Source organism: Pelophylax lessonae, assembly GCF_965119305.1.
Source record: "Pelophylax lessonae genome assembly, chromosome: 9".
NCBI lineage: Eukaryota > Metazoa > Chordata > Amphibia > Anura > Ranidae > Pelophylax > Pelophylax lessonae.
In genome coordinates this window covers 205684726-205756814 of record NC_138776.1, presented here as the reverse complement: position 1 = coordinate 205756814, position 72089 = coordinate 205684726, and the positions used below count along the sequence as shown (strand labels likewise).

The 72089-nt window shown below is 42.7% G+C and overlaps 1 protein-coding gene across 1 annotated transcript; it reads right to left on the bottom strand.

Moving 5' to 3' along the window:
• Positions 1 to 31143: 31143 nt before the first annotated feature.
• On the bottom strand, positions 31144 to 32670 carry LOC309564308 (prolyl hydroxylase EGLN3-like; the record flags this gene model as incomplete). The annotated part of the gene is made up of 2 exons (XM_082268934.1): positions 31144 to 32373; positions 32608 to 32670. 2 exons carry the CDS (start codon positions 32668 to 32670, stop codon positions 31405 to 31407), a joined length of 1032 nt encoding a protein of 343 aa, XP_082125060.1. The 3' UTR covers positions 31144 to 31404.
• Between the last annotated feature and the right edge of the window lie 39419 nt (positions 32671 to 72089).

Genomic DNA, 72089 nt, shown 5'->3' with positions numbered 1-72089 from the left:
TTTTGAAAGGTGAGCCTTTCCTTTAGTTATGAGCAATGCATTTATATACAGTAAGGCACAAGCTACGTAGCATGGAGATGGATCCTACCCAGGTCCAATTATTTTCAGATGAACTCTTTAAGCTGACCTGCCAGGTCCAAACTCAGTCTGGACTTCTCAGCTGCACTCTGTCCCTGCAACTACTGCTGCATTAGTGGCCCTGAACTTGAGCCAAAAATGTCAGCAGTAACAGTGGGGACTTTTCAACTTCAAAAAAGTCTTGCAAGGTGTATTTCCCGTTTCGTCCCCAGTCCTCATGTTCTGAACAATGACAGGTACAGACTGCCCTATCTCTATTCCGTTGCCCTGACTGATCATCCCTGGCCTCCGTTGACACATTCTAAAACATTTTGTCTCCTTTACAATGACACTATAAGAGTAAGTGCATGATGGAAGCAAACAGCCATACTTTACTGTACTGCTAAGGCAGCCCACTTATCAGTATTGTTCTGGGTTCTGAAGCTGGGCTTCAGAATGTGCCTGGTATGATCCAGTACTTTGCAATAATTTAAAACTGGGGCTCTACAGAGCTATTGAGGATGATCAGAATAATCCCCGAAGCCTGAAATTCTGGAAGAAACCAATGCACTTTGCAATTTTTATTGATCTTTATTGAGTGGCTTTTTAAACACCACTCATGATCACCTCTATTAAATTCTGGTCCAGCTGTCACTATTTCACTTGTTGAGCCTATCCAGATTGGGCCACTTGGCTTCCTGTCCAGGAGAAGCCATGCAGAAGGAACCTCAGCCTTTGTTTCCATTGTCATACAAAGGAACACTCAGAAGCAGTTATCCAAAGAAATTGGGAAACAAGTCTAGTCGAGCAGGGGGGGAACTTTGCAAGACCTTATCTGTCTTGCATACAGAGTGATTTTAACCCTGCATGTATATCCTATTATTAACAAACAAATTTCTTAAGAATAATATATCTGCTTTTTGGGTTCTGCAGATAATTTTATATAGGAACCTCTAGCCTCTCAGCTTTAGCAAATTCTTGTTTGAGTGTTAAACTCCTTTCTCCCTGGTTGCTATGAACAAATGGCTGCAAGCCCAAGCTACAGTCAACCTGCAGACTCCTATGTTAGCACTTATAATTGGAGTCTACCATCAAGAACATCTACTGCACTTATCATCATCATATTGGTTGAACTGGATTGACTTGTGTCTTTTTTTTTAATCAGACTAACTATGTTAGTATCCACACTCTGGCCTTTCTCTGATCCTGGTTTGCCGTGTATAATTTGGACTACTCAGAGTATGTTGCTTGGGGCAACTTTTACATCGATCATTGTCTACATAAGCAAGTAGTTCTAGCTTCTCTTTACACTAATTATCTCCCTTGATTGCTACCAATAATACATAAAGATGTTTTCAGTACCAGATCTGCCTCTGAGCTACCACTGCATTAGCATTATTGTTGATTTGTTCCCATTACTGTTTCAGGGAAAACATGCAAAAAGGATTAATTTGCCCTTCAACATCTCTTGGTTATGCAAGTTTCTTTGTGATAAAAAAAAGGATGACCTACTCAGGCCATTTATTGACTATCAAGACCTGAATAATAATACCATTCTTATTCAATACATATTCTCTTTGATCACCACATCCAAGCCCAAGCTCAATCTCAGCAGAGCATACAGCTTAATCCAGATCCATGAGGGGCATGAGTGAAATACACCCTTCAACACCAAAAATAGGCACTATGAGCACTTCAGTTTACAAAATGTCTCCTCTGTCTGCCAGCAATTTGTTAATGATATGTTCCATGACTACCTAGGCAAGCTCCTAGTTATCTATCTGAATGATATTTAGATTTTTTTCAGTCTTTGGCAGCCTAGGATTGACACATGGAAGCAATCTCAGTCAAGCTTGAAGAACACTCATTCCTCCAACTGGAGAAGTATATATTTCATGCTACCGAGGTCCTTTTTTTGGGTACATTATTTCAGATAATGGCTTAGTGATCTTGCCAAGGTCCTGCTTTTTTTTGCAATGGCATCTGCCTATGAATCTTCAATTCTATCCATGCAACCAAGGGTTTGCCACTTTTTATACAAAAGGCATTCAGGATGTATCCTACCAATAAAGGTGCTAATCCTAGGTTGGGGTCCCAAGAAGCTCTTCAAGCTTTCAAAACCCTGAAGAAGGTGTTCTCTTCATCTACTATCATGAGGCATCCAGACCCTGCCTTGCCATTCTTGTTGAAAGGTGACATTTCTGAAATTTTTTCAGAAGAAAAATAATTTGCTTGACTCAGGCTTGACATTCTTCATTTACAGGTTGGTGATAGTATCTGTTAACTTGACTTGGAAAAAAATGCAAATAAAACTGTAGTGGACCAGTACTTAACGCCCCAGTTGCTCCACATATAATAACGCTGGGCTTCTATAAAGGAAATTGTATAAAAATTAGCTAAAAAAACAATTCATATTCATACAATCAAATAAAATCGAATGTCCATTTAATTTCCATAGCAGATTCTTCAGTTAACTACCCAAGAAAGCAGCATGTACAGTTGGCAAAGAGATGTCATCAGTTCAAGGTCACACAATACACCATTGTCATTGATTTTGGGGAATGATCCTGCCTTATACAAGTAGTGAAACCACAAAGACAGAGTGTAGGGAGGTGTCAGTGTTAAAAATATTTTAATAAATAAAAACAATAGTCACTTACACTGTGGTTTGAAGATGTTGACTTGGCAGCATGAAGAGATCAATTTACGTGGTAATCAGGAGAAATCATCATAGCAGCATAACAACTAAGGAAACTGAGGAAATGCTCAAGGGAGATCAGCACAGTGGAACCTCAGCAGGGGTCCATAATTTCACATTGGCCAGCTGTAAAAGACAAAGCTGGCCCTGGCTCAATAGAATCGGTCACAGCTGACAGGAAGCACACATGTGAACATAGAGGCAATCAGGCAGCATGTTTCCAGGCAATCTGCCCCCTCTCAAGCCTGGTTTTTAGAATTCAATGTGGAATATTTAAGTGTTGGATGGCAGGACTACAAGGCTCAACATTGCAGTAATAAAACATCTACAAAAAGCACATGGCAACATGGAAAAAGAAGGGATGGGGGGGGGGGGAGACATTATGTACAATGTATGAAAGTGTTAATGCAAGTCATTAGAAGTTTTTTTTATATATAAATAAAAAAAGTTTAAGAAAATATATAAAGATATGAAGATGTAATGTCTCACATTATCAAAGAATACCAATGTCAGTTAGGAAAGAATTGTGCCTTGTTGGAGGTCTACAAGGAACAAGGAAAAATAGTGGTTAAAAAATGTGCAGATAAGGGTTACCTCAAGGGGAAGGACTGGTTCTATTGAGCAAGCCAGTGTGCCAGCCGGTGTGAAATTCCAGATCCTCACTGAGGCTCAGCTGCGCTCCTCTCCCTAGAAAATTTCCTTTTGAATGCTGTGATGCTGTTATGATAATTTCTCCTAATTATGAAGTGAATCATGCTGCCAAGTTGAAACCTTCAGACCACAGAGTAAATGGCTATTGTTTTTATTTAAATGTAAAATACTTTTAACGCTGACACCTCCTTGCATTCTGTCTTTGTCTTTCTTTAACTTGACTTTTGCTGCTCACAAAGAAGGAGGTCAGTCCCACAAAGTGGGAGCCATCTACCTTAAGACAATTTAATGAGAAAGGCAGATAAAGCACAAAACAATCAGCTCAAACGTCTATATATTTTTTTTATTCTTGACAATAAAGTGACAAAAAGAAGAATAGCAGTATTTAACATGTTTTTGGAGTCTCACCATTACAGAACCACTAAGACCTTCTAATTTGCTGTTGTCACCAGATTAAGATCATCTTGCAGGAGTCCACGCAGGAATTATAGCAACTAACCCCAGGCCCTTACAAAGTGGCATTTTTTTCGCCCCTGAAACATGGTGACTGCTGATTTTCTACTTGCTGTCTCTTCATTGTCAAGAATAAAGTTATATAGACTTTTGAACTGATTATTTGGTGCTCTATCTCCTTTTCTCATTTAAAGTGGTTCTAAAGGTAAAACATTTTTTACTTTAATGTATTCCCTGTGTAGCACCCTACAAGGTAGGTGCTAGGTAAAGTGTAGTAAGCCTTGACTACTTATCAGCAGGGCCATGATTTTCAGCTAGGTTGTCATGGTTCCCAGGTGTGGCTGTTGAGACTGGGGAGTCTACCTACTGTTCTCAATTAGGGTTCTCATTGGACAGTGGAGCAAACCCAGCCAAAGGCTCACCCAGGCTTGTATCTATCCCAGAAGGGCAGATTATGCCGCACGGCATTTTGGGAGGGGGTATAATTTTGAGGGGAGCACATGACACAGCGTCTTTGGGGGGAAGCAGAGTCCCAGGAGGGAGAGTACGGCTGTCTCTCCTCCTGTCAAGAGGAATCAGGTGTCCCGGGTGGCTAGCCTGAGGGGACAGAGGGCTGAGCTGAGCTGCAGAGAGGATCCGGTGTGCTGAGGACCAGCGGAGCTGAGAGGGATCGAGTCTCAGGAAAGCATTCACAGTTGTGAGTACTGCAAACTGCCCCTGGGGGTCTGCCTAGTGAGAGGGGACCACTCCGGAGAAGGTCAGAGGGATCCGGGAGCTAGCTAGCCAGTGCAGGAAGAGAAAAAGGGGGTGCCAGTGTTGACCCTGAAGAGTAAAATGGGTGCCAGTGGTTGGGCCCTGAAGTATTCAGTGTACAGTGGAAGTGTACAGCGTGTAGTGTACAGTGTTGAGAGTTGCAGCAGTGTTACTAAAGGCTACCTCAGTCAGGAAGGACTGGAGGGAGCAGTGTTAAGGACTTTTGAGCTAACCAGTGTCAGAAGTCAGTCTTCAGTACAGTACGAGCAAGTCAGTGATTTCAAGCACCAGCAACCGTTGGTCGGCATTCAGCCGGCGTCAAGTCAGCACTGAAAGGCATTTTTCACAAAGTGTCCCGATTTTTACCTAGTTGAGCCAGAGGAGTATCCCACTCAGTCCCTTCTCCCATCCCCATGTAAAATAAACAAAACAAAGATGCAGGACTGTTCATTGTCTCAGATCTCACACTTGGGCATTCAGCTTAAATGGACTGTTAATGTTACTGGTGACCATGGCAGACCCACGTCAGGCCAATGCCTGGAAATTCTGCTACACCTGCATTCAAGTAAAAATGCTTTGCCTCTTGCTCCCCCCTCCCCCTTTACCAAATATTTATGTACCTGAGTCATGTATCGATCCAGCGATATGCCCGTCTGTCAATGGCTCCTGCTGCTGGCAGTCAAATCCCTTGAGCAGGGTGGGGCCAAACTCTCTGAAGATCAAGCCAACACATCTGCCCCTATAGCAAGTGCTTGATTTTGGGGCAGGCGGAGAAGTGGAGGAACCTAGATTGCCAGCAGAGAACCAAAAAAGAGGAGGTTTGGGCTGCTCTGTGTAATACCTATGCACAGAGCTGGTAAGTACAATGTATATTATTTTAATTTTAACAAATGCCTTTCACAAACACTCTAAACTTATGAGATCATCTGGACAGGAACATTTTTTGGTGCAATATACTTCCAATTAACAGTATGAATCCAATGCATCCTTGTGCATTCTTTATTTGTAAATTCTTCTCCTATTAGAACAACTATGACATTGGCAGCTAAAAGATGCTGGCTGTGAATTGGACCCTGGATGAGTGCTATCATTGGCTGAAGGGAGCCTGATTTTTTTTACTATCTACACAGATCTCCATGTTACATTTCAACATGATCTATAGTTTGGGTTCTAAGAACGTTTAAGGCAGATGTTCTTTCTTGAATTTTTGAACCCTACTCCTCTTCATACTGTGATGAGCACCCTATCTGCCTTCTGCCCAGATTGTTGCCACTATTTTTATTGGCTCGGATTTCTGCTACTTACAATGACCCTTCCTACTGTTTATATGTTCCTTCTTAACTCCTACTGATGGGTGCTTCAACAGCCGCTTAATGTCATATCTTCTATTGGCTGGCAAAGACACTTCCCCCACCAACTAGTTATCTGTTCCTCCTCAACTCTTGCTCCTGGTGCTTTAACAGTCACAAATTGTCAGATCTTCTCTTGGCTGGCAAAGACCCTGTTCCTACATGGCATCTTCACTGTTGGGTGGAATGTCAGCTTAGCTCCAGCTGTCTAGTGGCACTGTGATTCTTTATGTAAACATAAGAAGCCTGGGATCTAGGTTTGTGATAAAGTTCAGCTTTCTGGCTTTTGTGCCTGTACCTGTGCCTTGCCTTGTTTATTTCTAATGTAGCAAGGTTTCCAGGCCTGTGGCCTGATGTGGGTCTGCCATTAGTACCGAATCCTCTCCAGCCCATGTGAGCTGAGACCCTGGGTGTGACAACTGAAGCAGCGACAACCCCGGCATCTTTGTGGTTTTTATTGGAATTAGGGGATGGGAGATGGGATACTCCTTGAGGCTTAACTAATTACAATTGGGACTTTACTTCCAAAATGCCCGTTGGCGCTTCCTTGAAGCCACCCGGCACCAGCCAATGCTCACTGGCACTGAGAACACTCTGTAGAACAAAAGAAGTGCTGAATCCTCCACTTATAGTCCAGAAGATCCAAGACTGAGAACTGTAGAACTCCTGACACTGTTGTACTGTGAAAGTCACTGAATACTTTCCCCCGCCTGGCACAGCTTGAGGTAGTATGTAGTAGAACTCTGTATAGCTGTCACTTTGACTGGCACGCTCTATACAATTCAGGCCCCAAACTGCAGGTGCCCCCCTTTGACCTTGAACTCTTCAGGGTCCACTGACTATGTACCCCTTCTGTAGCTTCAGGGTCCTCAACATAGGTACCCCCTTTACTGCTAGCTGGCACAGGATCCCAGAACCTCTTCCGGAGTGGTCCCCTCTAACTTCAGGCAGACCCCCAGGGGCAATCCTCAGTACTTACAACCTGTGTAGGCTTTCCTGGGACTGGACCCCTCTCTCCGCAGGCTCTCGGCACACCGGATCAACTCTGCTCATTCAGCACGCTCTGGAAACTCAGGCGACACCCTAAGACATCAACCTTCCTCAGACAGGAGGAGAGACAGCCGCACTCTCCTTCCTTGGACTCTGCTCCCACCAAAGACATTGTGTTATGTGCCACCCCCAAACTTATACCCACTCCCAGAATCCTTTGCAGCACAATCTGTCTCCTGGGGTAGTGTAATGTTCTGGTACCTTTGGGTACCCTAATTACTCTTTCATAAGTGTATGCGCCCCACCATTCTCTTTTGGTAAGGTGCGCATACACCTTTAAGACTGATGCTGTCATCACTGAGCGCCGGACTGGATGGCTATTTAGATCGCCGGCTCTCACTCACATGTGTTCGTTCAAACTGCTTTGTGCCTTGATGCTAACCTGTCTTGAAGCTCACATGCTTGCAAGCATACCTCGCTGTCGGAACCACGCTGCGCTGATCCCTGTATCCCGCTACCGGATCATCCGCTCTTGCCGAACCTCTCCTCTGCTACATTGCTATTAGTGATAAGTACCCCACAGGGGAAACCTCTATAACCTTTATACTAAAGCTTACACTATCTAGCTCTGCATACTAAGGACTATTACTACATCTGCATTATCTAAGATTGCTAGCTCTTGAGCCTACTACCACCTGTTCTTGCACTGGGTTGATCTCTCTTGTATGTCCACCTGCTACTCTGTCATCTACTACCATACATGATTGCTAAACCTATCTGCATCCCATCTGCTACTATCTTACTTTCAAGAACATTTCCTTTCAAGTGTCTGTCATCTACCATCTCTACCCAACCTGTCTCTTCAGCCTATCATCACTGTGTTACTATATACATAAGTCACTCTAGGAAACATCTTATTGAGTGTGTGTATTTACTTGCTGAATTGAGATCATCCACACATGATGAGTCATTGAGAGTTGGGAATGGTGTCTCAGCGTTTCTCTACATGACTACTGAAGTGGAATATTTCTGCAGCTGAAAATCCACATCATACGTAAAACGCAGGAGCGTTACAGGTAGTTACAAGCCTGGATGTGTCCCCTGATTGGGTTTCCTCCAACGCCCTATGAGAAGCCTCTCACAGGAGCCAGTTGGGAGACTCCCCCTTCAGCAGACACACCTGGAAACCATGACACCCTGACTATTATTCACAGCCCTGCTGTTAGGCAAACAAGGCCCACTATATCTTTACCTAGCACCTACCTGTAGGGTGCTACACTAATTTTTCTAAACCTCATATCTGACCAGTGCCTGGACCCAAATCATTCTACTGAATGCAGCTTGCTTGTGTATAACATATATATATATATATATATATATATATATATATATATAAAATATATATATATATATATATATATATATATATATATATCTACAGAGAGAGGGAGAGTGAGTGAGTGTGTGTGTGTGTATGTATAGTCAGGTCCATAAATATTGGGACATCAACACCCAATGGATTTGAAATGAAACAAACAAGATGTTCTTTAACTGCAGACTTTCAGCTTTAATTTGAGGGTATATACATCCAAATCAGGTGAACGGTGTAGAATTACAACAGTTTGTATATGTGCCTCCCACTTTTTAAGGGACCAAAACTGATGGGAAAGAATAACAATCATAAATCAAACTTTCACTTTTTAATACTTGGTTGCAAAACCTTTGCAGTCAATTACAGCCTGAAGTCTGGAACGCATAGACATCACCAGATGCTGGGTTTCATCCCTGGTGATGCTCTGCCAGGCCTCTACTGCAACTGTTCTTGGGACATTTTCCCTTAAGTTTTGTATTCAGCAAGTGAAATGCATGCTCAATTGGATTCAGGTCAGGTGATTGACTTGGCCATTGCATAACATTCAACTTCTTTCCCTTAAAAAACTCTTTGATTGCTTTCACAGTATGCTTCAGGTCATTGTCCATCTGCACTGAGAAGCGCTGTCGAATGAGTTCTGAAGCATTTGGCTGAATATGAGCAGATAATATTACCGGAAACACTTCAGAATTCATTCTGCTGCTTTTGTCAGCAGTCACATCATCAATAAATACAAGAGGACCAGTTCCATTGGCAGCCATACATGCCCACGCCATGACACTACCACCACCATGCTTCACTGATGAGGTGGTATGCTTTGGATCATGAGCAGTTCCTTTCCTTCTCCATACTCTTCTCTTCCCATCACTCTGGTACAAGTTGATCTTGGTCTCATCTGTCCATAGGATGTTGTTCCAGAATTCTGAAGGCTTTTTTAGATGTTGTTTGGCAAACTCTAATCTGGCCTTCCTGTTTTTGAGGCTCACCAATGATTTACATCTTGTGGTGAACCCTCTGTATTCACTCTGGTGAAGTCTTCTCTTGATTGTTGACTTTGACACACATACACCTACCTCCTGGAAAGTGTTCTTGATCTGGACAACTATTGTGAAGGGTGTTTTCTTCACTAGGGAAAGAATTATTCGGTCATCCACCAAAGTTGTTTTCTGTTGACTTCTTGTTCTTTCTTTTTAAGGATGTTCCAAACAGTTGATTTGGCCACACCTAATGTTTTTGCTATCTGTCTGATGGGTTTGTTTTGTTTTTTTCAGCCTAATGAAGGCTTGCTTCGCTGATAGTGACAGCTCTTTGGATCTCATATTGAGAGTTGACAGCAACAGATTTCAAATGCAAATAGCACACATGAAATGAACTCTGGACCTTTTATCTGCTCCTTGTAAATGGGATAATGACGGAATAACACACACCTGGCCATGGAACAGCTGAGCAGCCAATTGTCCCATTACTTTTGGTCCCTTAAAAAGTGGGAGGCACATATACAAACTGTTGTAATTTCTATACCTTTCACCTGATTTTGATGTAAATACCCTCAAATTAAAGCTGAAAGTCTGCAGTTAAAGCACATCTTGTTTGTTTCATTTCAAAACCATTGTGGTGGTGTATAGAGCCAAAAATATTAGAATTATGTTGATGTCCCAATATTTATGGACCTGACTGTATATAAATATATACACATACAGTATCTCATAAAAGTGAGAACACCCCTCACATTTTTGTAAATATTTTATATCTTTTCATGTGACAACACTGAAGAAATGACACTTTGCTGCAATGTAAAGTAGTGAGTGTACAGCTTGTATAACAGTGTAAATTTACTGTCCCCCCTCAAAATAACTCAACACACAGCCATTAATTTCTAAACTGCTGGCAACAAAAGTGAGTACACCCCTAAGTGAAAATGTCCAAACTGGGCCCAAATAGCCATTTTCCCTCCCTGGTGTCACGTGACTTGTGTGTTAGTGTTACAAGGTCTCAGGTGTGAATGGGGAGCAGGTGTGTTAAATTTGGTGTTATCGCTCTCATTTTCTCATACTGGTCACTGGAAATTCAACATGGCACCTCATGGCAATGAACTCTCTGAGGATCTGAAAAAAAGAATTGTTGCTCTACATAAAGATGGCCTAGTCTATAAGAAGATTGCCAAGACCCTGAAACTGAGCTGCAGCACGGTGGCAAAGACCATACAGCAGTTTAACAGGACAGGTTCCACTCAGAACAGGCCTTGCCATGGTCAACCAAAGAAGTTGAGTGCACGTGCTTAGCGTCATATCCAGAGTTTGTCTTTGGTAAATGGATATATGAGTGCTGCCAGCATTGCTGCAGAGGTTGAAGGGGTGGCAGGTCAACCCGTCAATGCTCAGACCATATGCCGCACACTGCATCAAACTGGTGTGCATGGCTGTCGTCCCAGAAGAAAGCCTCTTTTAAAGATGAAGCACAAGAAAGCCTGCAAACTGTTTGCTGAAGACAAGCAGACTAAGGGCATGGATTACTGGAACCATGTCCTGTGGTCTGATGAAGCAAAGATAAACTTATTTGGTTTAGATGGTGTCAATCGTGTGTGGCGGCAACCAGGTGAGGAGGACAAAGACAAATGTGTCTTGCCTACAGTCAAGCATGGTGGTGGGAGTGTCATGGTCTGGGGCTGCATGAGTGCTGCCGACACTGGGGAGCTACAGTTCATTGAGGGTACCATGAATGCCAACATGTACTGTGACATACTGAAGCACAGCATGATCCCCTCCATTTGGAGATTGGGCCCAAGGGCAATATTCCAATATATATATATAATGTATATGATCTCAAACAAAATGAAAGTGCACTACAATTGCACAGAAGATTTATTAAAACAATTGTATTTACAATGTAACTACATAAGACAGACTTATAACAGATCCATATATCTGGTACTCCATGATGTCCAAGATAGAAAGAATGCTACTCAACTCCCATCTGGCCAGCCCGAGGGGATTGCAAAGGTGTTGTAATCAGGAACTATCAAATATTTAATAGCCAGTATAATAATTGAATAGTTCACTATGGCTATAGAAATCATCTGTTGCCCCAGGACTGCTAGTTTTTCAGCATTATACTCCACTTTTAACATCATATTCCATTTCACAATCCTCAGTTATGGTTAGCAGAATTAGGTTTGATAAACCTTGCTTTCATTTTTCTCCATCTCTACATTTCAGCGACAGTTGTTTATTAAATAATTTTCTATGCCTCTAACTAGTGATCTTCTTCTATGACAATGCTGTAATAACTACCTCCAAATTTTGCTGGATGATGCTAAAAGATGAAATGTAAGTCCTTCTTTTTTTTTTTTTATTAACTTTTTATTTTGTTTTATTCTTTTTTCTATACAAAAAAAAAAACAAAACAAAACTTCGGGTTTGTCATATTGTAGCCAGTAAATACACAATACTTCCCCTTTGCCCATCCCTTCCCTTCCCTCCTCCCTCATTCATCCCCCCCATGTGACTCTCCCCCCTACTTATCCACTTCTCCTCCAATCCTCCTCCTTCCGCTTACTGTCTATTTCTCTGTATATTTCCTAGTTTTCTAAATCTCTATCCATTTTTCCCATATATTAAATTTTCCAACTTGACCCTCTTCTCTACTACACAGATATTCCATTTTATACATGTACTTTATTCTTTCATACGACTCTGTTATATAGGGTTTACCCAGGTCTAACCATTTTTTTGGGATTGTTTCTTTTGCTGCGTTTATCAAGTGTGGGGCCAAAGTTTTCCTATATTGTTTTGGTGTGTTTTTTGCATTGTGAAATAAACATGTCGATTGGTCATTTGATATCTCTTCTCCTCTGATCTCCTTAATGTAATATTGTATCTCCTGCCAATATTTCTTAATTTCTATGCACTCCCACCAGATATGTGCCATGGAACCTTTCTGGTTACATCCTCTCCAACATAAGGGGGAGGTGCTTTGTTAGTATTTGTGGGCTTTCTCCGTCGTTATATAGCACCTTGCTAAGCATTTATAGTTAATTTCCATTGTAATTTATGTCAGGAGCATACCTACGTGCCAGTCTGCTACTTGTTGCTCACCTAACCTAGTGCCCAGTTCCTCTTCCCATCTCTTGAGGAATGTAGGCATTTCCTGTCCCCTCATTTCCGTAAGTATTCTATATATCCGAGATGTTCCATGTTTTATCATTTTCTGTGTGTTACATAATCGTTCAATTGGGTTTACATTTTCCTTCGAACTAATTGGCTGTGGCAGTGTTGTCACAAAGTGCTTTAACTGTAAATAACTACATTCCTTTAACTTTGTCATTTCACCTTTTTGCTTTATTTCCTGAAATAAACATATTTTCTCTGTCGCTCATTGACAGACGCAGTCCTCCTTGATTAATATCAACTCTGGTTATACTGCCCTCTACAGGAGTAGAACTAGGCAGAAAAGAAAAACGTTCTCGCCACACCTTAGGGGCAGTCCCAGAGGGTATATCCTCTCTCTCTCTGCTACAGGAAGTTAGTTTTTTTTCTGTCTAGTTAGGAGTAAGGACCTAAGTTCCTTGCTGGGATCTTTGGTCCTGGCAAGATTTTTTAGAAATACTTTTTTAGGCAGCTTTTCTTCTCCAGTGTTCCTGTGAGATCTTCAAGCAAGTACGCTGAAACTGGGCGACGGGCTGGATGTTGAGATCCAGTGGTCACCCCAGTTCAGCCTGCGAGCGCGTGCAGGCCCTAGCTCCGCGCTGGGTCGGCCGCGACATAGTCCCACTGGACGGGGACTGACCCTGCGAGTTAAACGTCTCGCCTGGATGCCAGTGACCAGCGGAGTCACGGCGTCCAGATTGGTCGACAGCCCCCCCACTCCGGTGGAGAGGGGTTCTGTCAGGAGTTGGTGCCCGCCTGGTTCCGGTATGGTGAGTAAAATGTTCCCCCTCTCCCCCTGTCGGGTTTGTTGGTGGACACGGGCCCCTCTCTGGGATGGATGGACGTGATCCTAACAGGTGTCATTAATCCCCCTCTTAAAAGCTTGGTTTGGGAGCTGACTATCTATAGTCACTATATGACACTGTAAGGGAGATGACTGTAGTCAGTGGCAGACTGCTAAAAGGCATTACTGTTGAGGTATAGAGGTGATAGTATCTTACCTGACACTATACAGGCCGATGCCTATGCCTGGATACAGCATCCGCAGGTCGCCATCCTTCCATAAGCCGGTCACCTCCCGCAGGCCGCACAGCCTCCCGCAGGCCGCACAGGCCGAGGACTACCTCCCGCAGGCCGCACAGGCCGAGCGCACAGGCCCTCCCGCAGGCCGCTGCTACCTTGCACAAGCCGCCGCTATCCTCCACAGGCCGCCGCCATTTTCCCACAGATCGCACGGGGCCGCCATATTGGCGTAGCCTCGTGTCTCCAGCATGGGGGCGGCCATGTTTGAGGTGACCAAACACCTCGTGGAGTAATTGGTAGGCGCCGGAAGGCGTATAAAGGGGCGGAGCAGCCTCCTTTACCCGGGAAAGCAAGCCAAAGACTTCCTGTCTGTAACAGACAGTGCTGGAAGCAGGTTGAATAGAAACTTCTGAGAATCAGGTGGTGAGCCTTGGGGTCTCTCTCTCTCTCTCTGTGGGGTCCAAAAGCAGGTAACACTGAGGGGCGCTGCTGCGCTGGGGGACTAAAGAAAAAAAAAAAAGTTTTCTTTTTTTAAATTGCTATTTTTTTTATTTTTCTTGGCAAGTGTCTTGTATAATCATGGACCCTGCCACACATATATCCCCACCTGATCCCCTCGAGGTGGCTGCAGGACCCTCCAGTTCCTCACAGAGTATTGATGCATTATCAGCAGTTTTGGAGTCTTTGGTATCCCGGGTGGAGATGGCCTGTCAGGGTCAGGGGTCAAGAAAGCGACCCCCGCCTACCCCTATTTCATCTGATACTTCAGATTCAGATTCTGAGATGGTCATTGCAGCTGCAGGTCCCCCTGCTGGGGCTGTTGTCTCAGGTAATGTCTCCTCAGATAGTGAGGAGGATGTTTCTACCTCCGCCATAGCACAAGAAGAAGCGTTGGTGTCATGGTCTTACCTTCTTGCTGTTCTCCTTCGTTTGACATGTGCTGGCGGCCATCTTGGTTTCTGGGTTTCTTGTAGCCTCCCACTCTGCGGCTCCTCCTTCCCACTGGGAGGAGCTGGATGCCTAGCTCATATATATAGGAGGTCTGTGGCTTCAGTTCCTTGCTTGGTCCTCCTGTGTTCACATGCTTCTAAGACTGCTGCTGCTTCTGGTTCCTGATCCTGGCTTCGTCTAACTACCCTGCTGGTTCCTGTTCCTGGCTTTGTCTGACTACCCTGCTGGTTCCTGATCCTGGCTTCGTCTGTCTACCCTGCTGGTTCCTGTTTCCGGCTTCGTCTGACCACCCTCCTGGTTCCTGACCTCTGGCTTCGCAAGGACTCTGCCTCGGTTTCGCCATCCGTTTGGACTTTTGCTTTACAGCTTGATTTTCAATAAAGCCTTCTTATTTTCACTTATCTGTTGTTGTACGTTTGGTTTATGGTTCCGTGACAGTTGGTGGACGCACTAGTTGTGTCTGTCCGGGAAACCTTAAGACTTGAGGTTACACCGGCAGAAGTAACCGAGATGGAAATTCCTTTTGGTAATAGTAAGCTACCAAAACGGCGAAGGTTTTTTCCTTACCCAAATGTTTTGATAATAAAATTAAAGAGGAATGGGATCATCTGAAACAAATCCTTACTATTTCCAAATGCATTGCTAGACGCTATCCATTTGAGGAATCCCTCATTAAAAAATGGACGGTACCACCAGTGGTGGATCCACCGATTTCCAGACTAAATAAAGCCACTGTTATCCCGTTGGAGGACGCTCCGTCCTTTAAGGATCCGGTGGATCGAAAAGTGGAAGCGGAATCCCGCACTGTTTTTTCCCTGATAGGGTCAACCTTTAGACCAGTGGTTGCCATTGGTTTAGTTTCACAAACATTGACAGAATGGGCAAAATTGCTACGCCATGACTTAAAGGGGAGAAGTATCCCCCCGGCAGCGTCTGATTTGATGGAGCAAATTATACAAGGACTACAATTCGTCTGTGACGCAGCCCTGGATGCCACTCCCTTGTTAGGGCATGCATCGATGTCAGCTGTAGTCCTCAGACGTGTGCTGTTGTTAAAGTGTTGGTCGGCGGATCAAGGTTCCAAGAAAGCTTTGGCTAATCTCCCTTTTCAGGGGGATCGCCTATTTGGGACCACCCTAGATGAGATCATAAAGGATGTCACTGGGGGCAAGAGCACTTTTTTGCCGCAGACTGCTAAAGCTAAAGGACCTCGTAACAGGCGAGGACCTTCCTTTTCCGCTCATAAAAGGTTTGTTCGCTCCGCCGGGGCGAGCGTGAAGGGCAAAGCCCCTTCAGGAAGTTTCAAAGGGCGCTGGTCGGGTAAACAAAAGGCCGACTCAGCCAAACCTGAAGATAAAACTAATACAGCCTGAAGGGGCGCCCCCACCCAGCTCAGGGGTGGGGGGACGTCTTCACCGGTGTTCAGATCCAGGGCTTTCCTGAATCCCGGACTAAGGGGTTCAGGAGATCATACGATCAGGATACAAGATCGAGGGTCGATCACTTCTACCGGTGCAATTCTTCCCTCCCAACATTCATATGCTACAGGGAGCGGTAGTTCCCGTTCCTTGAGCAGAATGTTTTCTTTACTTTTTCCAAAGATCATTCCCAGTTCCCTCCAGGAATCGGATCCGGTTGAGCGAGCGGACCAGGGAGTCTCTGGTCCGGTGACTCCGGTCTCTAAAGCTCAGCCAGGAGAAGTCATCACTTCCGATAGGAATCAAGTTTCTGATAAATGTGTGGGAAATGAGAGCGATCAGACTTGGTCTGATTGCCTGGACCAAGCAGCTCTAGGGCAGCCTGGTTCGGATCCAGTCAGACAATGCCATGGTGGTGACTTAGGTCGATCACCAAGGATTTCACCAGCTGTGTCTTCAATAGGGCATCCAGGAGGTGGATCTGTTGGCATGTCGGCTGAACAGGAAGGCGCGGAGGTTGGTAGCTCGCGCCCGCGATCCTCTAGCGGACACAGCAGACGAGCTGAGCGCCCCGTAGGGGCAGTATCAGCTACTGTATGTCTTCCCCCCTCTCAAGTTGCTGCTGAGATTTCTCTGCAGGATAGAGGTGGAGGGAACTCCAGTTATCCTGGTAATTCCGGCTGGCCTCATCAAGCCGGGTACGCCGACTTGGGCAGACTAGTCGCGGACGCTCCTTGGAGACTTTCTCTCAGGGAGGATCTGCGGTCTCGAGGACCGATCTTCCATCGTGCTTTACAGTCGCTGGCTTTAACGGCCTGGCCGTTGAGACCCAGGTACTGAAGGACAGGGGATTGTCGGCTTCAGTTATTCCTACTCTAATTAAAGCAAGGAAAGCGACTTCCAGCAAAGTCTATTATCGCACATGGAAGGCTTATATCGCGTGGTGTGAATCTTTGGGATTTCCCCCACGTAACTATTCGGTGACCCAAATCTTGGCTTTTCTGCAAAAGGGGGTTGAGCAGAAACTATCCTTGAGCACTATCAAGGGTCAGGTTTCAGCATTAGCAATCTTCTTTCAGAAGCCTCTGGCTACTCATTCCTTGGTGCGGAATTTCATCCAGGGGGTGCGGCACTTGGCTCCACCAGTGCGCTCGCCCTTACCACCCTGGGATCTTAATTTGGTGTTGTCGGTTCTGCAGAAACCTCCCTTTGAAAATATTAGTGAGATTCCCTTGCTTACATTATCCCAGAAGGTGGCCTTCTTGGTGGCAGAACTGGCTGCATTATCGTGTCATTCCCCATATCTGTTGATTCATAGGGATAAGGTAGTTCTTCAGCTGAAGCCATCCTTTCTTCCTAAGGTGTTTTCAGACTTTCATCTGAATGAAGATATTGTGCTACCTTGCTTGTGTCCGAAGCCCAGTCATCCTCGGGAGTTTGCGTTACATTCCTTGGATGTGGTTCGGGCAATCAGGGTATACCTGAAGACTACGGAATCGTTCCGTAAAACAGATTCACTTTTTGTGATCACGGATGGCCCCAGAAAGGGGTTGCCTGCATCTGCCGCGACTATCTCCAAATGGATTAGGCAGACGGTGGTACAGGCTTATTCTATTAAGGGCCGGAATCCTCCGTTCCCTGTTAAGGCGCACTCCACTCGAGCGCTCAGTACTTCCTGGGCCTACCGCCATCAGGCGTCAGTGGTCCAGGTGTGCAAGGCGGCTACCTGGTCATCTGTGCATACCTTTACAAAATTTTATAAAGTTGATGTGATGGCATCGGCGGATGCCTCATTTGGCCGCAAGGTTTTGCAGGCCGCAATTTGAGGAGACCGGTGGTCTACCTTGAGGGTTTTTTTCCGTTGGAATTTCAGTTGAGTCTCATCTTTTGATTGATGAGCCTTTAAAACTTCTAGTTGGCACCGGTTGGGCCTTCTAGATTGGATTTTGATTTCCATTTTCCCACCCCTCAATTGTGGCACTGCTTTGGGACGTCCCGAGTTGATATTAATCAAGGAGGACTGCGTCTGTCAATGAGCGACAGAGAAAAATTGATTTTTGTAAGATCTTACCGTAAAATCCTTTTCTCTTAAGCTCATTGACAGACGCAGTACCCGCCCCTCTGTTTTTGAGTTGGGTTGGGTTAAATTCTCTAAACACTGCTTTGTGACATAACTGACTTCCTGTAGCAGAGAGAGAGAGAGGATATACCCCCTGGGACTGCCCCTAAGGTGTGGCCAGAACGTTTTTCTTTTCTGCCTAGTCCTACTCCTGTAGAGGGCAGTATAACCCGAGTTGATATTAATCAAGGAGGACTGCGTCTGTCAATGAGCTTAAGAGAAAAGGATTTTACGGTAAGATCTTACAAAAATCCATTTTTATCTTCCCTTACCCTTCCTTTAATTGTGTATTTCCTAACCAGTTTCCAAATAAAACCTCTTTACCTGGTAAAAGAAAATTGCTTCTACTAGTGAGATTAGTGGCAAATTGTGTTTCCATTTTGCTTGTCTGTAAATTGAATCCCAAACTTTAAAAAGTTTTTGGTCAATTCGTGTGTGTCTGCATCTAATGTTCTATATTTTTGTGGTATCCAGATATTTTTATATAACTGTGTCTTACTCTTCATTAATGTGTTCACCATCTTAACCCACCTTTTTTTACTTTTTGTGTTTGTCCATTCAACCATTTGTGGTAACTACCTCATTATAGTATCTCTTTATATCTGGTGCTGCAACCCCCCCTTATGTTTTTTCTCTACTCAATAACACAAACTTTATTCTTGGTTTTTTATTTTGCCAGATATATTTTTAAATCATTGTTTTTAGTGTTTTAAAAAAAATGGTGGTATTGGAATCATTTAAAAATGTATATAGAATTTTTGGAGAATTATAACTTTTACCATGTTAATCCTGCCCACCCAGGAGAGTGTGGATGCTGATATTTTTTTAATTTCTGTTTTAATCTCATTAAGGAGTAGGATATAATTTGCTTGGTACATATTCTCTACGAATGCTTTTCATTTCTTTTTCCCCCCATGTAAATAGGAACTCGTTTTGTAGAGCCCCCTCCTCTTTTTTATTTAGACTTATGTTCAAAATTTCTGATTTAACCACTTGCCGACCGCCGCACGACTATCTACGTCGGCGGTCAGCCCCTCACAGGCAAAGTGACGTAGGGCTACGTCACTAGCTTGTGAGGGTCTAGGGAGCGAGCACACGCCGCCGGAGGCACGCTCCCGCGTGGTCACGGACCCCCCCCCCCCGCGCGTGTGACCGGCGGACCCGATGTCCACCGGTCACTCTGCGATCGGCGGGGGAGAGGGAGAAAGTCAGGCGGCTTGTGTAAACAAGCTGCCTGTCATTCTCCCCTGTGTATGAAGGATGATCATACGGTTCTACTATGTAGAACCGTTGATCACTCTTCATACATCTGAAGCCACAGCCAATCACAGTAGAAAGCACGCCCCTAGGGACACACATAGCCCCTCCCTTTAAAAAAAAGTTAACCCCTTCACTGCCAGTGTATTTTTACAGTAACAGTGCATATGTATAGCACTGATTACTGTAGAAATGTCACTGGTAACCCCAAAAGTGTCAAAAATGTCAGTCAAGGGTCCGATTTGTCTGCCGCAATGTCGCAGTACCGCAAAATAAATCGCAGATCGCCGCCATTACGCGTTTAAAAAAAAACAACAAAAATGACAAAAATCTTTCCCTTTGTTAGTAAACGCGATAACTTTTGCGCAAACCAATCAAAATACGCTTTTTGCGATTTTTTTTTTTACCAAACATAGGTAGCATAAAACAAATTGGCCGAAAATGTTAAAAAATTTTGATTTTTACATTTTTTGGGGGGAATTTCATATAAAAAAATGTGAAAAATATTGCTATTTTTGCAAAATTTACGCTCTTTTTTTGTTTACAGCGCGTGATCAAAAAATCGCACAGGTGATCAAATACCACCAAAAGAAAGCTCTGTTTGTGGGAAAAAAAGGACGCCAAATTCGTTTAGATACAGTGTCGCACGACCGCGCAATTGTCCATTAAATTCACGCAGTGCCGAATCGCAAAATACCCCCTGGTCAGGAAGGGGGTAAAATCTTTCGGGGCTTAAGTGGTTAACCGGGTTGATTTTTAGTATTCAATAGTTTTTACAAACAGTGAAACAAAAGAAAGGGGTAGTATACAGAAAAGCGCCATACAACACGACAGTGAATGCAAGCATATAAAACATTGTCTCATCGTTATCAGATAATGCAACAGTGAAATACATGGCACTGTAATACATGAGGTACTGTAACTGTACTGCTGCAAAGGAGGCATGTTGAAGGTCCATAAGATACAACTGCAATATAGGAGAAAAAAGTGCATGCCGACCTCGGATGATAACATTTATTATTATGCTGACAATAACACACATATAGATTGCACTCACATGTTGGTCCTACAAGGATAAGCACATCTGTGGTAGCCGCCTGCTCCTCCTTAAAACCCCGTACTTTTATCACACACCTAAAATCCACAAGGACCCCGTGTGCTCCTCAGGGAGACCAATTGTGGCAGCCATGGATAGTATTACCATTAGGCTCTCCCAATATGTGGATCTCCATCTACAGCCACTGGTTACGTCCCTTCCAGCCTGTATTAGGGACTCTACACAAGTACTAGATATCCTTCAGAAATATAGGTGGGAGCCAAGCTATCTATGGCTATCCTTAGATGTGAGCTCCCTATATACCTCTATCCCCCATGAGGGTGGCCTAAAGGCAGTGGAGCACTTCCTGTCGGAAACCGAGTACATGCATCCATATCATTCAGAATTTATCTGTGCATGCACCAGGTTTGCATTAGAGAGGAATTACTTTGAGTTCCAGGGAGTACATTATAGACAAATATCAGGCAAAGCTATGGGTGCACATTTTGCACCTTGTTATGCAAATTTATTCTGGGAAAAATTCCATATTTGGACCCAGAATCCGTTTGCTGAGCATCTGGTATACAACGGGCGTTACATTGATGATGTGCTCATCATTTGGGATGGCACTGTTGATAAGGTGGATGAATTTGTTAAATACTGTAATGCTAATCCGTTTGGGATTAAATTTACGCATGTGGTAGATGCCAATTCTTTGGTATTTTTAGATCTAGAACTGTCTTGGAATCAAGAGGGAGTCATAACATCCAGGACACATTTTAAGGAAACGGCTGGTAACTATTACCTGCATTGGTAGAGCTGCCACCTACCCAAGTTGAAAGGGAATATTCCATATAGCCAATTCTGCCAGTTGCGTAGGAATTGCACAGATATTGTGGAATACCTGTCACAGGCAGAAATACTGGAAAGAAAATTTGTGGAACAGGGGTACCTGCTACAGCATATACATACAGCAAGAGACCGTTATCTAGAGGGTTGTAAGAATATGGAGTCTATAGGGAAGGATAAAGCCCCTCGGGATATATTGTTCATCACCAAATATAATGACCAACATTGGGCCATCAAGAGGGCTATCCAAAAACATTGGCTCATTTGGGGCAGTATACTGCCCTCAGCAGAGTGCTCCCTGTTAAACCCAAGATTGTGTTTAGATGGGCCAACAATATTAAGAGTATGGTGGCACCTAGCAAAATCAAAACCAAAAAACGCATAGATAGAGTTGCCAATATCCCCATGCTCTTTAACATGGTAGGGTCTTATAGGTGTAAGCAGAGTAGGTGCAAGGCTTGCTCCTTTATGGAACATGGTAAAAGCAGTTTCCTCTCCAGAAAAGGTCGTTCCTTTAACATCCAGCAGTTCATTAGTTGTTGTACCCAGTTTGTGGTATATGGCCTTAGGTGCCCCTGTGGTCTGCTCTATATAGGGAGGACAGTCCGGGCTATGCGCACCAGATTTGGAGAACATCGGCGCTACATAGAACACAAAAAGAATAAGCATAATGTACCTAGGCATTTTTTCAAAGTGCATGGTGGTAATATCACGGGTCTTGAATTATTTGGCATTGAAGCCATATCCATGTCTCTTCCGGAGGGGGAAAGGTTCTCCAGATTGTGTAGGCAAGAAATCTTCTGGATATTTTCGCTTGGTTCCATGTCCCCAGGGGGACTAAACGAGGAACTAGAGGCGAATACCATCATTTGATCCTCCTTTAGTAGCATTCTTCTATGCCAATATTATTGATGCGATATATAGCCAAACCTTGGTATATATACGTTTTTATACTCTTTAACTTTTTTATATATTTATTATATTAATATGGTGTGAGCGTATACATTGGTATCACATAACATATATATATGTGTAATTCATAATTATTATTAGTATTCTTATTTTGGTATTTCCTTTTTTTTTTTTTTTGTTTCGCTAAGCACTAAGTATGTATATTGTAATATTGATAAATGAGGTAAGGTGCAATTTCACCTTTGTTTTTATCATCATTTAATTATTCATTTAATTATTCTTTTAATTCTATTTCCACCTATTTTTCTTATATATATATATATATATATGTGTTTATTTAAGTAGGCAGTATATATGGCCAACATTTATTGTACATTATATTAGATTGTATTTACTGTGTTCTGAGTAGCCTGATAGCTCCTTGCTCCTCCCCCCTATAATGGGTTATATCAGTCCCTGGTCTGGCCCTTTAAATCTTTATTTTAGGGCTAGTGAATAAGGGTATAAATAAGGAGGCAGTATAGGAAGCAGGGCGGGACATGAAGAAGGAGGCTCCGCCTCCGAAACGCATAGTCCATAGCAACTACATTGTGGAGCAGCATCCCCTGAGATCCCGCCATCCATCTATCCACTACCGTTCGCAGCCTCGGCCGAGGCTCAGGGAAGCTTACCCTGCTTGACAGCTGACCTGTGCGCAGACGCATTGTGGTCTGCACAAATGTAACCGGCGGGGAGGCAATAGCAGGAAGTAGCAAGTGGATGGTGAGCGGGCTAGAGCGGTGCTTTGAGCAACGAGCCGCCATAGGTCAGACCGGAGACCACCCCGGAGGGATAGGAGGAGCAAGCGGCTACCACAGATGTGCTTGTCCTTGTAGGACCAACATGTGAGTGCAATCTATATGTGTGTGCAATCTATATGTGTGTTATTGTCAGCATAATAAACGTTATCATCCGAGGTCGGCGTGCGCTTTTTTCTCCTATATTGCAGTTGTATCTTATTGTATCCGCCACCCAGTGGAGTACAGGAGGAGCTGCAACCGGGAAGAATCCAATACAAACACACCACAGCAAGTAGGGACTGTACTAAGGATCAGTGCCTGTACACTGGTGAAGTGTTACATATATATTTTTATATGTGCATTGGTTGTTGTCAAGGTCCATGAGACCAACTAAACCAGATTACGAACGGGTGAGCAGAGGCCCCCGCCCCCAACCCAGACTCCCCAAATGGGTTCAAATTGTGTCCGTGGCAGGGCGCAGCCCCCCCCTGACCCCGTTCATCCCTCATGCCCACCCATAAAAAGAACCAGTATGAAAACATTACCGATAGATTTGGCCTGCATAGTAACGAGGTAATAATCTGGCGGTCACCCTCAAGTGACCAGTAAGGCACAGACCCATAGTCCGGGTTCCAAAGCTAAAGCTCCACAGCCCAGAGCATATATCCTCTCTCCAGCATCCAGACCCCCAAAAGAGAGAAAAAGCAATGAGTAGAAGGGTAAGAAGGAAAGGTATAATGACCTGAGCAGTATTGGGTAGAGAAATAAAAAGGGAAAAGGAGCAAAAGAAGGAGAATAAAGAGAAACAAACAAAACGTCCCCCCAGTGTCGAACCCCCCCCCCCCCCTCAGCTACGGAGCCCGTAAATACGCGATCCAGGAGTCCCACACCCTCTCGAATTTACGTTGCCTATCCAAACGATTGCTAGCCAACTTTTCATTTAGCATAATCCACTGCATTTTATGTTTCACCTGCAAGAAATTAAGTGCAGGTGTCTTCCAAGCACGCGCTATAGTGATTTTTGCCGCCAGGAGAATAAAAAATATAAGGGAGCGTGTATGTTTTGGCATCTCAACTGGCAAGTCTGAAAATAGCACTGTCTTGGCGTCCCTACCGATTCTCTGACCCGTCGCCGAGTGTATCAGGTTGATCACCCTGATCAAGTAGCTCCACCACACGTGATAGATATCCCCGTTCTGCCCACATTGTCTAAAACACTGGGGGGAAGTGCCTGGAAACCATTTAGCTAGTCTCATCGGCACCAAGTACCACTGGGACAGCACCTTATAATTTGCTTCTACCAAAGTGGTGTTAAGTATCCCCTGTGCACTATAGTCGACCACCTGTCCTACTCCTCTTCGTCAATAGATTCCCCCAAATCAGACTCCCATGCCAGCTGATATGAAGGCTTGGTAGCTGGATTAGTAAAGAGCCCATATAATTCAGTGATTCCCCCCCTGTAGCCCAGACCTCCCCATACATCTATTTTCGTACAGAGTTCTAGTCGTAATGTCAGTTTGGTCAGCCTTAAGGGTCCGAAGGAAATGGGTACTTTGGAGGAGGCGATAGGATTCCCCAGGGGGAATCTTCAGTGTTTCCCTAAAGTAGGGGAGAGGTCGTACCCCTTTATGGTCCAGAAAATGACCAATTCTATAAAGGCCTTTGTCAATTCACCACCAAAATTGAGACACCTAAAGCCCTGGTGGAAAGTAAGGATTATTGAAGAGGGGGGCTACCTGCGTGTGGGGGGACCTAAGAGGGTATATTTTACATGCTACATCCCACAGTCTCAAGGAGTGGGACAGAGAACCGGGTTGATTTTTAAATTCAAACGTTCCCCATATTTTTTTAGTTCTTTTATTAAGTTTGGGAGTGTTGTTTTTAGGGTTGGAAATGTAAAACAGGATGTCATCCGCATATGCTGCCACCCTATGTTCCTCTTTTTTGATTTTCACCCCTCCTATGTCTACATTGTTTCGTATAGTCACCAACAAAGGCTCAGATCACGTACCTGGTGAAGACTGGAATGTTGTGGAGGCCTCTCTTGCTCCTCCCGCCTGACACTCCTGAAGGTGGGAACAGAGAGTATAAGGCAAGGAGTGGCATGAGTGCCGTAGCGGCTAGCTGGTGGTGTTAACTCCGTAGGTGGGTACAGCTGGTAGTTGCAGTCCTTGGAACAGGGTACAGTGGCAGCTTGGCACCAAAGCGTGGGAGCAGTAGCCAGCGGAAACCGGGCAGTGAGGTACAGAATCAGCAAGCAAGCAAGTCCAGAAGATAAGCCAAGGTTGATAACAGTTGGGCAGCGCGGTACAGGGTAAGCAGGCAGATCAGATCCATTTAAGCAAGCCAAGGTCAGTAGTAAGCAACAGAACAGGAGCACGGGCAGAGGCAAAGTCCAGAGGCAGGCCGGGTCATACACAGGTGAGAAGTAACAACAGATCAGGTCTCAGAACCACGGGAACAAGCTGAAGACCATTCAGCAACTGCTCACAGTACTAGAGCAGTTTAAATAGGCCACTGGGAGCCAAATGCTAATTGGTGAGTGCAGGTGTGCAATGTGCACGGGTGTGAGCGAAAGTCTGTACTGGCCTTCTGGTGGAGAAAATCCGGTTTACCTTACATTCAGGCTCCCACGAGTTTTCCTCAGGACCATAACCTTTCCACTTGATTAAATATTGGGTACCTCCTCTCCCTCTCCTACAATCCACAACGGCCTCAATTTCATACTCCTCTTCATCGTCAATCATGATTGGTGCTGGAGGGTCCGGATTACGGGCAGGAAAGGGATCTGGTGCAGCAGGCTTTAGCAGGGACACATGAAAAACTGGGTGCATCTTGTACTTCTCAGGTAGAAAAAGTTCATAAGCTGTCGGATTTATCATTCTTTTTACAGCAAATGGACCGATGTACTTGGGGGCCAATTTCTTGGAAGGACAGGCCATCTTCAAATTAGTGGTTGATAACCAAACCCTGTCCCCTGGCTTGAGATCCAGATCACCCCTTCTCTTTTTATCAAAGAATTTCTTGTTGTCTTGTTGAGCCTTGGCAATAGCTTCCTGCAGAAGTTTATTGTTGCTTTGTAGAAACCTCAGTCGCTCCTGGACCGCTGAAACAGGTAAATCAAAGAATGCATCAGGTAAAAAGGAAGGATTGAATCCGAAGTTCGCAAAGAATGGAGTTTGACCAGTAGCTGAGTGGACAGAATCATTGTAAGCGAACTCTGCTAGAGGAAGGAGCGAAGCCCAATCATCCTGCGAGAAAGAAGAAAAACACCGAAGGTATTGCTCTAGGGTCTGGTTGGTTCGTTCCGTCTGACCATTCGTCTGGGGATGATATGCTGAAGAAAACCATGTCTCAATCTGAAGTGCCTTACAAAGTTCTTTCCAGAATTTGGACGTAAACTGGACCCCTCGGTCAGACATTATGCTCCAAGGAACCCCATGAAACCGTACTATTTCTTTGACAAATGCTTTTGCAGTCTCCGGAGCAGATGGTGTTCCAATCATTGGTACAAAGTGTGCCATCTTTGATAGCCTATCAATGATCACAAAAATAAAAGTAAAGTTTTCAGATAGTGGGAGCTCGACAATAAAGTCCATATTAATCATCTCCCAGGGCTTGGTAGGAATGGGCAAAGGCCTTAATAGGCCCCAAGCTTTAGTCTTGTCTCCTTTGCTTCGAATACAGGTTTCACAAGTCTTTACATAATCCTGGCAATCCGACCTCAGGCTAGGCCACCAAAAAGACCGTGGTAAAAGTTCCAGAGTCTTGCGCATCCCAAAATGCCCTGCCAAAGGGTGGTCAAGACTGACTGGCGAAGACTTGAAGGTACAAAAACTTGTTGCTCATGGACGAACAATCCATCCCGTTCTTGCAATTGTGAATCACATGGTGGACCTTCCTCCTTTGATGCTTGTTTGAGCTGTGACACAAAATCTCCTTGCAGTAACAGAAAATTTTGCGAGGATAGGATGGTGTCAGGTTGAGTAGCTTCCTTTACTTCCAGAAACATATGTGACAGGGCGTCAGGTTTCCCATTCTTAGAACCAGGTCTATAGGTTATGTGAAATGAGAATCTTGAAAAAAATAAGGCCCACCTGGCCTGACGGGGTCTTAGACGCTTATCTGTACGGAGATACTCTAAATTTTTGTGATCAGTGAAAATCAGGATTGGATGACTTGCTCCCTCAAGCAGATAACACCATTCCTCCAGAGCGGACTTGATGGCGAGTAACTCACGGTCTCCCACATCATAATTTCTCTCTGATGGACTGAGTTTTCTTGAGAAGAAAGCCAGGGGATGTAGAAGAGACTTAGCGACTTGTCGCTGAGATACGATAGCACCAACTACATTTTCCGAAGCATCGACTTCCAGGACATAAGGTAATGCAGGATCAGGATGTTGCAGAATTGGTGCTGATGTAAAGAGAGCTTTTAATTTATCAAAGGCGAGTTGCGCTGCCGGAGTCCAATGAAATCGGGTGTTTTGTTTAGTAAGCTGTATTATGGGGCTGATGATAGCTGAGAAGTTCTTGATAAATTTACGATAAAAGTTAGCAAATCCAACAAATCTCTGGACTCCTTTTCGATCTGTTGCCACTGGCCACTCAAGAATGGCACTAACTTTTTGTGGGTCCATTGCAATGCCTGATGTTGCGATAATAAGCCCCAGAAACTGGATTGTTTCTTTCTCAAATTCTCACTTCTCAGCCTTTGCGTATAACCGATGTTCCTGGAGATGGTTGAGGACCTTTTTGACGTGCAGCCGGTGTTCTTCAATGGAAGGGGAGAATATGAATATGTCATCAAGGTACACAATCATGAAAAGGTCGAGGAAGTTCCTAAAGATATCATTGACGAAATGCTGGAACGTTGCTGGGGCATTACACAATCCAAAGGGCATGACTAAATACTCAAAATGCCCAAAGCAGGACACGAAAGCTGTTTTTCATTCATCCCCCTTCTGGATCCTTACTAGGTTACATGCACCTCGAAGGTCAAGCTTTGTGAACACTTTCGCTGTTCTGAACCGCTGGAAAAGTTCTGGAACAAGAGGAAGAGGGTATCTGTTTTTAATTGTTACTTTGTTAAGCACTCTATAGTCCACACAGGGTCTCAGGGTGTGATCCTTCTTTTCAACAAAAAATATTCCAGCCCCAGCAAGGGATGTGGATGGATGGATGAATCCCCTTTCTAGGTTTTCATTAATGTATAGGCGCAATGTCTTAAGCTCAAGTTCTGATAGGGGAAAAATAAGTCCGAATGGAATCTTGGCCCAGGGTAACAGTTCAATTGGGCAATTGTACGGCCGATGGGGCGGTAAGGTCTCAGCATTCTTCCTATCAAAAACATCTAAGAAATCATGGTAAGGTAATGGAACATATTGTGAAACTGAAGTCTCTGGTTGCAGTTCCATAAGGGGGGCCGAGTTGGTGACCGTATTGGGAAAACAGTGTTGCTGGCAGTAGGTGGTAGGGAATGAAACAGCTCGAGACTCCCAGTTTATTTGGGGATTGTGTGCCTGCAACCACGGAATGCCCAGGATGATGGGCAACAAAGGTGATGGGATAATGGGGATAATGTCCAGGGTTAGTTAGGTATTCTGAATGATTAGAGGAGGTTACTGCCAGTAGCGGACAAGTTTCTTGTGTGATAGGACCTGACTTGAGATTCGAGCCATCCGCCAAATTAATCTTCAGATGCTGCATTTTAGCTTGCAGTGGGACCTTGTGTTGTTCAGCAAATGAATAGTCCATAAAACAACTGCAGGCCCCGGAGTCAATAATGGCTTGAGTTTGGATGCTCCCTCCTGGTAGCTGCAGGGAGAGAGTCAGCAAAAGGTGAGAGGAGATGCTCTTCAGAGGATATCTGGAAGTATCAGAAACAAGGACAGTCTTGCGTGGTCTTATCAGGCAGTCACGCAGAAAGTGACCAATGTCCCCACAGTAAAGGCATAAGTTGTTCTGCTTGCGTCTAAGTCTTTCCTTGGCTGACAGAGGTGAACGAGAAAGTCCCAACTGAACAGACTCAACCTTGAAAGAGGATGGTGGCGGAGCTGGGGATACAGGTGCTGCTGGTGTCCATGTAGGTGGAATGTTGCCAGATTTTTCTGCCCTCCTCTCTCAGATTCTGCGATCAAGCTGAATAGCAAGCTGGATCAAATTTGAGAGCGTAGTTGGTGGATCTAGTCTGGCAAGTTCATATTTAAGAGCCTCTGAAAGACCCAAACGAAACTGGTACTGCAAGGCTGCATCGTTCCAGGCAGTGTCAGAACTCCATTTGCAGAACTTAACAACATAGTTCTCCACAGGCTGAAGCCCTTGCTGGAGTTTATGTAGAATAGCTTCTGCTGTGGATGTCCGTTGGAGAACATCATAGATCTGGGCCATGGCTTTAAAGAAGGAAGAGACTGATGCAAGAACTGGGCTGACCTTTTCCAGAAGCTGATGAGCCCATGACTGTGGTTCCTCACGCAAGAGAGAAATGACAAAGCCCACCTTAGTAAATTCAAGGGAGAAAGTTTGTGGTTGTAATTCGAAATACAACTGGCAGGCATGGCAGAAGGCCCGAAACTTATAGCGATTTCCTGAAAAGCGTTCCGGGGTAGGTACCCGAGGCTCCGGGGGAGGAACCATTACTGTAGATGCAGGAGCTGGAGCAGGAACAGTAGCTGAAGTGCCAGATACAGAAGCTTGAGATACAATGGGCAGGGAGCGTAAATTACCTTCAATCCAGAAGTAATTCTCCTGGAGTCCGGTCACCACTTGGATTAAGGCTGTGATTTGTTGGCACACCGCTTCAAGCAGAGAGGAGCCTCCTCCAGTCTCAGTCATGGCTGAATGGTACTATCACTTACCTGGTGAAGACTGGAATGTTGTGGAGTCCTCTCTTGCTCCTCCCGCCTGACACTCCTGAAGGTGGGAACAGAGAGTGTAAGGCAAGGAGTGGCACGAGTGCCGTAGTGGCTAGCTGGTGGTGTTCACTCCGTAGGTGGGTACAGCTGGTAGTTGCAGTCCTTGGAACAGGGTGCAGTGGCAGCTTGGCACCAAAGCGTGGGAGCAGTAGCCAGTGGAAACCAGGCAGTGAGGTACAGAATCAGCAAGCAAGCAAGTCCAAAAGATAAGCCAAGGTCGATAACAGCCGGGCAGCGTGGTACAGGGTAAGCAGGCAGATCAGATCCTTTTAAGCAACTCAAGGTCAGGGTAGTAAGCAACAGAGCAGGAGCATGGGCAGAGGCAAAGTCCAAAGGCAGGCCGGGTCATACACAGGTGAGAAGTAACAACAGATCAGGTCTCAGAACCACAGGAACAAGATGAAGACCATTCAGCAACTGCTCACAGTACTAGAGCAGTTTAAATAGGCCACTGGGAGCCAAATGCTAATTGGTGAGTGCAGGTGTGCAATGTGCACGGGTGTGAGCGAAAGTCTGTACTGGCCTTCTGGTGGAGAAAATCCGGTTTACCTTACAGCTCCAATGAAAGCACATACAGGAGAGGCGAGAGTGGGCATCCTTGTCTTGTTCCACTGAACATCTCATAGGATGACGACATACTTCCGTTAACCTTTACTGATGCTGTAGGGTGGTTGTATTGATTTTTATTCCATCGGACCATTTTTGGGCCCACTCCTAAATTTTTTATTGTATCCATCATAAATTCCCAGTCCACCCTATCAAATGCTTATTGGCATTTATCAATGGGAGTAAAGCTGGGGGTTTTATGCTTCTCTCTTTTTACAACATTAATAATGTTCTTATCCCATTATCTTTACTTTCTCTCCCTGGTATAAACCCTGTTTGATCCGTATGAATCCACCCCAGCATTATTTATTTTAATCTTGTTGCTAACACTTTGTGTAAAGTTTTGTGTCTGCATTTAATAGTTTTTTTTTTTTATTTTTTTTTTTTCTCGAAAACAATCCTGCAATATTTGTTATTTTATTTTAAACACTTTGAACCTATAAAACCGACAATTGAATACTACAATTGTGTGTTCTTTCAAGCAGATCATCCAATCAGTATATTTTTAAACTCTTAATAATTAGTAAATTCACCTTAAATGGTAAAATTAACAAAAATGCAAGCAAGTTAAAATACAGTCAGGGCAGTTTTACATAGATTTTAAGTTTTGCTAAAGTTTTAATAAAGCATGTTTGTGTGCTTAAACGTTAATGTAGGAATGAACTCTGTTTTATTAAGTTACTTCATACTTTGTACCTTGTAACAAAATAAATGGATGAGAGTACATTTTCTACTTTAGGAAAAATTCAAGATCAGGTTAATAAAAACAAAAGTCAGCATTTAATTAGAGTGCAGTTATGCACAGATATATATATATATAGATATAGTCTGTTTATATTTTTCATAAAAGCATTGTCAAGATTGGTCTGTGTGCATTAGACCAGTAATAAAATTTCAGTTTTTGGTACATCAGATAAAATATAATTATAATACTTTTTTTTACTATTATTTACATTCACAACATAACACGCCTCTGAAGGGGACTCCATTGTACACGCTGCAATTCAGCAAGTACGCGGTTACCAGGCCACTTGGCAAATATTGTCTAAATAAAAGAATTGCTGCAAATCCTTTCAGACTTCTTTCGCAATTCCATCCGACGACTTGTTTAGTTCAATCCTTACAGATTTCTCTCCTGTTAGATATTTTTCTTTAGCTCGAGCTCTTTCATCCGCATCAAAATACCACACAGTTATTGCGTACCTTGTAGCAAAGGCAGGTTGAACTTCATGAGGGTTTCGACGATCAGACCAAAAAAACAATAATCTGTCAAATTTTGGTTCAATATCAGCAAACTGAGATTTGCCTTCAGGGAAAATCCTTAGAACTCCACCATTTTCCTTTGCATCCCAGTTTTTATTCAGATAGTATATACAAGTGACGCATCTTCCATCTCCATTAGGATTGTCAACATGTCGTACATAGCCTGTTCCTTTGCCAGGGTAACATGCCACCATTGCCTTGGTTCTGCCGTTGATCCGGAAGTTGCCCAGCTTGGTTCCGCAGTGCCGGATCAGGTCATCCATGCTGTTCATTAGGTGCCCGATGGCTTTGCAGGCCGCCTCCTTGCCCTCCACCCAGGTGATCTGGTCCCCTCGGATGTCCCGGGAGGAGTCGCTCTTCTGACTGACTAGCTGTCCATCGGTAAAGCGGCCGGTACTGTGCAGGGCCTGGACCTCCCCCACTATTCGATCCCCGAGCTCCTGGCCCAGGAAGTCATCCAGCACACAGATGCCATGCTTGTTCATACAGGGGATGATGTACTCCAAGGCCAGCTTGTGGAGGGGCGGCCTGGTGTGCCCATTGGGCCGTTCTGTGCCCTCCCCACCTCCCCGGGCCGCACCGCTCCCGCACGCCTCGCCGGATCTCTGGGTGTAGTCCTCCTCCTTGATGGCCCTCAGAGTGGCCCCCGCATTTAATAGTTTTATTGGTCTGTAGCTGGAACATAGTGTTGAATCTTTCCTCTCCTTAGGTATGACTTTTACATGTGCCAGTAATGACTCCCTCCTCACTTCCTCCCCCTCTCCTAATTTATTCAGGTACTAGAAGATTTTTGGAATTAATTGTTCTTTAAATTTTATTGTAAATCCATCAGGTCCTGGACTCTTTTCAGTTGGTGTATTGTTTATTGCTATTTTGATCTCCTCCTGTGTTTTTTGGGTCTTCTAAGGCCTTCAGTTTTCCTACTGGGACTTTTGGTAATTTTGCTTCCTTTATATATTGCCAAATTTTTTGTTTCCTGTTTTTTCAGCTTCTCTAGTCTCCCTTTGTCTCACCGAATAGAGGGCACTGTAGTTACTATGGAAGATCTTTGCAATTTCTGTTGTTGTGTAAACCATCTCTCGTTTATTATTTTTCATATTTTCTATATAATTTGATGATTTTTTTCTTTTTTTTTAGGATTTTTGCAAGATATTTTCCTGGTTTAATACCCCATTTATACCTATCTTTCGCCACTTTAAAAACTTGTCTTGTTCGTTGTTCCATTATGTCCTTTAGTTGATCTCTTTTAACCAATTCAGCTCTGGAAGGTTTTACCCCCTTAATGACCAAGCCATTTTTAGCGAATCAGCACTGTGTTATTTTAACAAAAATTGCGTGATCATGCGACGCTGTACACAAATACAATCAATGTCCTTTTTTCCCACAAATAGAACTTTCTTTTGTGCTATGAACAAAAAAAGAGCGACAATTTTGAAAAAAAAAAATTCAATATTTTTTACTTTCTGCTATAAAACATTCCCAATAAAATTTTTAAACAAATCCAATTGTTTAATCAGTTTAGGCCAATTTGTATTCTGCTATATATTTTTGGTAAAAAAAATCCCAAAAAGCATATTTTTAATTGGTTTGCGCAAAAGTTATAGCATTTACAAACTACGGGATAGATTTTTGGACTTTTTATATTTTACTTTTTCTTTTTTTTTTTTAAACAAAATTTATTGCAGGAGTATGCAGTAAGACAAAGCCGACCAAAACATAGTCAAAAACAATAATCAGAATCAGAACAATAGGTAACTGAACAGGATCAACATGGTTGATAACCTATGAGGATGGGGGTGAGGGTGAAGGGGGTTGCGGTAGCAGAAAAGTGGAGAAGAAGAGGGAAGTAGGGGGAGGGGAAGGGAGGAGAGGAAAGGGGAAAAGGAAGGGAAAGGAAATGTGGAGGGGATTACAGGTATGGCAAGGGAATACCAGTAGCAATATGTGGCCAATAGGAAATAATTAGTTAAACATATGAGGCAGGTCATATAACCTAAAAGGAAATAGGAGCCTAGACAAAAATGTGTGACTTAAATCCAGGGAGGCATGCACCGGACCTGAAAGTTATAGGGGGAAGGCAAATAGTAATGAGCAGTAGTTCTTAGTAAGAGTAAGGATGAGTTCGCTGGTTCAATGTGGGTAATCCCTCTGGGGGAAAACCGAACCGGTATTTACCAGGGAGAAGAAACAAACATTGGGTTCTTGTTGCACTTATCTTGCTGTCAAAGACGGGTCAGAGTATGTCATGGAAGGAAGTCTCAGGTTTGCTTGGTGGGACCACCCAAGAGTGCTGTGTTGGAGTGGTGATAGGATAAAGCCAACGGTCTAGGTATAGGGGACCCCCCAACCGAAGGAGCGTTCGGGCGGTCCAGACCCTGCTGCGAGGTCTGAGGCAAGGGATATTTAGCCAAGTAAGCATCCCATTTGGAGAGGGTCCGTGGGTTTGGACATGCAAAGTGAAGGGTGTCAAGTAAGTCCCTCCTGAGAAGCTTGTTGAGTTCCATCCGTACGTCGTGAAGTGTAGGGGGGGAGGTACAGATCCACTTGTTGAGAATGGCTCTTCTAGCCAACATGTAGAATGTAGAAAGCCATGGCCTATGCTGCACCATCAAGGAAGATTGGGATTTATCAAGAGCCAACACTCGACCATCTAGAAGGCCAAACAGTAGCATCAGAGGGTGACTTATGACTGGGATGCCTGTAATAGATGAAGCGAAGGATTCAATCTTACTCCAGGATCTAGCGATAACTGGACAGAACCACAGTCTGTGCGCTAGAGTGGGCCTATGAGCCATACACCATGAGCATTTTTGCGGAGTATTAGACGATGTAGACATTGAGAAATGGGCATAGGCCCAGTGGATAATTTTTAGTTGTTCCCTCCAGAATTCATTAACTACATAAGTCCGTGTTGTGTGATACCCTTTAAGTATACAATAGTGAAGCCTATCATACTGGAAGTCTTTGTACCAAGGTGAGGTTACTTTTTTTTATTAGTAATGGCGGTGATCATGGATTTTTAACGGGATTGTGTCATTGCGGTGGACAGATCGGAGCCCTGACTGACATTTTTGACACTTTTTTTGGGACCAGTGACAATACAGTAATCAGTGCTAAATAATTTGCACTGTTACTGTATAAATGACACCGGCATAGAAGGGGCTAACACTGGGGGTGATCAAAGGGTTTAATGTAAGCCTTACTGACTATGGGGGGGGGGGGTTGTGACAGGCACAGAGAGATCAGGGTTTCAGCTTAGTTGAAACTCCTTATCTCTCTCTCTGCCTATGTGATAGAAGACCCGCCTGCTTTGTTTACTTAAGCAGGCGGGTCTTATGTCAGTTTCTGTGATAATCGCACGCCCCGCTGAGACTGCGTTCACATAATCACGTAGATCTACGTGATTATGCACAGCCGAGCCGCCCTGCCGCAGTAAATCTGCATGGGGCAGTCGGCAAGTGGTTAATTATTAATGACTGTTGTACTTCAATATCTATTTTCTTTTTATGTATCTGTTCCAGCTCATATATTTCTTTTATTAGTCTTTCCATATCTCTTGCTTTTTCTTTCTTTTTTCTTGATGCTATAGAGATCAAGACTCCTCTAATATAGGCTTTATAAGCTTCCCATGTTGTGGCTTTTAAACCTCAGAAGACTCATTTAACCCAAAATATTGTTCTATTTCTTTTATTTTATTTTATTTTCTGTTTCTGTATCCTGTATCAGTTCCTCATTCAACCTCCACATGCATCCTTTGTTATATGTTCCCATAAGTCTTATCCTCACTACTACTGGGGCATGATCTGAAATTGATATAATCTCAATTGATGATATCACTACTAAATCCAGGAATATGTTCTATAAATATGTAGTCTAACCGTGAGTATGTGTCATGCACTGGGGAGTGGAATACGTAATCTTTTATCCGAGGATGTTGAGCTCTCCACACGTCCACTAGTTGGTGTTGGAATACTTTCTTCCTTATCATTCCTAATTGGCGGTCTCCGGTCCCCAGTGCGTGCGACGTGCTGTCAATTCGTGGGTCCATACAGAAGTTAAGATCGCCTGTTAATATTAATATATTGTTCTTAACTTCCATTCATTCTCCCAAAACCTCTTTAAAGTAACCTTTTGGATTTTTGTAGGGACAGTAAACGTTGGCCAATGTATATTCCATCCCCTGCAGATTACCTTTCAAAAATATATATCGGCCTTCTGGGTTTAACCTTCCTATCCTCCAGCTCAAACATAAACCTCTTTTGCCATTCCTATTGCTACCCCTTTCGCTCTTCTTATTGGGGACTCTCCAAAATACCATGTTGGATAACATTTTGAGTATAGTATAACGTTTGTATTTTGTGCCATATGTGTCTCCTGTAAAAAATATGTATGCAGAATATCTTTTGATTTCCTGTAGTATCTTATGTCTTTTTTTGCAGGGGTATTTAACCCCCTGACATTATGAATCAAAACATTTTACGTAGTCATTTTATCGTATTGAATCTCTCACTCCTCCCCCTGCCCCTCTCCCTCTCCTGCGTCCCTCTCTACAGATGGGGTCAGAGCATAAAAGAGGGCTCATTGAGGTGGGAAGGGGGATTGGCACAACAGATGAGGAAGAGATTCAAGTGGACAAAAGGGTTCCTAGCACGATATCTTCCTCCCCATTGGTATGGGGATTTTCAATTTTTTACAGAAGCCTTGCAATTCTTCTGGAAATCTCAGTTTTGCCATATGTTCTTCTTTCCGGCCTAGCAGACATGCTGGAAAACCCCAGTTCTACAAATTCCATGGTTTTACGTCAGCTCCAAGAGCAGTTTCAATAGTCTCCTTCCTAATGTTTCCTTTGACAGGTCTGTGAAGATCTGGAGATTGACACTTTCATATTTTATTAGTGTCTTCCCTTTTAGACTCTTCCAAATTTGGGCTTTTTCTTCATAATTCTAAAATCTTATAATTAGATCTCTTGTAGCCTTCGTTGGGGTACCTTTTGATCTTCTAACCCTATGTACTCTTACTGTTTTTATCTGTTCTGCTTCTCCTCTACCTAATAGTGGATTGAAGATTTTCCTAATTTTGTCTGTTAGATCCTCTCCATGTGTCAATTCTGGTAGGCCTCGTATTCTCAGGTTCTTCCTTCTGTTCCGGTTTTCTTGATCTTCCAGTTTGCATGGCAGGATCCTTTGTTCCTTTTTTAAGGCTTTAATTTCACCTTTTATTTAATTTATTATTTTTATGTGGCTATCTTGTCTCTTTTCCATATCTTCAACTCGTGACAATATATGGCCCTGGTCATTTTGTATTGTTGCCATTTCTGGACTTTTCTAGTACTGAGAACATGGCCACCATTTCTGCTTTTGTAGGCAATTGGGCATTCCTGTTTTGTTCTGCCATGTGATCCATCTCAAGGTCGCTTTCTAGGTCTTGTTCCACTCTTGACTGGCTAAGATTGTTTGTGCCTAATAATGATCTGTTTTGTCCACTTTTACCTTTAAACTCTGCCTGTTTTGCACAAGTTCCCGGTTGTTTTTCTGCTACCTGCTTGTCTGAGCCTCCTTCTTGGGTCATATGCTTTTTTATTGTCCCTGGGCTTGAGCTCATCTTAGGTAATTTTGTGGCCGTCCATCTTCTTTCTGGTTTCCCTCTCATGATTGTGGGTCTTATTGTCCATCCCCCTTATTCGCGACCCCCCTGTGATTTTTCCTCTATAGCCTCCATGTGAGAGGAAAAAAAAAAAGGTGATACTAAAGTCCTCTGCCAATGTCTTGTATTATCATAGCCAACATAGATCAATAGTCAGTCAGCAATAAGCAGTCAACAAAAGATCAAAAGTGCAAAAACTCACCACTCGCTGCTTCTGGGCTGAGGTTTATTAAGGGGGTCTGCAATGATTTCCCAAAATGTTTGACAGGCGATGGGGGGGGGTCGACTTTTATTGTTGAGAGCTTATTTAAATCAGGATGGCTCCAAGAGGGCTCTATTTGCACCGCTTATGGATTCCCTTTTCCAGCTGAAACTGCTGGGTACTACTCCTGTATAAGTCGGCACCTCTGTGTGTCAAGTCCCGCCTCTGTCTCCTTAGACTCTCCTTCCGACTCCTCACCTCTCTTCTGGGCTCTTCTGGGTGCCGCAGAGTGTTGTCGATGACCTCCAGGTCCTCTCGGCTGCCTGTCACTGGCCACGCCACCAGCCGGAGTCTCCCGCCTCGACTTGGTAAACGCCCGCACACCGGCTTGCCCCTCCCTGACGCCGGGTCTTTGCCCACTTGGCTCTGCCACTCCAGCCACAGTAAAGAGCTCCAAGCCCTCCCAAACAAAGGGAGAGAAAGAGACAATGCAGGGCTGGATTGTGGGTATGGGTGGGTGGGGGAACGCAGGTCTAGTGCTTCATTGGAAGGAAGGCTACCTGGAGCTCCTAGCATGAGTTCCCTATGGGCGCCATTCGTAGGCTCTTCCCCCTGACCACTGCCATCTGAGGGAGGTTCATGAAATGTGAGTCTTAATACCAAAATATGGTGCACATTGCTCTAAAACTTAGTAACTACTGTCATTATGATTGTATCTGGTTGTATTGGTTTAGGGTTATTTAAAAAAAAAAAAAAAAAAATATATATATATATATATATATATATATATATATATATATATATATATATATATATATATATTGCATTAGCAAACACAATTAGCCTTTGGTTTATCAAAGTTTAAAGGATTTGTTCACCTTTTGGAACATACCAGATCCACTGAAAATACATTTTCCTTTTTAGAAATACCAGGGTTTTACAAGTGTGGAAGGTGCTACACATGTAAAAATATGAGAAGAGAAAAGTCCAGGAGAATAGATAAATTTACACCATCCTCTACACAGAAATAAAATATAGAATCAGAGACCTGATTACATGCAATACTGAAGGAGTAGTATATGCTCTTCAATGCTAATGTGGTTGCCAATATGTGGGAAGAATGAAGAAAAGCTATTAAAAAGAATACATGACCATATTAGTGTAGCACCTAACAGGTAGGTGCTAGGTAAAGGTATAGTGGGCCTTGTCTGCCTAACAGCAGGGCTGTGATTTATTAGTCAGGGTGTCATGGTTTCCAGGTGTTCCTGCTGAAGGGGGAGTCTCCCCACTGGCTCCTGTGATAGGCTTCTCATAGGGCGGTGGAGGAAACCCAATCAGGTGACACATCCAGGCTTGTAACTACCCCAGAAGGCAGATTGTGCTGCAAAGGATTCTGGGAGTGGGTATAAGTTTGGGGGTGCCACATGACACATGGTCTTTGGCGGGAACAGAGTCCCAGGAGGGAGAGAATGGCTGTCTCCCCTCCTGTCTGAGGGTGCTGCATGAAGATCCAGAGAGTGCTGAGCTAAGCTGAGAGGATCCGGTGTGCCGAGAACCTGCGGCGAGTCAGAGGGGTCCAGTCCCAGGAAAGCCTACACAGGTCGTGAGCACTGAGGATTGCCCCTGGGGGTCTGCCTGAATTTAGGGGGGACCACTACGGAAGAGGTTTGGGGATCCAGTGCCAGCTATTTGTGAAAGGAGGTATCTAGGTTGAGGACCCTGAAGTGACAGAGGGGATACAAAGACAGTGGACCCTGAAGAGCTTAAAATGTAAAGGGGGCATCTGCGGTTTTGGCCCTGAAGGTCAGTGCACAGTGTGAAGTGTGCTAGTTGAGAGTTGCAGCAGTACAGGAACTTACAAGGAGTTTTCTCAGCCAGTGCAATGATGGAGGGAGCCATTCAGTGACTCTGAGCTATTGTAGTGTTACAAGTCAAGCAGTTCTACAGTCCTGGATCTTCTGGACTAAAGTCGAGGATCCAGCACAGTTTCAGTAATTACACAGTGTTCAAGCATCAGGAAGCGTTGGCTAGCGTCGGCTGGCGTCAAGACAGTGATAATAGGCATTTTTGCCAGAAAAGTCCCACAATTGTATCTAGTTGAGCGTAAAGGAGTATCCCACTCATTCCCTTCTCCCATCCCCTTAAATACAATAAAACCACAAAACAAAGATGGCGGAGTTGTCCATGTCTCAGTGCTCACACCCAGGGCCGCAGCTCATAAGGGCTGAAGGGGTAACCGGTACCGATGGCAGACCCACATCAAGCCACAGGCCTGGAAAACCTGCTACATTTCTAATATATCCATTGGACCCTTCAGGATTCCAGTTCTGGGGCCTAGAAAAGTATAAAAAATACTGGCAAAAAAACAATAAGATTAAGGCGTTAAGTCAACAAGAATCAAGATGGATAAATGAGTTACAAACTTTGACACCTAGGGGTTTGAACATTCAATCTAAATTGTTTTATTAGCGATTATTAAGTTAGGAGCATATTTATTATATGCCCCATTATTTGGAGCATATTGAGAATATATAGGAACATTGAAATAATAGTTTATTATGTCTCATCATTAAATAAGATGCATGTTAGGCCAATTATAATATTTATTAACAGTAATATTTATGTCCATGAGTATCAAGCTCATTTAGATATCATTGGGCAAAAATACCTTTAGGAGAATAGTTTTAAGTTGTAATATAAGCCCTGTCCACTAGATAGAATAGGACTCCTCAGGAAGTCACGGGACCGTGAGGACACGTGTTGGGCGGATTCGGGTGATGTTTGCCAAAACTGGAAGTGACGCCGGATCCGTCTACATTACAAGCTGTATGTTTAGGTACCTATGTCTGTGCAATATTTTATAATAAAAGCTTTCTTTTAACCTACTACACTATGAGGGTATCCTGTGTTGTATGAGCTTATCCACAGAGACAATCTCTTGAATTTAAAGTGCCATACACCCAGAATCTGGAAAAGTGTGTGACATCAGAAGATTAAAGAGAAAAGGAAAGTGAGTGCATATGTGAATGGTGGTGAGACTCACCTTGTATGATATAAAAAGTATTGGCACCAAGGGTGGATTATTATATATTAACTATTTATCATGGTATTATAAGAAGATAATTATGTTGATATATTCAATCACTGTATTGATTTAATATCATAGATATGGAGGCATGTGTGCAATATCTTATTATATGAATTGGATGGTATGTATTGCTTTACTTAGTGGGGGTAGGCACAACAAAAAAAATACTTTTTTTTTGTTATCTAGAGATTGTGGGAACACAATTATTTGTTTGCAGCCACCTAGCACTGTTTTTAAGTATTAACTGACACTAATTGGGTTTATGAGACTTTGTTGAGAAGGTAGGGTGGGATTGCACGTATACACTTATCTTTTGGAACATTTTGTTACATGCTCCACCTGTATTTAGAGTGGAACATGTAACATGTTCCAGTAGTTGCAGCCTATTGCTTCACCCCCTATCCCCCTTTTCCCACCTCCCAGTGACAATGAGTGGGGAATTTCTCCCGGCGCCCGCTGTCACTATTTGAAAATTATGCAGTTTCCTGTGAATGACTGTGACTGATGGTTTGTAGTTCTGAATGAACAGTGAGGTTGCTGATGAGCGATCTCGTAGTTCATTCACAAGCCCATCAGCTTGTTAAGCCAGCCCCTATGCAGGTACAGGCTGAAAGCACTTGTTTGCAGGATTCTGGCATTGCCCCCCCTGATCTACTGATCACTGGTGCAATGCTTTCCAGGCTCCATAGGTAAAAAATATTAAATGCACATTTTTTTTTTTCCTGCAAAAATGCTGTACGCACAAATATGATACTTTTACATTAAAACCCAACTCCAAGCACAGCTGTTTTTTTCAATCTCAAGTGTCATTATTTATATTCCTTTAGGAAATCTCCCTAAGCTCCACTGAGTGCTGTTGATATACAGCACAAGTTGAACGTTATGCTCCCCGCTGTATCAGAATGGTGTGTTTGAATGACACCAGTTCCAGTGTTGCGCCTCCACCTCCTCACTCTGCTGTGCATTTCACAAAGCAAAACATAAACGTCATCACTGTGCTGTGCTTTGTGAATGGCACAAAGTAAATATAGCAGTATATCAGCAGTACTCGGTGGAGCTTAGAGGGAGCTCCTAAATGAATAGAAATAATGTCACTTTTTAATAGAAGAATAAAGAAGGGAAAAAACAGTACATATATCTGGGCCTGGATTTGGGCTTTAAATAAAGACTGAAGCAGTGATACATAGTCATGTTTTTTTCTTAACTATGGCAATGCTAAATACTATTTTTTTAAAACCATAGCAGGCATATAAACATACTAACCAGAGGTGAGGATCTGTCTTTGCTACACAAGGGAACCATGAAACATTGTCAGTCAATGCATTTTCAATTACTGTGGTGACATGCTTTGCAACTAAGAGATTTTGTCTCTACTTGAATTGTTGACTACAGAACTACTGAACACGTAATAAAAAAATATAGACTCCTTTAAACTGCTCTATGGGTCCTCTGAGTCCTCCCATGGTCTTTTTCTGTGCTGGAGAGGTGCCTTAAACCAATATGCAGTATTAGGAAACAGTACATATTTGACAGTGGATTTGCTTCTTTTTTCTTTTAAAAGCTTGTCTTACATACAGCAGTAGGCTTAAAACAGATTTGTTACAGTGGGAAAAAACGAAACATTTATGATCAAATACTTATCGTAATTTTCCTTTCCTGAACGACTCCATGGCAGCATACATTTGGGGTAGACCCGCCCTCGCTCCTACCCCATAAGACCCACTCCCATAAATTTTCAGGGTGAGCCAGTGGCCATGTTCTGGAACTAGCCCACTCAGGACTCTGGGAGGAAACTCCTGCTGCCATGGAGTCCATCAGGAAAGGAAAAGGAAAATTATGGTAAGTATTTTATAGTAAATTTTTCATGTTCCTGACAGATTTCCATGGGAGCATACATTTGGGAACTAACTAGCCCAAAAAACAAGGGTGGGATGTCGGAAAAGTAGGGTTTCAATCATAGCCAACAAGGGGACTGCTAGACTTGTGCAATGCAGTCAAGATTGTCCCACTTGTAGAATTATTCCCAGCTATTTGCTATCAAATGAAGCTTGCACTTTAAGGGGATTGTTTAGACTCTCGCAATGCAGACAAGATTGTTCTACTTGTAGAATCCATTCCAGCTATTTCCCATCAAGATAAAGCTAGCCCTTGAAGTGGGCAGTTCAAACTCTTGCAATGCAGACCAGATTGTCCTACTTGTCAGAATTATTTGTTAGGATAAAATATTCTCCATCCCAACTACCATTGCATTGGAAGAGAGGCAAAGGGTTAAGGCAGGCTCCCAGGCTGCAACTGCAGACAGATATAAATAACCCTTAGGGACAAGTCCAACACAAGTCTACCACCAGAAGATACTACACCCCCCAAGGACACACCCAATCATCCTGATTCAGTATACCTCTTAAGGACACAGCATCCTCCAATGACAACTCCATGTATATGGCTAAGTTGATGAATGCCACATCAACCAAACAGGTGACTCATTATGCTAGAAAACCTCTTCTCCATAAGTGCCTTCATCTGACATCCTGCAGTGCAGGTAAAAGTGCCCTGGTTGGGTTTGAACTTGAGCAACCCAATACTGCAAGGTACCGACCACTAAGATATTCTGCTGCTCTATCTTTCCGTTCAATTTGCACTCCTCTTCAAGAATGATCTTCTAGCTTAAAGTAGAACTATAGGCAAAACTTTTGGATAGAGCAAGGGAAGGTTATAACCCCTGTCAGAATTTTTTTCATCAACTGCGCCCTATTGCAGAGATTTCCCTTCACTTCCTGTCCCATAGCCAAACAGGAAGTGAGAGGAAATCCCTGACACTTAAGAGAATTTCTTGGGGACCCCCAGGTCACCAGAACTAGTGTTCCCATTGGAAGATATCACCTCTTTTATTTCTCTGGGGACAACCCAAAATTTTGGATTTTCTTTTACTTTCACTTTTTATGATAATGGTAAACAGGACAAATAGAAAGGGTGAAACTCCTTAAAAGGGACACAGATAACAATACAAACTGACAGGCATTCTAATCCTGTTCTACTCTATACAAAACAAAAAAAAAAGTTTTGCCTTTAGTTATACTTTCAACATCCTATGAAAAAAGGCAATGCACTCCTTTGGAAGTGCTAAAATACTTACATTGCAGGTACCTCTGCCATTTTAGGCACCCTAGCAGCTTTACGAAAGGAGATAAAAAAAAACCTGCTCAAAGATCTTCCTTATCCGCATATTCCTTTTAGGAATTGTTTAAAGAGGGTTAAATTGGCCAGTAGACTGGCCCTGCAAGGAAAAGCTTGACATTGTCAGAGTAGAGAATCCTTGCCCAGGGAGAATTGTAACAGACTCCTTTAAACTGTCTTGACTACACGTGGTAACCTGTTGGTCGCTGTCATCTTGCTCCCTGGGTGCCTGAACAAGGCAGGAAATTCATATAGGGTTTTACCAGCCAAGGCATGAGCAGCAAAGGCCCAGTTTACGGCGTGTGCATAATACTTGCAGATCTTGAGAAGCTTTATAGCAAGTGTACATTAGTTGGCTTTCTATACATCAGCTTTAAGAGGCCTACAGAAGGGCTGGCAATCCAGGAACAGTATCAGTAAGGAAGACACCTTGTGCAGTGGCACAAGGACTTTTTGGCAGAAATAAACACATCTCAATAAGTTTAAGGAAGAACGCCACATTGTTAAGAAAATAAATATTATGAGATGTACAATTGCTACTTAAGCCTTGCAGTAATTTATTAAATAACCTTCCCAATTCAAACTGCAGCTGCTGAAGTTTCTTAGGGCTCCGTCGGATGACAGCTCCGTCTCCGCACACAGTGCGCAGAGGGATGTGTCCCAGCCCCTGCTGCTCTCTATGGGGGATCGGATGAGAGCGGACCGCCTGTCCGCTCTCATCCGATCCGATCCAATCCGATTCCTGAACGGATGGAAAAATAGGGTTTCCATCCGTCCATGTTTCATGGACAGGATCGGATATGGATGGCAGCGGGTGTCAGCGGAGGTGTCATCCGCTGACATCCGCTGCCCCATAGAGCTGCATGGAGGATCCAATCAGATCCACCTAAAAAACGAACAGGCAGATCAGATCGGATCGCCCGTGTGAAAGAGCCCTTAAGCTGTCCAGATAGACAAAAGTAACAGTTGCTTGTTTGCTAGGTGAGAGGAAAACCCTAAGGGGTTAACCACTGCTAAAGGAATACTACCACAGCAGACTACTCATTTCATTAGACAGAGCCTCCAACACAGAAATAAAAACCTTGCTACAACAAACAAATATCTGTTCAGGACAGAAAGCAACTGCACCAAACTTTAATAAAAATGCTACATTTCACATCACAGCATAGACATCTTCATATGTTTTAATTTAGGTTATAATTTATTTATTTTTATTTTCTAACACAATTGGAGTTACTCCCTAGCAGCCCGCATGGCTTCTGGTAACTTCTGCTGATCTCAAGCCAAACATACTCACATATCCTGGACCTCTTCTACAGGGCAATTGATGCATCCACAGGGTGACCCAGGTCCTAGGAACAGCAGAGCACACCGTCATGCTGGGCACACTTTAGAGGTCAACCGCTTTTAGCAGGGCATCTGACCTGGCGCAACTGCTCACCATTTGCAGAGCTTCCGTTACTACAGGTGTCAATCTTCTATGCATGTGTGCCGTTCACAAGCCTGCTGTTAGCTGGGGACTCTGTAACTACTGGAGCCATCCTGGAAACTTCTGGACACCACAAACTTTATACAAAATGGTCCTATGAGTGACGAGGACAAAAAAGGAACGCAGAAAAAATTTATAGGAGTAGGATCCTATGGGGTAGGAGCGTGGATGGGGCTACCCCAAAAGTACACTGTTATGGAAGTCTGTCAGGAAAAGGGCTTTTTCGTGTACTTTTAGCAGTGATACATTATTTTTTCATTGAGTGGTACTAGGAACACTTTGACCTGCTGGTAGAAAATTAACTGTGATTTTCTTAGGCTGCCCCTTTACTCAATTCCCCTAATTATATTAAGCAAGACTAGGCCCAAATGTACTAGAGACAAAGAGATAGGCGTTTTACTACAAGAATTAAAAAAATACAGATGATACAGCTTTGTAACTGGCAAGCAACAGAACCCTTTTGTATGAACAAAACGGGGCGGGAATAAAATATACTTCATAAACATAACACAGATAGGCAAGACAATTTTATTTATGTGTAATAGACCTAACCAGTGTATGCCTAAGTTTTATTTTTCCTATAATGATGGATAATGTGGGGAGTGATAAAATGTGAGGTAGTTTAGGTTCACACTGTGCTTGTACTTATTTTCTTTTTTAAACAAAGCAACAGCACAGCTTTCACTTGTTACTGGCCAAAAGAAAGGAACACAGTTCCCCTGCTTTCTCCAAACTGAAGTGCTGGACTTCCCTATAAACAGTTTGCCGGGCAATTAACATGATCTTCTATGTGCCTTGCTGGGGGATCAGAGAGAGTAGATGAGCTATGATCCTTTAGCTTTCAGCACCCTAAACCTAAAAAACATGGCCCTATCAACATAAAAATAAAAAAACAATATAACCCCCCCCCCCCAACAAATGCTAATTGCAAAATACAACCACTCTGCAGTTACAAAAAACAGTTTGAAGTCAACCACAAGCTAAAATGGAAGGGAGAAAAAGCCCCCAATAATAATAAGAAAAAGAAGAACCCAACAATTGGGGTGATTGCCCAAACAGCTAGCAAACAGTATTAAAGTGATATTAAGGCCCCGTTCACACAGGGGCGATCCGACTTGGGGGGGCGACCTCCGAGGTCGCGGTGCGAGCAGCGCGACGCGACCTCGGAGCGGCCGGCACGGACTTCATAACATTGAAGTCTATGGCGGTCGCCTCCAGGTCGCCCCAAAGAAGCTCCGGACCCTTTTTCTAAGTCGGAGCGACTTGTGTCGTTCCTATTAGAACGGGTCCACAGCTTTCCTATGGAAGGCGACCTGTGAGGCGACCAGGTCGCCTCACAGGTCGCCTTAGTGTGAACGGGGACTAAAGTCTTACTTTTTTTATTTGGTTTAAAAATAAACATGTTATACTTAACTTCTCTGTGCAGTGGTTTTGTACAGAGCAGCCCAGATCCTCCTCTTAGGTCCCTCTTCAGTGCTCTTGGCCCCTCCCTCCTGCTGAGTACCCCACAACAAGCAGCTTGCTATGGGGGCTCTCGAGCCGAGCCGCTGCTCTGCGTGTCCATTCAGACACAGAGCGGCGGCTCGGCCCCCCCCGTCCCCTCACTTTCCCCAATGGCTCACTGAATTTAGTTGACAGTAGTGAGAGCCAATGAAGAATGAGAGTCCTGGACAGACGAGGCTCTCGTGCAAAATCACTGGATCAAGATGGGGCTCAGTTAAGTATTAGTGAAGCTGAGGGGGGCTGCTGCATACAGGTTTTTTTTTTTTTGTCTTAATGCATAGAATACATTCAAATAATAAAAAAAAACCTTTCTGCCTTTAAAACCACTTTAAAGCACAGTTTACTAACTTTCCATAATCCATCCTTGTGCAATTTGTCAACTTTATCCATCTTCTCCCTCCAATGACTCCATCCAGGGTCATGTGAATTTGCAGATAACCAGGCTTTTATTAAAAGACTCACTCCCTGCTGATTTTTCTTTGCATTGTAGCATGTGCCCAATGGCATTGCCCAACTATCAATGCCCTTATTAAACAAAAGTTTGCAAAAAGTCGAAAGAAAATTACAAGATTTGGCTTCCATAGACTTTAATGGGGATTAGCGATTATCTTTGGCATTTGCAATTTTTTTTTTTATAATTGTTCAGTGGACATCCAGTAAATTGAATTTTGATCAGTTGACTTATCACTAGTCACAATGCTATTTAGAATATTAATGAGGAACTGTAATGCTTTATAGATGCATTTGATTTCATTTTTAATGCTAATAAGCTTTTAAACCTGAACTCTAGGAATTTAGCCACTTTGAAAAATCTACTGGCATACGATGAGGTAAGTCCAACAAGGTGCATGCCACCTCGTGGATTTATCTCTTTTAGTTAAATCAGACAGTTTTATAAAATCCTGAAAGTACAGCTATCGCTACCTTTCTGGGGCTCTGTCAGGAGAAATGGTTCTATCCTACAGCAGATCCGTCCACTCCTCCACTTCACTGTTGATTCACAGAAGCCTTTTTTTTTTTTTTTTTGTAAATAAGTTCACACAATACAAAGCACTCTGTGATTGGACAGAAGGAAGGGAAGGGTGGGCACAGTGACTGCATGAAACTTTCTAGCTGCTGGAGCCAAGACCAGATGGTTCAGCATCAGAGTACAGGAAAGACAGCAATAGCTATGATTCCAGTGCTCAGTAAAAATACAAGTTGTAAATTAAATTGACAAGGTCCATGAAGTGGTATTCACCTCATTGGACTTAATTCCTAGTAATGCAGCACATTGTAAAAGGAGGACAAATTCCTGGTGTTCAGCTTCCAACTGTGGTAAGGGTGACCAATAATTTCTAGAGAAATATGAAACCATGACGGTCTGCACACCAGATTGCTTTGTGGCTCGGTTTATCTTACTGTAACTTCAAACTGAGCCTTCTGATAAAGATTGAGCCACTGTTGTGATGACTCATTGGGTTCTTTAATCAGTGAACTTATTTTAGAATAGTATATGGTTAAAATATATGAAAAAAAATGGAGCGTCACCTGCTAGCCAAACAAAAATATGTGCGGGTAAAAAAAAAAGAATAGATTAAAGTGGTTGTAAAGGCTAAAGGTTTTTTTTTCCTGTAATGCATTCTCTGCATTATAGTAAAAAAATGTTTTAGGTGCCCCCCCCCCCCTAAATACTTAATAAAGCGCTTCTCTCTCTCTCTCTCTCTCCCTCCTCACTGGACACATTGAGAGAAGAGGTAGCCCTTGGCTCCTGTTGCTGTCCTTAGGCGTGTGCACAGGGTGTGCCCAGGCACACCCTAATCACCCTCATGCCCTGTGGTCCTTCCTTGCAGGTTCCGCCATGGCTGCCGGCCCGCCGCTGAGACTGCTCTGCCCCTGGGATGGCTCACTGCTCGGCTTGGCGCCGTTCAGCTCCAGACTGAATCCGAGCCGGCGCTGCCCACTGTAGAGTGGTGGGGGAGACAGGCGTGCGGTGCGGAGAGGGACTGCCTGGGGGAGGGACTGCCTGTGCAGCAGCCACCCAGCACAGCCATCGTGGGAGAGAACCAGGCAGGAGGATGTAGCAGAGAACGAGCAAGCTGGCGCGGCGAGGAGGACCAGACAGTCAGCAATTCTGCATCAGCATTCAACAAGAAGGAGTGGGAGAGCCCGGAGAGGTCAGCGAGAGAGCCTGAAGTGTGGTGACGTCAGGTGACGGTCTGTGGTGCTGGCAGCAGGAAAACCTTGCTTGAGGAGTGTAATGTTCTGGTACCTTTGGGTACCCTAATTACTCTTTCATAAGTGTATGCGCCCCACCATTCTCTTTTGGTAAGGTGCGCATACACCTTTAAGACTGATGCTGTCATCACTGAGCGCCGGACTGGATGGCTATTTAGATCGCCGGCTCTCACTCACATGTGTTCGTTCAAACTGCTTTGTGCCTTGATGCTAACCTGTCTTGAAGCTCTCATGCTTGCAAGCATACCTCGCTGTCGGAACCACGCTGCGCTGATCCCTGTATCCCGCTACCGGATCATCCGCTCTTGCCGAACCTCTCCTCTGCTACATTGCTATTAGTGATAAGTACCCCACAGGGGAAACCTCTATAACTTTCATACTAAAGCTTACACTATCTAGCTCTGCATACTAAGGACTATTACTACATCTGTATTATCTAAGATTGCTAGCTCTTGAGCCTACTACCACCTGTTCTTGCACCGGGTTGATCTCTCTTGTATGTCCACCTGCTACTCTGTCATCTGCTACCATACATGATTGCTAAACCTATCTGCATCCCATCTGCTACTATCTTACTTTCAAGAACATTTCCTTTCAAGTGTCTGTCATCTACCATCTCTACCCAACCTGTCTCTTCAGCCTATCATCACTGTGTTACTATATACATAAGTCACTCTAGGAAACATCTTATTGAGTGTGTGTATTTACTTGCTGAATTGAGATCATCCACACATGATGAGTCATTGAGAGTTGGGATTGGTGTCTCAGCGTTTCTCTACATGACTACTGAAGTGGAATATTTCTGCAGCTGAAAATCCACATCATACATAAAACACAGGAGCGTTACAGATTGAACGAACCACAAATGGATTCAGCAGAAATAACCACTCAGATGACACAATTAAAACAGCAAGTACCTGCGTTAATACACGCACTTGCTGAATAAAAAGAAGACAATCAGGCTCTGTCGCAGCAGGTAATTAGACTGACACAACTTACCACTGCTCAGTCCCCTGAACCCAAAATAAATCCTCCTTTGGTATTTACAGGCGATCGCAAAAATTTTCGCGAATTTAAAAATGCATGTGAGTCACTTTTCTTGCTAAAACCCCGTACCTACCTTACTGATCACATTAAGGTTTGTACTATTATTTCTTACCTAACAGGCGATCCTCGGGCCTGGGCAGACTCTCTTTTTGAGAAAAGCGACCAGCTTCTCAACTCCTATGCCTTCTTCCTAGCAGAACTCACTAGCCTATATGATGATCCCAATAGGCAGAGTACTGCCGATCTTCAATTAAGATCCTTGAAACAAGGTGGGAGACCTGTAGAAGACTTTGTCGCAGAATTCAAGAGATGGACCCTTGATTCAGAATGGAATGATGCATCTCTGAAATCCCAATTTAGGCTTGGCCTATCAGAGGCCGTTAAAGACGAGCTCGCCCGAGCGGATCTGCCAAAAACCCTGGATGCATTGATACAACTCAGTATCACCATAGATAGAAGACTACGAGAAAGAAAGGCTGAGAAAATGGGAATGCCATTATCCAGTTCTTCTCGGATTTCGGCCGTTGACCCCGTTCCTATGGAGGTAGGAACCATACGCCCACCTCTATCAACTATGGAAAGAGCCAGAAGACGATCTGGTAATCTCTGCTTGTACTGTGCATCCCCGGATCACAAGATAAATGTCTGTCCCCTAGTCTACAAAAAGAAGGGTGAGTGTTCACATGTCCTCCTAGGGGGATTGACAACTTCAATCACTAACCCTTACCTTTCTGTTTGCTTAACATTACAGTGGGACCAGAACAGGATTACAACTAAGGCCATGATTGACACAGGATCTTGTGGAAATTATATTGACATACATTTTGCTGCTTTAAATAAAGTTCCTATTATTTCTAAACTTAAACCTGTCTCAGTGAGTCTTATTAACGGTGTTCCTTTATCCTCTGGTCCGATCACTGATCAGACACAGGCACTTCTAGTCACTACTAACGGGTCTCATATGGAGACCACTACCTTCGATCTAATACCTTCACCCCACTTTCCCATTGTTTTGGGACTTCCCTGGTTGCACACACATCAACCAACCATAGATTGGAAGGAACGGACCCTGGCCTTCCTCTCTTGTTATTGCGAGGGTACGTGTAACCTCCCGTCTTTCGGGAAGATCCTGTCTGTGGTGACAGATGAGATTGCACCACTATGTTATCAGGATCTCTCTGAGGTTTTTCTTGAGAAAAATGCTCAAGCACTACCTCCCCATCGAGACTATGATTGTAGCATTGATCTACTCCCAAATAGCAAATTGCCGTTCGGTCATGTTTATCCTCTTTCACAGGATGAACTTTCCCATCTCAAAGACTATTTGGATGAGAATTTGGAAAAAGGTTTTATTAGACCTTCCACTTCTTCCACAGCAGCAGGACTCTTTTTTGTCCGCAATAAGGACTCAAGTCTCAGGCCTATCATCGACTATAGGCAATTGAATGCTATTACAATAAAAGATCGCTATCCTCTACCACTTATCCCTGAGCTCATTGAGCAGGTGCGTGGAGCTACCTATTTTTCAAAATTGGACCTGAAAGGAGCATACAATCTCATTCGAATCCGTGATGGACACGAATGGAAGACTGCATTCAGAAGCAGATACGGATTGTTCGAATATCTTGTAATGCCATTCGGGCTATGCAACGCCCCTGCAGTTTTTCAACGATTTATAAACAATATTTTCAGAGACTTACTAGATGTCTGTGTTGTGGTATATCTGGACGATATACTTATATATTCACGATCCCTGTCTGAACACATAAGACATGTAAGACTAGTATTATCGAGATTGCTTGCACACAACCTTTATGTGAAACTGAAAAAATGCTTGTTTCATAAAGAAGAGGTACTGTTTCTAGGCTACATCATATCCAAAACAGGAATCGAGATGGACATGAGTAAGATATCCTGCATTCAGGATTGGCCTACACCAACCATACGCAAGGCGCTACAGCGATTCCTTGGATTTTCGAATTTCTACAGGAAGTTCATTAGAAACTTCTCTGCCATTGTGAGACCCCTCACACAGCTCACTAGCATTAAAAAACCATTCAAATGGTCAGATGAAGCAAATAAAGCTTTTCACCTGTTAAAGACAAGGTTTACTTCTGCTCCCATACTACGCCATCCAGACCCATCCCTCCAATACATTCTGGAAGTAGATGCGTCAAACATGGCAGTAGGAGCAATACTCTCCCAACGACCAACTCACACTTCACCACTTCATCCAGTCGCCTTTTTTTCTAAATCCCTAAGCAGTCCAGAGATAAATTACCCCGTGGGTGAAAAGGAACTGCTTGCTATAAAATTGGCTCTGGAGAATTGGCGACATCTACTCGAAGGCACCCAATTATCAATACTTATATACACGGACCATAAAAATCTCCAATATCTTCAGACTAACAAAACTCTCTCGCACCGACAGGTACGATGGTCACTATTCTTTCTAAGGTTTAACTTCCTAGTGACCTACACACCTGCAGATAAGAACAAAAAGGCGGATGCACTATCACGACTAACTGAAGAAAACTACTTCGAAATCCCTTCCGTTCCTAGAATACCTCACAAACGCATTATTGGAGTTGTCCGTTCCTTGAAGGAATAGGTTTTGCATGGTATAAGTTTGGATTCACCCCCACCACAACTAAATACTGATGCAGAAGGCTTCCTCTACTACAACGACAAACTTTACATACCACCTACCATACGCACCAAGATCTTGGAATTATCGCATGATGTGCCTATGGCAGGACATATGGGTATGACAAAGACTCTTAATCTGATTACCAGGCAATTCTGGTGGCCTGACATGAAAACATCTATACAAAAATTCGTCTCTTCATGCAATGTCTGTGCCAGGTCCAAAATTGACACTACGAGACCATCCGGTCTACTATGCAGTCTACCAATACCCCAAACTCCATGGGAAGTTGTGTCCTTGGACTTTATAGTGGAATTGCCTCCTTCCAAAGAATTTAATACCATCTTAGTGTCAGTGGACCATCTGACAAAAATGGCACATTTCATTGCTATTCGCAGACTACCTTCGTCCAAACAAACGGCAGAACTCCTGATGAAACATGTCTTCAGATTACATGGTATCCCAAAAACTCTTCTGTCTGACCGTAGATCACAATTTATTTCCAAGTTCTGGCAAGAACTATGTCACATACTACGGATCGAGCGGAAGCTCACTTCTCCTTTCCATCCGCAGACCAACGGACAGACTGAAAGAGTCAACCAATGCATCGAGCAATATTTACGTTGTTACACTTCTTACCAACAGGATGATTGGGTGGATCTTCTCCCTCTGGCAGAATTTGCCTACAACAACGCAACCCACAGTACGACCAAGCAGAGTCTGTTCTACTTGAACTATGGGTTTCATCCCTCTATTCTTCCACCACGCATCCTTCCTTCAAATAACCCAGTAGCTTCAGACTATCTTACCCAAATAAAGGACTCTCTGGATTTGCTTAATACTACCATTGCACACGCTCATAGTCAACAAAAGAAGTACTATGATCTTCGCAGAAGACCTTCTCCTCAGTACGCTATTGGGGACCTCGTTTGGCTCTCAACAAAAAATTTAAGACTGAAAATCCCTAGCAACAAGCTTGGACCTCTGTTCTTGGGACCTTTCCCAATCAAGAAACTTATTGGAAAAGCTGCAGTACAGCTTACATTGCCAATAGACCTCAAAATACATCCCATTTTCCATGTGTCGCTACTGAAGCCCCATGTTCCTGACCAAGGAATAAGGCCTACTATCCCACCTCCTCCTCCTGTACAAGTTGAAGGTGGAGAAGAATATGAGATAAAAGAGATTCCGGATTCTCGTATCCACAGAGGAAGACTTCAGTACTTGGTTCGATGGAAGAACTATGGGCCCCAAGACGACACCTGGCTAAACACCTCTGACATACATGCCTCTAGATTAATCCGCAATTTTCATGCGAAGTACCCAGACAAACCAGCTCCAGAGGCCTTCAGGAGCCGGCCTTAAGGGGGGGGTACTGTAATGTTCTGGTACCTTTGGGTACCCTAATTACTCTTTCATAAGTGTATGCGCCCCACCATTCTCTTTTGGTAAGGTGCGCATACACCTTCAAGACTGATGCTGTCATCACTGAGCGCCGGACTGGATGGCTATTTAGATCGCCGGCTCTCACTCACATGTTTTCGTTCAAACTGCTTTGTGCCTTGATGCTAACCTGTCTTGAAGCTCTCATGCTTGCAAGCATACCTCGCTGTCGGAACCACGCTGCGCTGATCCCTGTATCCCGCTACCGGATCATCCGCTCTTGCCGAACCTCTCCTCTGCTACATTGCTATTAGTGATAAGTACCCCACAGGGGAAACCTCTATAACTTTCATACTAAAGCTTACACTATCTAGCTCTGCATACTAAGGACTATTACTACATCTGCATTATCTAAGATTGCTAGCTCTTGAGCCTACTACCACTTGTTCTTGCACCGGGTTGATCTCTCTTGTATGTCCACCTGCTACTCTGTCATCTGCTACCATACATGATTGCTAAACCTATCTGCATCCCATCTGCTACTATCTTACTTTCAAGAACATTTCCTTTCAAGTGTCTGTCATCTACCATCTCTACCCAACCTGTCTCTTCAGCCTATCATCACTGTGTTACTATATACATAAGTCACTCTAGGAAACATCTTATTGAGTGTGTGTATTTACTTGCTGAATTGAGATCATCCACACATGATGAGTCATTGAGAGTTGGGATTGGTGTCTCAGCGTTTCTCTACATGACTACTGAAGTGGAATATTTCTGCAGCTGAAAATTCACATCATACATAAAACGCAGGAGCGTTACAAGGAGTCGGACAGGTGAAAAAAAAGGTAAGTAGAGTAGTAGTACTAGTGTGTAATGAAAACGGAAATTTTTTATTTAAGAATCTTACAATTTCACTATCATTTTGTTGAGAGGGCAAGAACCAGGGAAGGCAAAATATAGGCAGGTTACATTTTATGGTCCCAACTTGCTATGGTACATAATGCAGTGACACCCTTAACCCATCAATAAGCTCCTGTAAAAAAAAAAAAAAAAGAACAAGAATCCAGCTACAAGCAGCCTTGTTTCGGGTCCCGCTGCATCCTACAACTGACCAGAAATAATTCCTCAGCACAAGCCACCTCAGTTTTTCTACACCATGGATGCAGAGCAGTGTTCCCAAGGTTTTTGTGTGGGTTAGCTGCACTTTGCCATACACTTCTATTATGTCCCATGTTTTGATGCCCTTTTTGAAAGTGCACCAAAACTGCCCTTTCAGTTTTTGTTTTCAGAAAGTGCACCAAAACTGCGGGATTTAATAGTCGTCTATAGCAAAGTGCAACAAACCCACAAGAAAACTGCAGGTACACTGCACTGAATCCAAGTAAACCATATGGCATCAGTGTGAATGCACCCTCCTGTGGGGAGGGAAGACCAAAAGCAAATTTTATGGGTACAGAAAGGCTTTTGTTTTATTTAACCACGTCCTCTAGGCCCCTCCCACTGAAAACAGAAAATTATCACACCCACCATTCACCGCGGCTTTGGGGTGCACACCCTAATGCAATGGACTGTGCACACTTATGCTGCTGTCAATAAAATCCAGTGACAAGGGAGCAGGGGGCAGGGCTGAGCCGTACTGTGTGTGTGTCAATAGACCCCAAAAGAGGAGGCGCTCTGTACAAAACAATTGCACAAAAAAGGTAAGTATACAATAAAAAACAAAAAAATTTACAATCACTTTAAAGATGGAAAGTATGTACAAAACCACAATACATTTCTTTTAATCCTAATTTGTTCCTCTTTTGCTGTAAGTGAAATACTCCCGCATGTTGAAACACCTCTGCAAATGGTATGCTCAGTGTAACCTTCACATTGCATTTAAAAGTTTCATGTGTGAATTCAAGAATTGTTTAGCTTTTTTGTTTATTTTAATGCATTCTTGTTGTTGCACCCTAGAGAAATCTTATATTAAAAAAAAAAAAAAAAAACCCTTATTGACTTTCCTAGCCAGAGCATCTGGCAATCCTTTATCATTTGCAGCAATGCTGTTGCAGAAAAAATATACTATCAAATATGAATCTTTTCCCAATTATTTCATTCCCCAGTGGGTTATTTACAGAAACTGCGTAATCAGTGCAGACGTTCCCATATATGTTTTAGAAGCTCAAATCACCCACTTATTGATTTGTCCTTTAATCAAGGTATACATTTTAATTCTATTTTGGACCTGAAACAAAAAGTAGAGTTATATTTTTCTCTTGATATGGATGAGCAACCATTGAGTACACTCCTACAGCCTTTTTACTAAAAGATATTATACTTAAGTGGTCAATCTGCCAGATGATAGAGGCTCTACTGGCTATATAGGATCTGATACTTGATAGATGAAAAGAGAAAGCAGGGCGTAGAGCCATGAGAGATGGGGTCTTGATCTAAACATACCAGTGCTACTAAATACCTGCACTTGACTGGCAATGTTAGTTTACATATTTGGTATATATCACAGGCTCACTTTAAGCTATAATAAAGTTTGCATAGAAATTTTATCCCTTATTACTTATTTTTAGAATCATACAGTTTATTCACAATTAGACGCAGAATTGAAAAATTTGTTACGTCCTGGATAGATTCATTATGTTACTAGTTTTGGTTTGCTGAATCATTTCAGAATTAATTTAGTTTTGTTTTATTTAGTTTAGTTTTTTTTCTAATGAATTCCAAATTTTTAGAATGATTTTAATTTGGATCAGTTGAAAAGTGATCGACCGATTGGAATTCCGTGTGAAGAATAGATGGCTGTTAAGGAGTGGTCCGGGAAGCCGGCCGCCGCGTTATCAACTCATGACTCGTCAGCTGTCAGCAGGCTTCCCTACTGACACCTGAATGTAAACAAGAGAATCCTGGGAAAGAAAAATGCAGAAAAGCTGCTTTTTTTCTGCATATTTTATTGCTGGCAATCTTTTACATTATTTTAATTAGTAATATCGCTTCCCATTCATTTCCCAGCCGGCAGAGCTTCTGCCGCTGGAGATTGGACCAGGGTGGCTTCAAAATAGGTATGTATACTGATTTCTTCTTTACAGGGCTAGATAGGTTAGTCTTAGATTGTGGATGTCTGTAGATTTAGAGATTTTAGTGTTAGGGTGGACTTCTACTTTAAGGATTAGGTATAGAAATACCATACATTGAGATTAGCATTTGCTGCTTTGCTGATTTACCTATAAATTGATTTGTTCATCCTCATATCTAAATTTCTGGAGTATTTATTAATCCACAATAAGATAAATTGTTTACTAACAGAGGAAACAAAATTCTGTTGTCACTCTACTTAGTAGATCATTACCTGCAAAGATCACAGCAAGAGTAAAGTAAACCTAGCTGAACATTTAACTACAATTCTCACACTAAACCACCCTCCTAATCTCTTGCTTAAATACCCACCTCTGTTGCATCTGAAACCTCTTTGTTTAAGACCAAAACTTCCCGTATCCAAAAATATCATTATATTATATCAATATATTTTTAAAATTAAATCTGGGGACACCCTACTGACCATGCCCCAATTTGTAACCACACAAAACCATCCCCTATTTGTAGCCACATGCATAAAACATGCCCCCCCCCCCTTCTAGCACATATTCTTCCAGTTCATCCACCTAGAACAAATCCCTCCTTCCCCCTCAAATTACCTTTTCCATTACAAATAGCCCACCTTTCCCTCTTCTCCACAAACCTCTCATCCCAAACACAAATATTTGTTAAATTCCACCAAACCCCTATCATTATGTTCAAGGTAAAATGTCCCTACCTGTAAGTTACAACCCCTCCTGTCATAACTGCCCTCTTCCATAGAGCAGATGTCTCAGGATCACTAGATCTGACTGTACACACACTATTTGATTAACAGCCCCCTATTCCAAGGGCTGGTTATCTCTCGACAGCAGGAAATGTGGGTAGGGGACTGTAAACAAACTGTGTACAGTACAATGTAAACATAATCCAGTGACATCTACTCTATGGAGGAGCGCAGCTATGACGGAAAGAGGGAAAACACAGCACGGCAAGCCCCGTTGTTTCTCTCCTGTGTGAAGCCATCACCTTTCTCCAGACCTTTAAGTCTACTACACTAGGCTGCCTTCATGCCCTGTCCCGACCATGAGTGCTGGGATGGGGAGAGGAGCTCAAACTCAATGTCCATAGGGAGTCCTACCTGCAGGGGCACAACTGAAATCTGGGGGGCCAGCCTACCCCAGTAATCAATAAAGTAATATTGCTGCGCTAAGTGAATCAAAATATTGCTTAAAATATGTGACAAATAATACTGTGATAATCATAAATCAATACCGCTTGACTAAGTCGATGACGCAACTCGTACGGGGGAGGAGCCTGCACGTCATTACGCCGGTCCGGAGGTACCAGGAAGTGTTTGGAGGCGATTGCAAGATGGCACGGCTGAAGTGCCTGTCTATGTAAGTGTATTACTTATACCGATGAATAAATAGCCCCTTAACCAACACAGAGAGCACTAGATCTCCTTTATTTGTTTTTCATCTACCCCATCCCTGGAGTTTGAGAGATTGGTTGGAGGTGAAGGCAGAGATGATCACCAGGCGATAGTGGATACTGCTGTATGTGCCTGTCTTGACTCATTTGAGTCTCCATTTGAGGTGAGCTGCTAATCTCACTATCTGTCACTGGAGCACTGGGAGTGAAGCATGCAGCACATTTTGCACAGATGAAGATTTGTTTATTCATATATCACTGAGATTGCACTGTGTATTGGGACTTTTTTGTCACATTATTTTAAGTCACTGCTCATTTATTTGGGACATTTATCTAGTGTGTTTGCTTGATTTATATTGATTTATGATTATCACAGCACCTATTTCAAGCGGTATTGATTTATGATTATCACAGTATTATTTGTCACATATTTTAAGCAATATTTTGATACACTTAGCGCAGCAATATTACTTTATTGATTACTGTGGGTGTTTTGTGTTTGGCACTGATTGCTTGCAGCTTTGTGTTTATCACTTTAGTTTGAGGGTTGCGCTGATTATTTTCACTTTATTTGATACAGCATACCCCAGCACCCCACTAGATCCAGAAATTATGGAGAGCAGAGGTCAGGAATATGTAATGCACAATGTGTAGGGGTCAAGAAATGAGCAACATACAGAGATCAGAGGTCAGGGGCAAGAAACACACAAAAATTAGAGACCTAGTGTAAGTAACACATAGAGTGCAAGGGTCAGGAGTAAGTAACACTCAAAGAGTAGGAATATGTTGTAAACCCTCTCATATACCCAGTAAAGTGAATAGCCTCAGATAATAGACAGAGATTAAACAAATCCTCCTTCATAGGTTTTACTTGTTAATCTACAGTCTTCTTTTCCCTACACCCCTTCAAAAGAACAGAATTGTATTAATATCCTTCTACATCTGTTTGTATCACAGAGGAGGGGACAGGGAGCCCCAGTTACAATTTGTAAGAGCAGATTGGAGGAATGGCACCCCCCTCCACACAGCAAATAGGAGGAAAGGAAGGATACAGAGCTGTGTTGTGAACAGACAAACTGTGTGCTGAGCTCCTTCCCCGTCACAATTTTATATTATGTGTTGGGAAAACTCAGGAAAACTTCTCAGATGTGACACATGCTGTGGAATGCAGGGGAAAGAAGCACCAGAGAGAAACAACACTTTGGAGAGAGAGAAGTAAACTCTACAGATATATCTACTTTGCTCAGATTTCAGATTGTTTCAGATTTACAACCACTTTAATACAAATGACTTCTGAGTTCTGATGTTCCCCAATCGCCTCCTGTTCTCACTGCAGGAGCCTTTTCCCATTGTCCCACGTTCCACAGAGGGCACAGCAAGTTAGAAACGGTGGTGAGGCACACCTTCAGAGCCCCATAAAAATGATCTAGATCGCCCCTGATCCCTTGTCATAAAGCCCTCCTCTACTACAGATCCACCACACCACAATTCCACACCAAGCTCACAGCTTCAATTGTAGTCACGAGCTTACTTTAACCCCTTGTTTACCATGCCGTTTATAAATGCACCTTGGTAAATAAGGGGTTAGGAATCTCAAGTTCTCCTATATAACTGGATACTATTATTGATAGATAAAGTTGATCCAAGAAAGATCCAATTGCCTCTTGGGGGATCCGGAAGACTTTTTTTTATCCCCCGCTGGAGCAAATTGGATCATACTTTGGGTTTTTTTACCTTCTTGTGGATTAACTGAGGGTGGATGATTGTATATGAAGGTTTTTGATTTGATTTTTTTTTTTCTCTGTGGGTTGAACTGAATGGTCTTTTTGCAACCAAAATATGTAATTATGTAACTTATTGAGCTTTTTGGACAATTTTTGTAAATAGTAAAATAGTAAAAAAAAAAAACAGGCAATTGTATGTTTTCTTTTGGATCATGGTATATATAATCTACAAATCATGAAATTATTTAAAATGGCCCTGCACGTTATAAGCTAAATCCACAAACTAAAATAGAAAATACTTCTACTATTCCTACTAATAGTATGCAAACAAATACATATTTATCTCCTTGTACACAAATGCATACATGAGTAGGAAAGGGAGAGACAGTAATAAAAAGGAGTATTTCATAAACTGTAATTATTCTAATGAGGCTACGTCTAACAACTGAACCTTTGTCAGTAAGTGTAGTTTTGGTCCTAAAAAAACACAAAACAACTCCCCTTCTGCAATGAAAAAAAAAAGTTTTGATCAGGGTTTGGCTTTAATGTTGCTACCAAGCACTGTCAGCTTTTAGTTATATTTAGCACAGCTCTGGCCGACTGTACTGACATTGCTTATAAGGTTAATTAAACCCTATCACAGCATATATTGGAGCTTAAGTGGCTCTCAACAGGCCTGTAAATTCAATATATAACTTAGATGTTATTGCATCATTATAATAATGGAAATATATGGCTACCCTGATGATGGCAAGTTCATGTTTGAATACAAAACAGTAAATTTGGAATATGCTGTAAAGGTATTAACACACAGTGCAACATGGGTTATGTACGGCATATCTTTAGAAATTAATTTAAAGTGTAATTTTGTGTATGCAGGTCAACTTTCATTTATCTAAATGTTTCATTTAAAAAGTCACTTTCTGCTGTGTAGCTAAAAAAATAGTCTATCTCTAGTATTAAAATGTATTTATAAGAAAGCACTCCTGACTCTGTGCCTATTAGATTGCAGGATATGGGGAGTACTTTACATAGTTAGGCTGGGTTCACACATGTCCTGTGCGAATTGTGCTGTATGTCCTCCCTTTTCACTGTAATTGAAAAAAAAAAGCATTTGTTTAGCTGTCCAGGTACGTTTTTGATGTGATTCTTATGTGGATTTGCAAGGCTCAGAACCATATTTTTGTCACAGCTGCGTTTTCAGTGCTAGCCAATACATAGTAGATAAAGGGTATCAACACCTGTAGTAAGAGAGCAATCCATGATGAAATCCTGAACACAACTGAACACATGTGCAATTCAGAAGAGTTCCCATAGAACTCAATGAGTCTGGAATTCGACCTGAACTGCAGTGCTTAGAAAATGCATAGAACTCTCTTTAAATTCGCACTGAAGATGCATTGCATATATATGAACAGCTTTGATCAAAATCAATGTTCTTTCACATGTCATGCGAATCAGATGCGGTTAAAAACTCATCCAATTTGCATATATGTGAACCAAGCCTTACATAGTTGGTGTAGCACTACTCTCTTGGGAGCTGCTGGTGACAGGTTCCCCTGGGTTACTCATAGCAACAACACAATAGTTTAGCGACTTTGAAGTGCTTGGCTCAGTCAAAAAACAGTCTAGGGTTTTTTTTTGTAGTTTTATTTGAGAACTTGGATAGGAGAAGGGATGAGTGGGATACTCCAACTTGAAAAAACTATGCACAGTTTGCTGGGACGTTTAGATATAACTGAGTGTGGCAAGGCCGCTCTTTAACCCTGTCACTAGCAGTGAAGAAGAATTTTACTGGACTTGTACTACTCTGTGAATCACTCTTTAGGGCCCAACTCGGCACCCCCTTTATCCCTATTCTTCAGGGTTCTACACGGCACCCCCTTTACTATAATTCTCTCTGTGTGAGCTAGCTTCTTGATCCTAGACTTCACTGGAGTGGTCCCCTTCCTAGGCCGACCCTTTGGCAAGTCCCTGAGTAATCAGGGACACTGTTTTTATTGAGAGACTCTGCCAGCAACTCCACCGTCAGATACACTGGATCCTCTTCAGCTCAGCTCCACACCTGATTCACTAGGCCGACTGCCTAAGACCACCTTCTTCATACACAGCAGGAGGAGAGACCAGCCATCTGCCTCCTCCTTGGACTCTGCTTCCCGCTGAAGACGCCCTGTCACATGTCCCCTCCGCTTTTATGAGCAATATCAGGATGCATTGCAAGAATGCCCTCCCACTGGGACTCCCATAAAAGCTAATGTGTCACTGGCTGGGTTTCCTCAACTGTCCAACAAGCTCCCACATTAGATACAGTAGGGACACTCCCTCAGACCCAGTGAATCACACCTGGAGACTAGGGATGATCGAACGGTTCGGGTCCACCATTGGTTCGGCCCGAACATTGGGTGTTCGAGGTTCGGCCGAATTTAGAACTTTTTGCCCAAAAAGTTCGGAATTCGGCAACCAGAACCGCCCAAAATGCAATGCTTCAGGAAATGGGCTTTAAAAGCACGTGATTGGACCAGAACCATTAGCAAAAGCCAATTAAGGGGGCAGGAGAATGCTAGGAATGTGATTGGAGTGACTAGGGGGTCCCTAGACCAATCATTAGTGAATACGCCCCCCAGTATATAAGATCGCCCCCGCCATATTCCTAGCATTGTTATACTGGACATGGAAGAGAGTGGAAGCAGTTCTGTGAATTTTACTTTAAAAGTGTCATTTAGCATTTATTAGTGTGAGGAAAGGGATATCTAGTGTAGTTAGAGTGCTCCTTTACACTTTAGTTAGCTTCAAAAATTCAGTTTCTGTAGGGAAAGTGTTAAGTGTCAGGGGACCGTAGTGTAGTGTAGGGTTAACTGGCAGTGACTGCTATGGCAGGGTGACAAAACCCTTCCATAACAGGGTGACCGCTATAGAGAAAAGATCGTTTCTCTGAATAGCTTCATCACACCCATATGGCTTCTCACCAGCCAAGCATTTTTTATGCTGCAGGGGCTGCCACTGCCAGTGCTTTTTTGAGGACATGTTTGATGTCAGACATGACATCTGAACATGTGTATAGGGGGTATATATAGACATATATGTCTGAATATATACCCCTAGACATATATAGGTGTGATAGTAGCAGAAATAAATGCTTGCGCTAATGAAATCATTTACAGTAATATATTTCTGCTACTATCACACCTATATATGTCTAGGGGTATATATTCAGACATATATGTCTATATATACCCCCTATACACATGTTCAGATGTTTTGCCTGCCTCAAAAGAACCCAAAAAAATGCCAAAAAAACGCTAGCGTCAAAAAAAAAAAAAAGGCCCAGGTGTGTTTTTGCTGGCATTTTTTGGGGGTTTTTGGAGGCAGGCAAAACATCAGATGTTTTTCCTGACTGCAAAGATCCCAAAAAAATGCCTTCTATTAAACCGGCAAGGTGTTACAGGAGCGAAGCAAACCCCCTGTTAGAAAGTTTTCTAATACAAACAATCCTTTTTTTTTTCTGGTTCTGGACATGCTACAGAGCTGAAACTTCACAGGTACACCTTTTAGACCCCCCAGACACAAAATCACACAAAAAAAAGTTCTTAAAAATTGTCATTTTTGATAAAAAAAGCCAATTATTGAAAAATTTAAAAAAAAAAAGATTTTTTTTATTTTTACTTTGGATTTAGTATCGGGGGGGGGGGGGGGTCTAAAAGGTGTGCATGTGAAGTTTCAGCTCTGTAGCATGTCCAGAACCATGAAAAAAAAAGATAATTTTTCAGTAGAACAGGGATGTGGGTCGGGACCCTCCTTTAACTTTAACACCTATATGATCTTTTTTTCTGGTTCTGGACATGCTACAGAGCTGAAACTTCACAGGTACACCTTTTAGACCCCCCAGACACAAAATCACACAAAAAAAGTTCTTAAAAGTTGTAATTTTTGATAAAAAAAGCCAATTATTGAAAAAATTAAAAAAAAAAAGAGAGATTTTTTGATTTTTACTTTGGATTTCAGATCTGGGGGGGGGGTCTAAAAAGTGTACATGTGAAGTTTCAGCTCTGTAGCATGTCCAGAACCATAAAAAAAAGATTGTTTATATTAGAAAACTTTCTGACAGGGGGTTTGCTTCGGTGCTGTAACACCTTGCCGGTTTAATAGAAGGCATTTTTTTTTAGTTCTTTGCAGTCAGGAAAAACATCTGAACTTGTGTATAGTGGTACTGTGCACAAGTTCTGATGTTTTGCCTGCCTCCAAAACCACCCAAAAAATGCCAGCAAAAACACACCTGGGCATTTTTTTTTTTTTGACGCTAGCGTTTTTTTTGGCATTTTTTGGGGTTCTTTTGAGGCAGGCAAAACATCTGAACTTGTGTATAGTGGTGTAAAAACACACATCCATATATTTATATACACACCTAGACATATATAGGTGTGACAGTAGCAGAAATATATTACTGTAAATGATTTAATTAGCGCAAGCATATATTTCTGCTACTATCACACCTATATATGTCTAGGTGTGTATATAAATATATGGATGTGTGTTTTTACACCACTATACACAAGTTCAGATGTTTTGCCTACCTCAAAAGAACCCCAAAAAATGCCCAAAAAAAACGCTAGCGTCAAAAAAAAAAAATGACCAGGTGTGTTTTTGCTGGCATTTTTTGGGGGGTTTTGGAGGCAGGCAAAACATCAGAACTTGTGCACAGTACCACTATACACAAGTTCAGATGTTTTTCCTGACTGCAAAGAACTCAAAAAAATGCCTGCTATTAAACCGGCAAGGTGTTACAGCAGCGAAGCAAACCCCCTGTCAGAAAGTTTTCTAATACAAACAATCTTTTTTTTTCATGGTTCTGGACATGCTACAGAGCTGAAACTTCACATGCACACCTTTTAGACCCCCCAGATACTAAATCCAAAGTACAAATCAAAAAATCTCTTTTTTTTTTTAATTTTTTCAATAATTGGCATTTTTTATATCAAAAATGCAGATTTTTAAGAACTTTTTTTTGTGTGATTAATAGTTAATGGGGCATGACCCAGAACCCTAGGCACTTTTTAGGGGCATTTATTGGGTTTTAGGGCTTCAAAATGGTGTTTTTTGATTACCGAAGTTCGGGTCCCATTGATTTCAATGGGGTTCTGAAATCCGGGCCGAACTTTTGGAAAATTCGGGTGTTCTGGTCGAACCGAACTTTTCAAAAGTTCGATCATCCTTACTGGAGACATGCAACAGGCAACCTAACCGATCAGGCTCCCCTGATAAGCAGAAGGAGCAATAGATGCTTTTTCCTAGCACCTACCTAGGAGGGTGCTACATCGGTAAGGTTGAAATAAAGACATGCAGTAATAATAGCTCTGCATATATAATAAATATCTGACCCCAAATACCACATTCTAATTTTAATTATCACATTATTAATGTAATAGGTTTACTGCTAATGGGGGTACAGCATGTATGAAAGGTCATCATCGTTTACTTATGCCTAAGCCAGACTAAATTTCAAATACAGACTGGATATTTCCTTTCTGCAGCATTATTAATTTAAATTACATCGTTGAGTCTTTTTGTTATTGTCTCCAATGCTTATTCATAATAACACCTTAAACTAATCTGAAATAACTTGCACAGACACACAGCCATATGTCTTCCAGTTTCCCATGCATCTAATTAAAGCAATGAATATATTAGTAAAGCAAGATAAGAAGTAAAGTACAGAAAATGCTCCTTATTTGCTGCATTTTGTTTTTACTTTTTCCATATTCGGAAGGGCTGTGCAAAGTGCAATGTAAATATGAAAAGTGTTGTAAACCTTTAACAACCAAATTAACCTTTTACTCATCTGTTTGTAGCAAACTGAAGTTTATATTGTGGCTTATAACATGGCATTCTGATTAAATGATTGAACATAACATGCTCATATGATAGCTTTTTTATATATATATATACATATATACAGTATATATATTTGGGGTTTTACCATCATCCCACCCCTCCTCCTTTTTTCGCTAGCCCCCTTCCTTCCCCCATCCCACACCCCCTCTCCTTTTTTTTTCCTTTTCTTTCCATTCCCCTATTGTACAGTACAGACTCTCCTCGTTTAATGACTTACCATTTTAATGACCGCTCAGACTTACGACCAGCTCTCCTGACCCAAGCATTGCACACTAACGCAGGAGGTCATGTCATCACTCTGCATCAGCCTCGCTCTCACTCTCGATTGCTGTTTTACAGTTACTGTACTGTACTCGGTTCCCCTCAATGCCCCTCCCAGTGTTCTTAATACCGTACTGTTTTATGTCTTTATGTAATGTGTGCTTGTACTGTACAGGCATTGCCCATTACCAAGTAAGAAAAAGCGTGCTTGCATCTGCAGAAAGTGCTAAGAAAAAAATAAAAGCTATTGATCTTGATATGGAAATGAAGATCATTAAAGAGAAAGTAAACTTCCATCTTTAGGTTTTACCTATAGGTAAGCCTATATTAAGGTTTACCTATAGGTAGCGTAAATATCTCCAAAAATGCACTGTTTAGGAGATATTTTCTTAGTTAGCAGCCAGATACGTCACTGGCGCATGCGCTCTGAAGGAACGGCCACCCAGGCTGTTTCTTCAGAGCAGTGTGCTGTGACTGGCAGCTCCCATGACGTGATCGCAGCTCCAGCCAGTCAAAGAGCCAGAGCCTCGAACCCGGAAGGAAGACCGAGTAGAGATGGATGCTGCCTCCAGAGATGGCATCGCTGGAACGCTTCGATTTTAGAGAATTTTAACGTAATGTGCTAGTATACAGTGCACCAAAAGTACAGCAGTTTACAACCGCTTTTGGACTATAAGGCTGGCAAGAAAGTTAAAGAAATAGCAAGTGAATTGGAACTTGCACATTCAACCATTTCAACAATCCTAAAGAATAAGGATAAAATGAAAGTATTAACAGGATGTCAAGCCATAATAACTAGGCAGTGGAAAGGCCTCAGTCATGAAATGGAGAAATTGGTGGCGGTATGGATTAAGGACCAAATAGAAAAAAGAATGCCAATGGGTCTTTTATTGATTCAAACCAAATCACGCAGTATTTTTTAGAATTTGAAATTGCACAAAGGAGAAGAATCGACTGAAAAATTTACAGCAAGCCATGGATGGTTTCAAAGGTTTTGTGTGTGATTCAACCTCCAAAATCGGAGTATCAGCGGTGAGACTGCAAGTACAGATGTGTAAGCAGCTGAAAATTTTGCTGTTGAATTTGATTCATTGAAAAAGGTCACTACTGTCCAGAGCAGATATTTAATGTGGATGAAACTGGACTTTTTTGTTGCTGGGTTCAAGTTAAAGCCTCTCCTCATCCATCATTTACAGAATCCACGTGCATTGAAGCAGGTTAGTAAGCACACCCTGCCTGTTTATTTTTGTTCAAATAACAAAGCATGGATGACACAAGCCTTTTTTTGAGGACTGGTTTATTAATTGCTTAATACCCTTGATCAAGCATTATTCTCTGCAAAAGGGTGTTCCCTTTAAACTTCATCCTCCTGCTTGATAATGCCCCGGGCCACCCCCAGCATCTTGATGACCTACATCCAGGCATAAAGATAGTGTATCTGCCTAAAAACACAACTGCTATCCAACAACCCATGGATCAGGGGGCAATAGCAACACTGAAGGCCAACTACTTGACCACCACCTTTTCCAAAGCTGTAGCAGCAACTGAAAACTATGAAGTTACCCTTGCATGATTTATGGAAAGCTTACAACATTTTACAATGCAGAAAAAACATTGCATCAGCTTGGGAAGGAGTACCAGAAAAGTGTATACAGGGCACATGGAAAAAATGCTTAAAGCGTTTTGTGAACAATTGCAAAGGGTTTGATGAAACAGATATGGCAGTTATAAATCAAAAAAGTGTGCAACTTGCTAAAATGCTTGACTTAGTTGTTGAAGTGACAGATATTAAAGAATAAGTGGAATATGTTGAGGGAGAGCTAAGTAATGAAGATAGAGTTGGAAGCACAGCAGCACTTAGAACAGGAAGAGGGGAAAAAAGGAGGAAACAATGAAAGAAATACAAAAGAAGTTTACAGTCAAGGGGTTAGCTGGTATGTTCTCAAAATTGAATGCAGCTTTACTTAGAATTAGAGGGAATGGACCCAAATGTTGAATGTTTCTGTAAAGTGGAAAGGCAGATGAAGAAACTTTTGCAATGTTATTGTGGAATTTATGAAGAAAATAAGAAAATTACAAAAGAGAGCACCTGAACAGAATTCTTCTTGCAAGCTACCCCTACCAGTTCTATCCTTTCCTTGTCATCTTCTCCCTCATCTATAACTCCTGATGACTCTGCTGTTAACTCTAATGATGAGACTGATGACCCCAAAGCACTATCACCCTTTGAAGGATTTGATGACTAAAATGTTACCCTAATGTCTTCTAATACAGTACTCTATACGTTTACTTTTTGGGCACTGAACATAATTGTATTGTACAGTACATTCCAGGATTTTTGTTGTTTATATTTTTGTGTTCTGTACTTATGCAAATTAAAACAACGTTATTGAGTTGGAGTTTTGTTTAGACCTTTTTTTTTTTTTTTCAGACTACAGTACAGTAGTTAAGAATGCATAAAATATTGATTACTTGTGGGTCCTCGTTTAACAACCTGGTCGTTGGAATGGAACTTGGTAGTTAAGTGTTTTAGGGGTATCGGTGATTAAACTCCATAATGTGCCACATCCCTAAATTAGAACATGGAATTGGAAGTTTCCCTATTATGGGACTTTTTAGGCACTTAACTGATATAACAAATGTATCCCTAAAATCAGATTTTATTAATATTCCATCATTAAAAACAAAAGTTGCAAAATATACAGGGAATACAAAGCTGAAAATACATCAGTTGAAATGTACAGTGATACTCAAAACTGAACAACAGAATGCATTTCAGAGGTTGTTCAACTCCTTCATCAGGGAATGTAGGAGGTATCATTTTTCTACAATATAAATACATAAGTCAAAAACCTGCATATGTTCACAATATATAAAGGTATCACTAACTAAATATCAAACTTACAAGTATTCATATGTTGCAACAATAAAGATTCCATGTATCCATAAAAACAGGGTCTCAAAAAGTTCTGCTTATTCTGCATAACCATTACAGTAGTATATATTGTCTTGAATGCAGATCATTATCAAAGATAAAAATGGTAATGAGGATACTTGACTTCTCTGCCTGGCTACCCTACTTTCTCTCTTCTGAAATTCCCACAATCATTCTTGTAGACTTCAACATCCCTGTTAATCTTAACACTCCTGCTACTTCTAAACTTTTGAGCTTAACCTCCTCTTTTGACCTAAAACAATGGACACATGCTTCTACACACTCTAATGGCAACAGCCTTGACCTCATGTTCTCCTACCTATGCACTCCTCGCAACCTCTCCAACATTCCATTCCCCCTCTCTGATCACCACCTCATTAGTTTCGGTCTCTCCTTGTCCTCCTCCTTACCTTCCAACTACCGAACAATTACCCGTAGAAACCTTCGCCATCTTAACCCTTCACTTCTTTTTTCTGCTACAGATTGTCTCTTCAACACAATCTCATCCCTTTCCTGACCCAACATGGCCACTTCTGTCTACAACAGTTCACTGTCATCTACCCTGGATAGATACCCGCTACAGCCCTGGCAGACAGATAATACCAGAAGCCTCAAAAAACGTAGTCGTGCTCTTGAGCGTCTGTGGCGTAAGACTAAGTCATAGCAAGATTTCAGCTAATATAAATCTGCCCTCCAAAAATAAAGTTCCTGCCTCCACACTGCCAAACAGACCTACGTTATCACTCTCATTAACACCCTTTCACACATTCCCCTTCAACTCTTTTCTACCTTCAACGCTCTACTGCATCCTCCATTACTTCCACCCACTAACTTACTCACTGCCCAAGAGATTGCCAATCACTTCAAAAATAAGATTGATACAATTCGTGAATAGATCTTTACACTACAGATATCTCCCTCACCCTACACACCTTGTCCTCCTGCACAATCAATACTTCCCTTGTTTAACCCAACTACTGTAGAGGAAGTCACTAAATTTTTTTCTAATGCCTACCTAACTTCCTGCCCCCTGGACCGTGTTCCTTCTCAAATACTACGGTCACCCTCTGGCTCTATCCTACACTCTTTAACTCATATCTTCAACCTCTCCCTCTCCACTGGCATCTTCCCCAACTCTCTAAAACATGCGCCAGTAACTCCCATACCAAAGAAAACCTCACTAGACCCCACCAATCTTCATAACTTAAGACCCATCTCCTTACTCCCTTTTGCTTCCAAACTCCTTAAACGTTTAGTCTACAACTGCCTGAGCAAGCACCTCATTGAGAATAACCTTCTTAATCCCCTTCAGTCTGGATTTCGCCAGCAACACTCCACAGAAACTTCTCTCCTAAAAATTACAAATTACTTACTAACAGCTAAAACCAATGGTCACTACTCAATACTCTTACTCTTGGACCTCTCTGCTGCCTTTGATACTGTTGACCACCCCCTCCTTCTAAAAAAAACTCAGTTTGCTCGGTCTCCGTGACTATGCTCTCCATTGGTTCGAATCTTACCTATCTCACCGCACCTTCAGTGTCACTTACAATTCCACTTACTCCCCTGCAACTCCTCTCACTGTTGTGGTCCCCCAAGGTTCTGTCCTTGGACCGCCGCTACTATTCTCAATCTATACCTCCTCCCTGGGTCAGCTAATAGCCTCCGATGGCTTCCACTACCATTTCTATGCTGATGACACCAAAATCTATCTCTCTACCCCTCAGCTCACCCCATCAGTCTCCTCCCTCATCACTGATCTACTAACAGACATATCAGCCTGGATGTCACACCACTTCCTCAAACTGAATCTATGTAAAACCGAGCTCATAATATTTCCTCCTCCACGTGCCCCTTCCCCGGAATTCTCTGTCAAGATCAATGGAACAACTATCAGTCCTTCCACACATGCCAGGGTGCTAGGGGTAAACCTGGACTGTGCACTGTCCTTTCAGGCTCACATCCAATCCCTGTCCAAATCATGCCGCCTTAACCTCCAACATCGCTAGAATACGGCCCTTTTTAACCAACGACAACACCAAGCTTTTAATTCACACCCTGGTTATCTCTCGCCTCGACTATTGCAACTCCCTCCTCATTGGATTACCCTTACATAGATTATCCCCCCTTCAATCCATAATGAATGCTGCTGTAAGACTTATCCCCCTTACCAACCGTTCAGTGTCCTCCACCCCTCTCTGCCAATCCCTTCACTGGCTTCTACTCACCCAACAAATAAAATTCAAAGTGCTAACAATAGTTTACAATGCCATCCACAACTCTGCCCCCAGCTACATCACTAACCTGATCCCAAAATATCAACCAAGCCGCTCTCTTCGGTCCTCCCAAGACCTTCTGCTTTCTAGCTCCCTTGTCACCTCTTCCCATGCTCTCCTCCAGGATTTCTCCAGAGCTTCTCCCATTCTTTGGAACTCTCTACCCCAATCTGTCCGACTGTCCCCAAATCTATCCATCTTTAGACGATCCCTGAAAACCCTTTTCTTTAAAGAAGCCTATCCGGCTACTAACTAATAACACTGTTTCACTTTCTCCATCAGCTCATCCCCCACAGCTATTACCTTTTGTATCAATTGACCCTCCCTTTTAGATTGTAAGCTCTAACGAGCAGGGCCCTCTGATTCCTCTTGTTCCAAATTGTATTGTAACTGTAATGTCTGCCTTCATTTTAGCGCTGCGCAAACTGTTGGCGCTATATAAATCCTGTATAATAATAATAATAATAATACTGTACCAAGCCCGGATAATCAGGACCACTGAGGCCTAGAA